This window comes from Solanum pennellii, chromosome 1 (genome assembly GCF_001406875.1).
Source record: "Solanum pennellii chromosome 1, SPENNV200".
Classification (NCBI taxonomy): domain Eukaryota; kingdom Viridiplantae; phylum Streptophyta; class Magnoliopsida; order Solanales; family Solanaceae; genus Solanum; species Solanum pennellii.
In genome coordinates, this window is record NC_028637.1 from 5,404,583 (window position 1) to 5,470,751 (window position 66,169).

The following is a 66,169-nucleotide window of genomic DNA, read 5'->3' on the forward strand; positions in this document are numbered from 1 at the left end:
AGCTTTTTTGATATTTTGAATTGTTAACTAGTATAATTTATAACATTTTTTGATGTTTCTAACAAAAACAAAAACATATATTTGAATTTACACTGAAAATTAGTTAATTTGATCTTGATAAGTTTTTTTTATTAATTTGTTATATATAATATATGGTGAAATGATTGTCTAACATGAATATTATTTTTGATTAATATAGGTTAATTTAGCGTTGGAGGAGTGAAGCAAAATTTGGAATTTATGGAATGATTCTACTTGTATTGGAAGAAAATTAATATTTATGGTTGACTTTAATTTGGAGACCTTTTTAATTATATATCATGGATGATTAGTCTCTAATGTTTGCTATTTTCAACTTTTGTACTGAAAAATTTATCCCTATAATATATTTGGTTTCTAGTTTTTATTTTATTCTGCTCATTTTGATTAATCATTTTACTTTCTTTAATCTAATATTTTCATTTTCTCCTTTTAGTTATGCAAGACCTCTCAAAAAATTTGAAAACAAATTTATGTTTATTTAGCTTTATTAGGATAATATGATAGAAGTCCAACACAAATTTCTACATTGATCCCTTTTTATTTAAGAAATAATTGTTCGAATAATTTCTTCTAAAGACTCATTCAATAAATAGAGGAACAAAATTTCAGTAATGTTCATATGAACCGTCCTTAATTTATCTTAATACTTTCATTTACTTTAACAACTAATTAAATTAAACCAAATAATCAAAGAAAAAGAAAAGAATAGATTGAAGAAAAAAAAAACCTTGATGCACTCAACATGGAATAGAGGGATAGGGGAAGATTATTCACATTAACACTATTTTGTTTTTATTTGAATTAAACTGAGTGATCAAAATTATAGGAAAAATCTTTTTGATCAGAATAGCATTTTACCTATATTATTTTATTTTTTTGAATATTTTTATCATATCTGCTTTAATATCTTTTAATTAAAAATGAAAAAAAGATTAATTTATTTTAAAATTAAAAAAAATATTCTAATTTTTTAAATTTTATAGTCAGGTCAAATTTTCTGAAAATTTAGCATTACCCAAAATAATAAAGCTAAGATAAATGATATTTAAAGTGATAATTAATCTAATCGATCAATCAAGATCAAAATCATGATTAGCCTTTAATTGAGATTGAAATAAGCACATGATCAAACACATACTCCCTCCGTCCAGAAATAATTGTCAGATTTAGATGATACACATCCCTCAAGAAAAATTTAATATAATATGTAATTTGACTAATATAATCCTAGAAATAATTGTCAGATTTATAACAATAACTCTAATGACTCTTACATTTAAAGGCAAATGAAGTTTATACAGAAAATGGATACAGAGAATGGACTTTTGGTATACGAAGAATGGATATTTACGTGCTTCTACTCTAATAACTTTTAAAACTGTACTTCGAATGGTTGATATTTTATTGAAAACTGCAAAAGCAATCTTTTATAAATTAAAGTCTTCTTGTAACTTTAAATCAATAATTATTAAAATGAATAATTATTAAGGATAGAATTGGAAAAAATGAGCTAATTAATTGTTGGTTGTTTAAATTGACAATTAATCTTGAACATTTATTTTTAGTATACCTGATAATTATTTCTGAACGGAGAGTACATTTTTAAACCAAACTAGAAACACCATTAAAAGCCCTTGGAACAGAAAAATATGAAGTATTTAAGGTCAAGAAAAATATAAGAATAACATGAACTCTTGATATACCTTCGATAGGTAGTGAAATAATGCTACACAATGCATATTCTTAGATTAGATGAGAATCATTTGTGTGTTTTTTATTAGTAATTCATGAATTTTCAATTGGTTGAGATAATAGGAAGATTGTTAGTTCTTAGAGAAGTTCATGAAGTGGCTATAGTAATAGGTTTGAATATGGTGTTGATATACATGTTGATGACTTAATTAGAACTTTGAGATAGTTAAGTTAATATCCAAACCATTCTTCGCATATAGGGTTGTAGCGGGTGATTCATAATTGTGCATAGGTGTTAAGGTTTAATCTTTAGTCTGGAAAGAGGGTTGGAGATGAATTAAGGTCATAAGAATTCTCTAGAACAAAGTTGAGTTGTTTGAATTTTGATATATAAAATTTTACTTGGGTCAACTTCAAAAGATTATATATTTTAAAATAGGGCAACTTTCACATATAACAAACAAAAAATTCATATTTGTATGCTACAGCAAAGTTTGCATAATTGCGCTCCATAGCAAACATAAAACTGTATAATTCGCTATACATATACAATTGTATAATTCGCTGGCCTAAATTGTATAATTCGCTGGCCTATTTCGCTGTAATTGTATAATTCACTATCCTATTTCACTGCAATTGTATAATGCACAATTGTATAATTCGCTGCCTATTTCGCTGCAATATTTTTATAAAATTTGCTTTGCATATAATTGAATCGAATTAAAATGTATGTATATTGCATAACTATAAGTATATAGCAAGAAGATATATGTTTTTCTCTCGCTTTATACAAAAACAGAAACACAATATATACACTTCTGTTGTATAAAGCTAGAGAAAATTGTATTTCACTGCAATTGTATAAAATTCGCAATTGTATAATTCGTTGGCCTTTTTCTCAGCAATATTTGTATAAAATTTGCATTTGTCTACAACTGAATTGAAGTAAAATGTTTGTAAATTGTATAATTAAGTGTATAACACGAAGATATATGTTTTTGCATGTGTATATACAATTTTCTCTCGCTTTATACAAAACAGAAACAGAATTTATACACTTCTGTGTATAAAGCGAGAGAGTCGAGCAGAGGGAGAGTGGCGAGCGAGAATGGGGGAGTGGCAAGCGAGATTTTTGGGAGAGAGACGCCTAGCAAACTTTGGCTAACGTTTGCTATGGAGCACAATTAAATCAAACCCTAGCTACTCCATTTATTTTAGATTATTAGTTTGCTATTATATACAATTTTCCTTTTTAAAATATTAATGATTAGGTGCTTCATAACTTATCGAATTAAGGACCTATGAGTCTTCTTTTCCAATATCACCAAATTTACGTCATTTGGAGTAAAAAGTTGTGATTACTGAGAAAGTGATTTAATTTTTCTTTCATATTGATTAAATGTTTGAGATAGATAGTGTGCTATAATTTTGATTCATTGTGATGTCCCTGATATTAGCTATATTTTTTATTTAAAAATTTGATAAAATTGGGAGCGGTCAACGTTATTGCTGAGTACACTTTTTTTTAAAATTTGATATCGATTATTTAATGTCATTTACTGTTTACGTGTAGGAAAATTGTATGAAATAACAAATCATTAATTCAAACTAAATGTTATAGTCATAGTTTCTTCTATTTGTAATTCGTAGGAAACATTTCATATTTTTTGTCATCCCATTTGTATACCGAAATATACAAATGTAGGACCCATTTGTATACCAAAATATACAATTAGACCGAAATATACAAATGCAGGACCCGTTTATATACTGAAATATATAAATGCAGGATCCATTGTATACCGAATAAAAATGCAAGCCCCATTTGTATATCGAAATAATGTTGAACCTACCTGTATACCGAAATATACAAATAGACTCAAATACATATTTTCATGTATATGCATACCGAAATATACAAATAGACTCACATACATATTTTTATGTATATGCATACCGAAATATACAGATTAATAGTCATAGCAAACATAAAATTTGTTATGAAGCGCAATTATACAAACTAATGTTTACTAAACCTAAAAATTTTCAGTTGAGTCATCATAGTACCTTAAAACTACCCAACCTTGCATAGTCTTAAACCGCCCCACAACCTTTCTAAGTATCACATTTTGCTAGGACTCTTCAAAATGCTGAATGAAACCATTTGAATTCTCCAAAAATAGTACATTTTGAAAGGATTCGATAATAGTGTGACAAATTTTTTTAAAAGTCCGAACAACATAGGTCATGGTAAGGATCTATTATTGATGTCCCCTTGCATAAAAATAGGGAATATACTTGATCCATCACAAAAGGTCAATAACCACACTAAATTAAGAAAAGATGGAACTATAAAATCCTGACAAAAGATTAGAATGTACTAAGTTCCACATGCTTTGTGCCCCATATTGTTGTACATTTTGTTGACAAGAGGGGAACTTGTTGTAACCCTTAGGCCCTACTCTGAAAATTTTGTGCAATCTAGTTTTGAGGCAGCTGCTTTATCCAGATACCATACTAATTTCCCTTTATTTGGCTGGACCATCTTTGCAGGCGATGACGGAACGTCAGGTCCGACATCATCAATTGCCAAATGTGCAGCCTCTGCTTTGCTGCTTCCAGTTACAACCACAGCCACATTAGAAGCAGAGTTAATGACAGGCAAAGTAAAAGTAATCCTCTCCGGAGGAGGCTTAGGTGAGTCGGTAACAAAAGTTACCCACTCGTCTTTCTCATCGAGTATGGAGTGATCAGGGAATAGAGATGCAATGTGACCGTCAGGTCCCATCCCGAGTAAGATGAGGTCAAACTTGGGGCAGTCACTAACGTCTGAAACGCTGATTACACGAGTCCTTACTAGCTGTCTAATTACAAACTCATAGTCTTCAGCAGCCTTCTCAGCTGTCACTGTGTCGTTAATCGAATGTACATGGCTTGGAACTATAGGGACCTGAAAAATGAAAACACAAGTGAGTATTGGCTTCAATGTACTATCATACAACCACGATTTCACCTCCTTAGTCTCTCTTTTTTTGTTCGTTTACTTTTGAGTCCAACTCGGGTTACAAGTAATTAGAGTATTGTGGATAAGAAAAGGGAAACTTTACTAAAAGTCTATCCTTTTTTTCAATTCCTTCACCACTCGTCTCTATACCATTAAAACAGATCGATGAGACTCGTATAACAATAGTTAACACCAGAAAAAGTATAATGGCCCTACAGAATATCTAAACCTGGCCATCAAACTTCATAATTGTATATACAATTGCGAGTCTTTTCACATTAAGTTGATTGTTGCACTCGAGCATCTTTTTCGTGATTACAACAAAGGATTCAAAGTCCGAGATGTGTGGTAAATTAACTAGACAATCATATTCCTTGTAATTGAGATATGGGTAAGGTGGATACAATATCGGAACAAGAATGATGGATTTATCCTACCACAATCAATGATAAAAAAAAAACCTTCTATGGTTATACGTGATAACTATACTTCCAGGACAGAAGATAGAAATACGATGTCAAAATATGCAAACCAGGTAAAAAAGAGTGAGGAGATAAGTGAACAGAGAACAGTATAGTTTCGTGTTTAATGCTTTTCCACAACTAGCAGATAACATCAAAGTTCTAGAAAATGTTACACACGACCAGCACGAGAAGTCTACATGATATTCGTAAATGACAAAAGAGATGGACAGGACTAAAAGGATAACAAGAACACAAAGGCTCGAAAGTTTCCCTGCATTTTCAAGCCGCATCATATGTGGACAATTTTAACATAACTAATTCTTCCACAAGGATGTTGTGATCTACCGTACTCTTAGAGTGAAATATCGAGATCTGGCTATAGTAAACTCAATATCTACTTTAAAGATCTCATGACAAAGAACACGTCTATAATGAATCACAACCCGTAAAAGGAAAGCCATTGCTTTGACAAAGAAACAGAATAGTCAATGTTAACTACTACTGAGGCTCACAACAACAAATAGTGTGCAGAATAAAGCTGAAGTCGAGACGTTTACCTTAGACAAAAAAACATCTTTGGCGAGCTTGTAATTACTATCAACATGATTCTTCGCCACAACACGTTCGTCCACCCAAAATATATACCATTTGGACCAATCAACAGTCTTGCTGTAAGGGACTTCACATAGTTTTCTGCTTCCTCCAAGTTTTCAAACATATTTACACAATCTTATAGTAAAGGCAACAGAACAAATATGAACAGATAGTGAGTGTGCTTACGTACGTAATTAAGCTAATGAGTGATCCACCAGATAACGCGATGGCAAATACTCCCCTCTCTTTCACAGAAGCTTCGGAGAGTTCTGAAATATAGTCTGCTAGATCAGTGCTTAGTTCATCCAAATACTCGTAAATCTTCACCTCTCTTCCATCTTCTTTAGATCCCGAAAAAGCCATCGTTCACTACACAAATCACAACATACAAGAAGTCAACTACAATTGGGACCTAACTAACTCATGAAGGTAGAATTTGTCCAAGTCCATGTAAGCATACCACCAGTCCATTTTCCCAACTAACGTGAAACTCTAACCCACTCTAGCACCCCCGTTCACGCCCCAGGCCTCAATCCAAGCAAGTCGGGGCAGAATTTTTCCAGTACATTTCTACTAGCATCCTATAAAGATGTGATACTCAGGTCTAACTCAACCCCAAAAACTACCTCACTCTAGAATTGTTCAAGTTAATATAAGCAGACAAGTACTCCATTTCCCAACTAACATGAGACTCTAACCCACTCTAGCACCCCGTTCACACCTAGGCCTCAATCCCAAGCAAGTCGGGGTAGAAATTTTCCCGTACATTTCTACTAGCATCCTGTAAAGATGTGACACTCAGTTCTAACTCAACCCTAAAAACTATCTCATGCTAGAATTGTTCAAGTTCATATAAGCAGACCACAAGTCCATTTTTCCCAACTAATTACATGAGACTATAATCTACTCTAACACCCCATTTACGCCAAGGCACAACTAGAGTGTGGAGCGAAAAAGCCCAAACAAAAATGAACATGACACTGATACCATGATACCATGTAGAAGTATGACAACTATTGTCAAGTGCGTATGAACGAATCACCCTTCCATTCCCCAACCAACGTGGGATTTAACCCACTATAACACCTCTTTCACACTCAAACAACTGGAGCGTGGATCGAGAGCCCAAATTTGACGAATACATGCAGAGCAATTAGTCAAAGTACAAATTTCAAGAAAAGTCTTAAGCAAAATTACAGCTTCTTTTTCTGAAAAATTTCATTGTTCTTCTTGAAGTAAGTCACTAAGAAAGAGTTCAACAGTCAACCAAACATGACAATTTAGTAAACCACATAATTAATAAAATATACAAAATCAAACAAGCAGTGCATGCATAATTTAAAACAAACAAAAGGAAATCAAGCAAGTAAATTAAAAGCGTAAAAGATAAAAAGGGAACCAAAGATAAAATTAAAAAAAAAATCTTGGAAATCATATATACATTTAAAAAAAAAAAAAAAACTGAAACCAAGACAGAGAGAGAGACAGAGTGTCTTACAGAGGAGAAGGAAATTAAAGAGAAAAAGGGAAAAAATGGGTCTCAGCAATTTCTGAATCTATATGTATAGATAGACTTATACATCAACACCATATGGCATAAGCTAATTTACTACTCTTCATAATGTGGACCATCAATTTATATCTAAAAGCTAACCAAAATTATCACAAATACTACTCTCTCCGTTTTATATTAGTCATTCGTAATTATAAATAATATAAATAGAAAATAAGTAAAAATATCCTTAAATTATCTGAAATAATTCAAATATATCCTTTCTGTCAAACTATAGGATCAAAAATACCTTTCTTATTAACAGAATCAGTTAACTTATTTAGACTTTCAAAAATATTAATTATGGAGGAAAAATAATTTTTTTATTTATATTTCTATTTTTTATTTAATAAATGAATAAGTAATTTAAAACGAAAGAGACATGTGATAATTTGATCTTACCTAGTAAAACAAGAAAAACATGAATCTATGTTCAATACGGAATCAAAGAATCTCCCTGCTTTATATTAGTTATTCACATTTATAAATAATATGAATGATTTTACTAATATGTCTTCATATTCATTTTTTTAGAAAAAGAATTTTTTAAAAGTTCATAAACTTATTTAGACTTTCATAAAATATTAATTATAGAGGTAAAATGAATTATTATTTATTTATCTATTATAAATGAACAAGTAATTTAAAATGAAAGGGACATGTGACAATTTGATCTTAGCTAGTAAAACAAGAAAAACATGAATACGCAATTAACGGACCCCCCACCCACCCATTCATTTGTGGCACTCCTTTCTCATGGAGTGAAAGTTTCAAATCATAGTTGAAGCGAGTTAAATTAAAATTGTGAGCACTTTTACACTATACGTCTTATACATTCGAGGCGACTTGTTTGATAACTATTTATAATAAGATGGACACTTAATATTAAACGGAAAAAAATGATGAGCACATAAGTTTTTAGGTTAAGGGGAAAAGGGTCTGATATATTCCTCAACTTTATCATTTGGAGCTGATATACCCCTCGTTATAAAAGTGGCTCATATATACTCTTACTGTTATACAAACGGCTCACATATACCCTTGCCGTTACAAAATGGGTCACATATACCCTTCATTTAACGGAAGTTAAAAAATTAGTTTTAAATTTATATTTATTACTTCTAATTTTTTTTAAAAAATTATTTAGGGGTATATATGATTCTTCTATCAAAGTTCAAGGTATATTTTAATTTTTTTCATACATAAATTATTTTTTGACTTCTTTTATTATAATTATTTGAGTTTCTTATTCTTATTTTATTTTTTTCTTTCAGTCCTTAGTTCAAAGAAAAAAAATTAAACTATGTTTTGTGTGTGTATTGTAATTTAATTTCGTATTCGAAGAAAAAATTTGGTCATCTACAATAAGTTTTACAAGATTATTAGTGAAACATAAATAAATTTGATTATTAAAATAATAATTATAAATTAGTCTTGAAACAAAAAAAAGTCAAAAAAAATATGTTTGACGAGGATTAAATTTACTTATATGGGATTATATTTTTTAGAAAAAAATTATAAAAATGTAGATTAAAATTATTATTTTTTTCATTTCCGTTAGGGAAAAAGGTATATGTGAGCCATTTGTTTACAAGTAGGGGTATATATGAGCCACTTTCATAACAAGGGGTATATCATCCCTAAATGACAAAGTTGAGGGGTACATCAGACCCTTTTCCCTAGGTTAAGATATTAAAAATGATGAATGTAAAGTAGTGATATTAAAAAGTATCGATATTAAACTTATGACTCGCTAAATATAGCGAATTATAAATTTATTTTTTTTCTTTAATGTTAAATTCATATATATTATCTGTTTAACAACAAATGATATATATAAATTTACTTAATTTAAAAAAAACTAATATGAAAAAATTTTAAATGTTTTTTTGAAGAAATTAAAATTAAATTTATAAAATTTAAATTCTCGATCCACCTATAAATCTGACACATTTCACCTGAATGTGAAATGACTTTGGGATGACATGCAAGAGAATTTACTTTGTGGGGTTCCTCGTGCGTGCGTACAGAGATCACGACAAAATAACGCACAGAAGACTCTCTCAAGTAAATGGATGATCTATGTCGCGAAGTTGAAATTAAACATTTGTTAAAATTAATAAAATTGATATAAATAAATATCTTGTTTATGCACATTTAATTTTAGGTATGTATAAGTACTAAATAATTAAATTTATATATAATTAAATAAATAGATACAACATGTCTTACTTGACATCTTATTATCTTACGTGTATTATTATCATGTAAGACATATATGTATACATGTTTAATTTTATAAAATCTTAAGTATTTATATTTACACTCCAATTAACAAAAATAAATGTCAGTTGAACCAAAGTTAATTTTTTACTTTTACACGCGTAAAAGAGCTTATATTATTATACTTTTTGTAAAGCCAGCGTTCAGATGGCAAAGTCTAGCACATTACAATTTCAGACAGATATTGGGACGATCAATAATAATTGAAATATATATTACTCCCTATGTCTCTATGTAACGTTTTTTTATTACAAAATTTAAATACATTTTTTTTAATCGTAAATTTTTTATATATCTTTTAATTATTTTGAATTCATAATTATTGTGACTTATAATATTTTTTATGAAGTTTACAAATATATAAATTTCATTTTTAAAAAATTGAAGATTTCACGAGCAAACTGTGATCAAACTTAAACAGTTTGGCTCTCAAAAAACAAAAAATATCACATAAATTAAAACATAAAGAATAAATAAAAAGCGTCATGTTCAAATATTAGGAGATATTATGCCTAAAATCGCGGAGGAAATGAAACACATGTTTTTAATTTGTACTACAATGACAAGTGAGTTGGACCATTTTTGTTTGAATATTTTAATATATGCAATGTGGTGATTATCTTGAGATATATTAGTACTAATGTATCATTTGTTATAATATTTTTAGTACTAAAATGTCTCACTTGTTATATAATTATTACTAAAGAGATGAGCTAATTCATTTGCTATGTTGAGTCAAGCAAATCATTTACCTTTTATGGATATATATTGATGAACGTTTTGTTTAATGGGTTCATGTGAACCTATTGCTACTTGGGGTCAATTAACAATTTACCTTTGTTAGCTAATACAAGTTCTATGAGAGAATAGGCATGGACTTGTCTTGTTGTTTTCTATTGTATGGTTGCTTTAAATGCATTGTTGTCGTCTTTTTGTGTTTTCTTTAAATGCATCACCCTTATAATGTAATGAATTATTGTCATTTCAATACATTATGATAGTTTTCTGATATTTATATTGGAGTTTTACTGATTAAAATTTGTGTGAGTAAGATCGTTAAATAAGAAGTGTTTTCTATCAGAATATTTCAATACTGATAGTTCGAACTCAAAATCTGAAATTATGGTTGGATGTGTTCCATTATTTAAAGTGGTTTGTATCCTTACTTTAATTATCTACTTGACGAAATAGAATGAACAACTTTTTATTCTCGAATTTTATGGATTTGATTCAGTCAGCCTCATGACATAATCGAGACTTTTGATTATTGACAAATGCTTCACCAAAAAGACCTAGAGTTTTTCAGTTGTTACCTAGATTGAATAAATTAGCATATCATCGCGCTACTAAACGAAGAAGTCACTATATGACTAAGACCTCAACCTTTTGATGTCATCATGAGTGTTTCTACTTTCACAAGAACCAAACTTATGTCATCTTTCATTGTGTTTATAGACAAATATCATAGCAACCATCATTTTCTTTAGTTCATCACCACACACACCATCAATGGAAATAAAAGAACAAACTAAAAACAAAACAAAAAAGTAGAGGAGGAAGAAACGATGAACACATCAAAGGTAATTTTGGAATCTGATCCATCATTTTCAAAAAAAAAATTAATGGCACAATAGAGAGAACAGAAAAATAAAATATATTATGTATCTTCATTTGTAATATCATTATAGAGAATACTATAAACTCTACGATGATCATAGAATACCTAGTTTCGCTAGCTTTTTTTTTCATGCTTGCTAAGTGATGGAGTTTTATCATTGCAATAGGATTAATAAGGTAAGGTCTAACACCCTTGCTTGTACTCTTCTTTGAAGGTTCTTTTATTTGTTAATGTACTCTTCTTTGAAGGTTCTTTTATTTGTTAATGAAAATTTCTTAGTTAATATATATATATATATATATATGTATATATATATATATATATATATATATATATATAATTCCCAACAAATTAAAAACCCACAACATTACATATCAAGACTACAAGAATCTAACAAATTATATCAAGTCCTTCCATCTATTTTTATTTTTGTCTATTTTATGATGGAGACTTTGTAACGTCTACTTCATTTTGGAAAGAGAAAATGTGAGCTATGAATAATATCTTTTGGCTTGTGATATTTTTACCCATTTGTTCAAACCCCTTTTGCATAAACAAGTTTCGCTTTAGATTCTATTGGTCTTGCACTTAAATGGAAAAAGAGTTGTTCTTTTCTTTAACCATTGTCTATTATTTAACTGTCCATTTTAAAGTTTTCTATATCATTGTTGTCACGGAAAGACATAATTTTAGAAATAAAGAACACCAAATTTAATGTGGAAAAACCCTTCAACTCACTTCCAATAATATATAACTACTCACGCTCAAGTATTTAAAAATAACTCTCACTCAATTTAGGATAATTACTCAAAAGATTCTCTTAAAAGAGGTAACACTCAAAAATCCTCATAAACTCATGTAGAGATCATTTTTTCTCTCATTTTAAATGTAAAAGTATTACACTTGGGAATAATTAGTTCCCTTATACTCATTTTGAAACATGAAAGACAACTCTCGTCATTCTCATACTCATTTAATTTACTCAAGTCTTAATTCAAGTTATAGATAATTAGAAAAGACTTCTCAAAATGACTCAAACGGGACTCTTAAACTTTCCTCTTAACTTTACTTGAATTTGAAATGTCAATCAAGACATGTGATTAGGATATGTAAGATCTCTCAAGGATTAATGAAGGCTTAGACAAGGAATATCATGAAGAAATCATAAGTAGGATTTGAGGGAACACACACGGAAAAGCAAGTAACCTGGCGACCCTGACACGGGGCGCCAACTCCAAAACTACTAGGCAGTAGTTGGGGCGCAATCCTGGCTCGGCGAGCCAGGCTCCAAACTACTTTAGTTTGGGCGCGATGGTGGCGCGATGCCTCACCTCTCTACTCAGATTTTGACGATTTTTCTTGCTAATCTTAAGGCCTAACTAATCTAGAATCGAATGATTTCCTTCCAAATCTTTTTGATTCATAAACCCAACACAATTTTAGTGATATCCCGCCAAATTCCATCAAGAACAACACTTGTTTGCAAGACCCTCACTTCAATAACTCAATACGTCCATTGTTAAGGAATGTGGGTTAAAACTCAAGAAACTCAACCAATCAACTTCAAGAACGAATTCATTGATGAAATTTCACGTAGGGTGTGAGTAAGAATAAGTAAAATCACTATGAGAAGCTTACATACCTCGAAGAACACTTGTTCTTGGCGAAAACCCCAACCCTTGAATGAATGCTTGAAACCCCTTCAATTTTCTCCTCTTGAACTTGCTCTCAAATCCCTAAACACTTTTGGAATGTCTTTATTAACTTAGCATATGATTAGACCATTGACTTGGGAGGGTAAAACATGGGTAGGACTTTAGAGGTAAGTAAAAGACCAAAATACTCTTTTCTTAAATGGATGGATAGCCTTAACTAGAGAGGCTCCCCTCAAATGGGCATAACTTTTTACTCCTAGCTCAGAATTTAGCAAACTCGGCTGCGTTGAAAAGAAGACTCAAAGTTCTTTGATTTGATACCTCGTGGGACATCTAAATTTTTATGTGCTAAAATTTATGGTCACTTGAAATTGAACCAAAACTAAAAACTAAAGTTTAACTTGTACGAATCTCTAGTTGGATTTTCGAAGTATGATATGTTACAAAAACATAAAGGTAGGTATTATAAAATCGTGGTTGTTGACACCCAATTTTGACCCTCGACGGCATGAATTAATAGCGAGTTTCTTAATTCTAAACGATTTCGAAATAATTAGTTTTTATAGGGGTTAAGATGTTTTCTAAATTATTTTTACATTAATCTTATCACTTTTTATAATTCTTAGGTAATATATATGATATACATAATTGCGTAATTAGTATTTTTATGTCCGCTCGAAAATCGTCTCAAAGGATTTTATCTTACTTAAATATTTTACTAATTAGTTTTGTTTGGATTCGTTAATTTTTATAATTAAAATGATTATTTTACTCCGTTAGAATTGAAAAGCTTGTTAATTAACTTATATTACTTCTTATTTATCCATTTTATCGGAATTCGCCAAGTGACTTAATTCAACTAAATCCGTCAATTATGAAACCAAGCTTTGGGCCTTTTATCATATTCTCTCATCCCAGCCCACTTTTCAATCAATTGCAATATCCAACCCACACCTTTACCTGTTTTTGACACGGCCCGATTCAAGTTTATAGCAGTCCAATTCCCTTTTAACCCAATTTCCAGCCTACAACTTTTACTCTTGAACCGACCCAAATCCTTTTCCATGTTGGTAAGAAAATAAACCCAATGTTCTAGACACGTGAAGGAGCAATTTCATCTTCTTCACGGCATAGTAGCGGCGTCGACGCGCGAATTTTTACGGGAATGACGCGCCAACGTTCACGAAGAAACCAAACGGAGCCAACACGCAGCGGTGTTCACGGAAAAACGATAACTTTATTCGCGTCTCCCTCTGTTCCCCACAGGTTTCGTACGTTTCCTTTTGGCCATGGCAGTCTGAGGATGCGTCCTTGCTTTTGCGTGGATGGGCGACACGTTAAGAGTCAAGAACGAAGGATCGATCGGAGCCACTCGCGTCTCTTTCACCTTTTGGGATTTTGGCCAAATTTTGTGACAATATGGTACAACCCAGCTGTTTTTTTTCGGGGGAGGATTTTTAGAATTTTGAATTTCAAATTTTCAGGGCCCTTACCCGTCTTTTTCCATTTTTCCGCCATTCTTATTCAACCCTAATACCCTTCTATATAGTGGCTGGCTATCTGCTGCGAGAGAGGGAATTTTTTTTTTTGGCGGAACAATTTTTGTTAGAGAGGTTTTGTGGGAGAAAGAAGAAACAACAGGGGATTTTTTTTTTGTAAAGGTGAGAGTTTTAAGTTAAACTTCTTTGGGTTGGATACTTCCTAGCAAAAACTATTATAGAAAGTAGGGGAAAGTTGGAGAAAACAGAGGAAAAAGAGTTCGAGAAATGGAGTGAATACTCAAAAATTAAAGACAATACCACAGAGAAATTACAAAGGTTTTGGAGGCTAAAATAGACCCAAAATCGACAAGTGAGATAGAAGGCACTCGAGTTTTGATTTCGTTTTGAATTCCACGTTCTTGATATTTTCTCATAGTCTCATTTTGGTGGTGGGGTCGGCCTCGTAACTAGCTCGTTTGGTCTCAAAACCTTCCCAAAGAAAGGTAATGTCTCTATCTTATAGCTCTTTTTCTCTCTTTGAATGATATGAGTTTGTTCTATTTTTCACTCGACTTGTTTGAATAGTTCTCGTTGTTGAATATTCATGTGTTCAAATACAGTGGTGAATATAAGCTGATGTTAGTAAGGTTCTCTTAATGCTATTGAGTTCTTTCTTTAACTGTTGTTAGTTATTCTCTTAGTTGGTACGGTTGGTTGTCTTCTTGGATGAAGCTAATATCGTATCGTGTTCTTTTCATTAATTTTTCATCTTACTCAAAAGTTATTTGAATACCCTTTGTGTATCTATTTTTTGCATCAAAAGATTTGCCAAATCATAGGGTTTACGGTTGCCTATTATTGATAGTTAAACTACTATGAAGTGAAGAGCTCATTTGTCTTTCAGGTTTGCAGTCTACTTCAATTTCTTGCTTCTCTTTTTCTACTTCGTCTGCTAAATGTTTGTATGCATGATCGTCAATGAGTTTGCTATTTTGTCTCCGTGTTGATGTGGATTGCTGTTCTAGGATTCTAATGTAGTTAAATGTTTAGTTCTTTTCGGATTTCATTCTCCCCTGTATAAGCAAGGTTATCAACATGTCTCTATCGTTGTTCTTCTCCATTTGTACTTGTATAACAGAATTTGTTCGTCTATAATTGTTTCATCATGTTGAAAATTTGAGGCCATGTCGTCTTAAGAAAGTGGTGAATGACTGTCTCTAATGTGTTCCCTCATTTAAATTAAGTTTATCTATTTTAGGTAAAGGTAGTGCTTGTTGATATAAATATTTAACACAGGTTCCAACTTGCATCTTACGTCTAAAATCAATAATTATTTTCGTCTTAGAGGTATATCCCTTGGCTGATTTATGTATTCCCCAAAGTGTGTTAAGTAATAAATTGTTTCAGTCTCAAAGGTATAATATTGTTGTGGCAGTTGTAAAATTTGGTTTTACCGATTTTGTGTTGTCCTATTTCCTTTGGTCTATAACTTAGAGTTTAATTATTGTTCTATGTCTCCACAACTTGTTTACTCCTATTATTGGTCAAATTTGCTAAGAAATGGAAGTTAGTTGGAGACAATATTATAAGTTTATTTGTATTTTGTTAAGCAGCACTGTTACTGCTAGTTGTTTGCAATATGGACAAGCCTTGTTCTTTTGATGCATTTATCATTAAATGATCGATTCAGAGATGTTATTATTGGTTACTAATTATTTTGTTCTCGCTTCGTTTTGCATATAAAATCGGTCTGAGTTTGCCAAGAACTCATATTTCCCTCGCATATAGTGAGAGTCATAAAGACTCGTATTCCTTCCCTTCGAGTTAGTCAGCCGAAAATTGATGAGTAGATCCTGCAGTGAAAGAATTCAAAGTCGAAGAAGTTGAACTAAAGGGCCCATTTTTATTTTATGCATATTTGTATTTTGTTATGTTTTAGGCCTAAGCCCTCGTCGCTTTTATTTTCTATATTTATTATTTATTATTGTATGATTAGTTTAGGACAGGTACAAAGAAAAATGGGTCAAAAGCTCAAAACAAATGAGTCCAAATACCGGTCCAGGCGGACAAAAACAGGATTCGGACCCGACTCTCTCTCTCTCTCTCTCTCTCTCTCTTTTTACTTCCCCGTATATTTATTTGTTGTTGATTGCCGCTAGTTTTAGGGTTAGAAATTACAAACCCCAGCAAAGTGCCACTATGTTCTAACGGTTTAAATTAATCGATCGACTAAAAGGACTTATAAAATGACTTGAATAATTTCGCGAATTAAAATAATCCACTTAGATAATAGGTTAGTATCTTTACATTTCTAAACAAATTTTCAAATAAAATTAAAGGTAGACAATTTTTAGCCAAGTAAGTTAGTTATTGGACAATTGCAAGTTAGCAAATATTTTAGGTGCGTTAACGGTCTCAATTTGACTGATTTATAATAGTTAGAATTATGTATCAAGTACAATTTTACATTTTTATGTGTCATATTAAAGCTTATTATTTATATTGAGTATCAACATCATTTTTTTCAATTGCATAATATCCGATACTTTATAATTAGTAGACACAAAATTTAGAAAAAAGATATTATGTATATGATATATCGTTGCTTCAAATGATACCTTTTTAGTTGTCGTGTCTTTTAACTTGACACATGTCACAACTATTGATACTATTATTCTATCCAATGCAAAATGTACAAACAATTAAGTATCCACACAACAATGTATACCAAACTAACTTTATAAAAGATTAAAAATAAAAAAATGTAACCAGAATTAAAAACATAATATTTTTCATTTATCGCATCATAAATAGTAACCTAAAAGTACTTAATAAAGTATCTGATGTATCACTGCATAGTGAATACATACCGAATCCTATACCTCATGTCTCATCATTCCTATGTACAATTCACCCCATATCATTCCGAATACACAATGGAGACAAATTACCTTCAACAATGTATCTGATCTCGATGTTTTTTTTTCGATTCATCAATACTCAATTCAGCTGCAATTGTTGAAATAAGATTTACGAATGAACTATTTTCTCCAACCACTATCACATCACTTCTATATCTCTCGTATCTAACATCACTTTTCCATGATCCAAAATGCCTTAACAAGATCAAAATATTCATTTTGAATCTTCACAAAATTGCGTTCCAAAATTGTTTGAATCAAACTTTTAATGTTTTTTCGAAGAATAGGAAGAAGATTTCACAATTTGAAATTTTAAAATTATAATTCAGTTAGAGGTTTATGACTGATTGGTTGAAGGAAGAAACGTACACGTGATTTGTGGGAATCAATTAATTTCTATTTTTAATTCCTTATTTAACGCTTAAACTGATAACAACAACTTAATAATTTAAGTATCAACCGTTATTAATTAAAATATCTGTCTACAATATTATGTATCCGAAAAACACTAAAAAGGGAATTTTAATTAATAAAAGAGTAGGGATAGGAAGTGATTTCTTTCTTATACTATGTGATTTGCTTAATTTTTACTCTTTTTTTATCTCCATAACTTGTATTTAACATATCGATAAATATTAAATTTTTTCAACTAGTTTCATTTAGATATTCGAACAACGATTTGTTTCAAGTAAATATTTGAAGTTCATATTATACATTATAGATTCAAGTTTTGAAATTTTTTTGTGTTTGTTCTAAAGTGTTTATTATTTAAATAAGTTAACCACATAAAATTTGTCATCTCTTTTAATTATGCATATCATTGTCAATGCGGAACAAATTTACATGAGATTTTAATACTTATTTATGCTAATTAAATAATTAAAAAAGATGACATATTTTAAATAGTTAACTTATCTATGTAATTAGCATTTGAAAACGTTCACATTTTTTCTCAGAAAATTTAAACCGAAAGTGTTTAATCAACAATTATGAAGGACTGCACGTTTTGTTCTAATTAAAATGAAGAATCGGGGGTTTAAGGGGAAATGGGTAATGTTCAATATATGAATGAATTTTAATTAAAAATGTAACAAATCATATTATCATAATAGGTCACATACTATTTTAAAGAGCAAAATTTGAATTCAGTTGTTTGAGGGGTATTCTTTAATCAAAAAATTAAAGGTTGAAATGTTGTTTGATCTAAAAGTTGAAGGACCTTATTTATGAATCATTTTTCATACATTGGGGATACTATTGAGTATTGACTCTTTTTTGTCGTATAAATTAATTTAAGATCGTTATATGAATTTTATAAACTTAGTGGGATTCTCCGAGTAATTGTTGTTGTTGTTATTATTATTATATAAATCTTATAAATCCCAAATTCTAAATCGTTTTATACGTATGATTACATCATAATATACTTTCTGATACAAATATGACTCAAAGTGGAGACTAGTAAGGCTTTCGTTTTAAGCCCCCAATAAATTTTGAGGCCTAAAAGTTTTATGTAGGGAAAATTACGCGGTTAAACAAATTTATATAATTTAATTACTCATCACAGCTATAATTTGTTGTATTACCACTCACGACTAATATTATACATTAATTATGTGAGCTGACGACATACATATACAATTCAACTCTCTCCAACTCCCCGCCCTCTCTCGCTCACCTCTCTCCTCCCTCTCCCAATCTTGCTCGCCTCTCTCCTCCCTCTCCCAATCTTGCTCGCCTCTCTCCTCCCTCTCCCAATCTCGCTTGCCATGTATACAAATCCATATGTATCATATACAATTACCTAACCGATATACATATACAATTCGCATCTCTCCCATTCTCTGACCTCTCTCCCCCCTCTACCAATCTCACTCGCCTCTCCCAATATCGGACATCTCTCTATCCCTCTTCCATTTTCTCTTGCCATATATACAAATACATATGTATAATATACAACTATCTAACTGATATACATATGCAATTCATCTTTGTCCCACTCTTTTCCCTCTCTCTCGCCTCTCTTCTCTCCCACCTAGTCTCGCTCATCTCTCTCTTCCGTATAACATGTAGCTACGAACTGTTATTATGAAACTATACTTATGTATGTAATTAACCTATTTTCACGTGGTTATATGTGAAAGTTCCTCTTTATAGTATTGATTAATCAGTTTATTTTTACTTCAAAAAATATGAAATTTTGCAAGGGAAAAAAGATTGGAAAATATTTATTAAAAAGAAGAAGAAGAAGAAAGATTGTTTCTAATAGTAAAAATATTTTAAATCTTGAATTAAATTACTCTAACTTCTCATATTATTTGATGAAGTTACTTATGGAACAAAATCTAAGGTAGTGTATTATATGCACATGGCTAACTTATTAACTTGAAATAATCTTAATAATATTATTACTATCAGATTATTTTTGTTTTGTAACCTAAAGATAGTTTACAATATCAAAATATTAGGTAAAACATTGTAAGTACAGATAAAAAAATTGAGGTCTCACTAGTTTTAGACTAGTATTTTATTTTGAATAAATATGTGAGATATTAAATTCATTGTTAAAAAAATAAAATAACATAAATTATATTAATAGAAAATCACAAAAAGCAAAAGCTTACTAAAAAACTCCACTATATGTTTGAATTTAATTTCAGAGAAAAAGAAACTAATGAATCCCCTTTAATTGCCATGTATACAAATCCATATGTATCATATACAATTGCCTAACCGATATACATATACAATTCACATCTCTCCCACTCTCTGGCCTCTCTCGCTCGCCTCGCTCCCCCCTCTACCAATCTCACTCGCCTCTCCCAATATCGGGTGTCTCTCTCCTCCCTCTTCCATTCTCTTTTGCCATATATACAAATACATATGTATAATATACAACTATATGACTGATATACATATGCAAGTCATCTTTGTCCCACTTTTTCCCTCTCTCGCCTCTCTTCTCTCCTACCCAGTCTCGCTCATCTCTCTCTTCCGTATAACATGTAGCTACAAAGTGTTATTATGAAACTATAGTTATGAAGATTAATTAGCCTATTTTCGCGTGTTTATATGTGAAAGTTCCTCTTTATAGTATTGATTAATCAGTTTATTTTTACTTCAAAATATATCTGCAAATCCAGGGGAAAAAAGAGTGGAAAATATTTATTAAAAAGAAGAAGAAGAAAGATTGTTTCTTTTTTAATAGTAAAAATATTTTAAACCGTGAATTAAATTACTCAACTTCTCATATTATTTGATGAAGTTCCTTATGGAACAAAATCTAAGGTAATGTGTAATCTAAGGTAATGTATTATATACACATGGCTAACTTATTCACTTGAAATAATCTTAATAATATTATTACTATCAGATTATTTTTGTTTTGTAACCTAAAAATAGTTTACATTATCAAAATATTAGGCAAAACATTGTAAGTATAGATAAAAAAATTCTCACTAGTTTTAGACTAGTATTTTATTTTGAATAAATACGTGAGATATTAAAATCATTGTTAAAAAAATAAAATAACATAAAATATATTAATAGAAAATCACAAAAAGTAAAAGTTTACTCAAAAACTCCATTACATGTTTGAATTTAATTTCAGAGAAAAAGAAACTAATGAAAAAGTTAAAAAAAAATAAAAAATGTGATTTATTAGGATGGGATATATTTCAATAACTTAAAATATTTAAAGGGTGAAAAATATTGATTTTAGGTAAAAAAATAAATATAATTTTGCTTAAAGTAATTGAACACTTGATGGATATTTTCAAAATAAAAGACATATTATCTATTATTGTCTATTTATCTTTCGATAACTATCAGAAATTTTGAATGATCAAATATAGAAAAATAATTAGTTAGATCACTCATATTTTATCTACAAATATTAATATTTTTATCAGTTGAAACTTAAATATTACATATCTAATAAATTATTCTTTCAATCCACTTAAATATGGACAAATTTGACTAGTTAATAAAAATGACCTCATTTTTCTAATGTTAATTCCAATTGATATCATATGAAAATAAAATATTTCTACATCTTTTGTATTCGATAAAAAACAAATTGCCTATTTGATTGCCGTTTGATCGGATAATAAACTACTTTTTTTTTAAAAAAATAATTCTTATAATATTATTCGGCAATCATTAATTTTGTCCTAATTCACAGGACATGGTCTAGCTTAGCCAATGTAATGTGACAATATTACGATAATAAAAATAATTTTTATCAGTAATAAACATATATATTAATAAAAATGTTAAAGCCTCTAATTGACGATATTAGTTAATCATCATGAAATTCAATCTTGTTTATAGGCTTTAAAAACATTTTTAAAAAATGTTAAATTATCGCTAAAAATATATATTCAGCCAAAATTAAATTATTATCGTTAATTAATTATCGCTAAAGATCATTTGTGATTATGTAGCGTGTCGTTATACAGAGTCCTCATTAATACATTTTAGCTTTGTTTAATGTTTTTTAAAAAATGTATCATGCCGGCCTTGATGTCTATTTTTATTTTTATAATCTTAATCTATGTATATTCTAGTTGACCGTTTCAAAAAAAATCATACAATATAGTTCTCCATTGTATAAATAGGTGCACACCTAAACACAAATATTGCTCAAGTCTTACTATATAACTTTAACAACCAAAAAAAACTCTGCGTCGAATATGGTGGATATTCAAGGCTACTTGATATTATTCCTTATTTGGCTATTTTCTACCTTATTTCTTAAATATGTTGTGTTTCGTCAACGGAACACATGTCACCTTCCACCAAGCCCATTTGGTTTACCGATCATCGGTCACTTACACCTCCTATCTCCTATTCCTCACCAAGCACTTCATAAGCTCTCAACTCGTTATGGGCCTTTAATTCATATAAATCTTGGATCCGTCCCTTGTCTAGTAGTTTCATCACCTGAAATGGCTAGACAAGTACTCAAGACACATGAAACTTCCTTTCTAAATCGACCACAAACATCAGTGGTTGATTACTTAACTTATGGTTCACAAGACTTCTCATTTGCACCTTACGGTGTTTACTGGAAGTTCATGAAGAAAATATGCATGTCCGAGCTCCTTGGAGCTCGGACATTAGACATGCTTTTACCAGTAAGACGCGATGAAATAAAACGTTTCATTGAATTACTCTTACATAAAGCGGAGTCTAGTGAAGAGGTAGATGTTGAAGCTGAGCTTCTAAGGGTTTCAAATAATGTCATTTCAAGAATGTTGATGAAAGAAAGATGCTCGGAGGACAAAGATGAAGCCGGGAGTGTTAGGATATTGGTTCAAGATATCGCGGAACTTACTGGGAAATTTTATCTTTCGGATTATATTTGGTTTTGTAAGAACTTGGATTTGCAAGGGTTTGGAAAAAGAACTAAAGATGTACGTAAAAGGTTCGATGAAATGATGGAGAGGATTATCAATGAACATGAAGAAGCAAGAAGTAGGAGAAATGGTGAAAGTATAGTGATCAAAGATTTGCTTGATATTTTACTTGATATATCTGAGGATGAATGCGCGGAGATGAGATTGACAAGAGAGAACATCAAAGCATTTATTCTGGTAAGTGAAAAATCTTATGAGAAAACGTTATAGTTAAAAGGGTTAATGCCCATGTACCCTTCAACCTATGTCCGAAATTCCAGAGACACACTTATATTATACTAAGGTCCTATTACCCCTGAACTTATTTTATTAATAATTTTCTATCCCTTTTTGGCCTATGTGGCACTATCTTGTGGGCCCAATGCTGGTTAATTTTTTTTTCAAGCTAGTGCCATGTAGGCCGAAAATGGATAGAAAATTATTTATAAAATAAGTTCAGGGGGTTATAGGACCTTAGTATATTATAAATGTGTCTCTGGGATTTCAGGCATAGGTTGAGGGGGTACTTGTGTATAATTCCTTATTAAAAACTAAAGATTTTTGCGATATTTAAAAGTAGAGACAAAATTCTATATTATACAGGACATATTTGCTGCTGGGACGGATACTGCAGCTATCACAGTAGAGTGGGCACTAGCAGAACTCATAAACCATCCAAACATTATGCAGAAAGCAGTTCAAGAAATCGATGGTGTAATAGGTAAAAATCGAATTGTGGAAGAATCTGATATCGTGAATCTCCCTTACCTTCAAGCTATCGTTAAAGAAACTCTCAGACTACACCCAACGGGGCCTATGATCCTCAGAGAATCAACAGAAGATTGTTGCGTTGGAGGTTATCACATACCGAAGAACACTAGGTTGATAGTCAATACATGGGCGATTAACAGAGATCCTGAGTATTGGGAAAATCCACTTGAATTTATACCTGAGAGATTTTTGACTGAAGAGGAGGAGGGGAACACGAAATCCCAATTGGATGTGAGGGGACAACACTATCATTTTTTGCCATTTGGTACGGGGAGAAGAGGTTGTCCTGGAACGTCGTTAGCATTACAGGTAGTTCAAATAAGCCTTGCTTCGATGATACAATGCTTCGAATGGAAGGTTAGTGGTGGAGAGGTAAGTAAAGTCGATATGGAAGAGGCACCTGGCATTACCCTTCCTAGAGCTAATCCTTTGGTTTGTGTTCCAGTGACTAGGTTTAATCCATTCACATCAACATCAACATCTGCTTAGATCTATTATTAACGATGTATCGTTGCTTATAAACATTTTAACATCTTGTTTTTCTTATGTACCCAAAAAGCAAGACCCTATTGTTTTCGGAAATACATTAGTATGATGAAAAATATATCTTAAAATGTTCGATCAAGACTCTCAAAAAGCAAAATGTGACAAGTAAAAGGAAACAGAAGTGAATTTAGTTCTAGTCAATTTCCCTCGAACAATGATATAATTAAAGAGTACGATATCTAGGAAACAACATGCCGTTGGACCAATAATCGATTAACAAAAGCTATGTATATAGCAACAAAGAGCGTAAACTTTAGAATATAATGGCTGTCAACTGCGAATATATGAACAGAAGTTTGTGCAATTGAAGTATACCACAAATACTTAGGCTTAAAAAAAAACTCCCTCACCCACCAGCACAAGGTAACAAACATAGAACAACACAACGTTCTTTCGCGATACACACAATTACATTGACATGATAGTTGATAAACAAGGTATAAGAAATAATGAAACGACGATGGGTGATTGGACATTCTTTATCAGCTGCTGCCGCCCCCAAAGAGATAACCTAGAGAAGATCCACCACCAGGGGCTGCATGTACTTTGGTAGATGGCCGGTCCTATAGCAAGCCAATAACCCTAGTTAAAACCACATAACTTTTCCATAACAAGGTCTATCTTATCAAAGATTTACTTCATTGTAATTCAATGATGAGAGTTGAGAAAGCAATTAGTTTTTCTAACACAAGAAGTTGTATCCTCAAGGATTCCTTAAGAAATCGGTCGCAAGGATTAATCACTAAAATCCCAATCCAACAAAACGTAAATATACGACACTTGAGTCTAACTCAACCCAAAAGCTAGCTCATGAGATGAGGATTGCTCAAGTCCAAACAGAACCTTGGTTTTGTTATTACATCAATAGAGTGTGGTTGCAGCTTATCAATGAGTCATAAGCCGAACACATAGCAAATAGCAATGACACAAGATCCACACCTACCTCTATCTATAGATAATTAATCATTTGGTCGAAATTGGTTCAACAAACTCATAACACAAAAGATGGTATATGTTGATTATCTTGTCCTCATTTCATCGTTGGAATCAACAAGTGGCAAGATGTATATCCAATTATCCATCCACTGTAACTTTGACGGATCAGATTGTCAACCAGATTCATATGTTTAGATGGTTTGTGTTATGGCCCATTCATATGTTAAACCCAAACAGACTCCTCCATATATTGGGTCCGAAATGGGTCAAAGTAGTGTAACCTGCTCGGTGAAAATGCAACACGTACCAGCAGGTTACCCTTTCTGAAACTACACTAGAGAATTGGCTGGTCCACGAAAGGAAATTTAAAATGGGCTTATGGGCACAAACAGATCATAGGAATAGGACAAACAAACAAAGCCGTATTCAATAGTTCCACAAGAAAACAAACAGCATGAATCATACAATCTGTGCCCTCAATTTCATGCCTTCAAATGCAACACACAATACATTTAAGTTAATTATTAACTTAAAATAAATACGTTAAATAACAAAATTTAAGTTCATAAATGAATAATATTAGAACGCAACATCATATGAGGTTGTACACATTCCTTGCAAGACAAAAGAAAACAACAGCGATGGACATCAATGAATCGGTTCTGCACTCCACAACGATACTAATAATATCCACAAAAATATAGTAGCTAAAATAGAGCGTGTTCTGGCATTGTTAACAAATCCTCTACCACCTTTGAAGTTTTGGTTAAACGCCTCAACTATGTGATATATGCACTTTCTTTAAGCAGGTCTAGTTTCCCAAAAAATTGACCGAACAAGCTATTAATTACTAGAAAGTGAGGACTTGTGGAAATGTCTTAATTTCACCTTAGCTTAGCAACGAAAACCTCTCCAGCAAAGCATAGCAATGAATATTTCAAGCATTTCAGAGGACATTATAATAATTTTGCACAAGTACATACCGTGATAAAGTTTCCCGTGTTTTGACCATCTGCCCTGATACTTTGAATACCTGCTGGAATCTGCTTAGTAGCATCAGCAGGAGGAGAAGGAGCAGCAACAGGCTCTTTATTTATCGGCTGAGCTTCACTTTGAACAGCCTGGGGGTTTGTTTTAGTTGACGTTGGAGCCTCACCATCCCCAAACAAGTATCCTAATGAACTCTGTCCTCCTCCACTACTAACTCCACGACCCATATCGTTACTTCTTTCCCGTTAGATCCACAAATACCCTGAGTCAATCCAGATGATTAAAACGAAACATAAATATCAAGGATTACGTTGTGATTCTCAAAGAAGCACAACACAAGGAGAACTAGTACAAGCAAAGATCAATAAATATGTCAACGTCGTATACATAGAACTGATCAATATATCACAAAGAAAAACCATAAGAGAAATTACAAAATGTAACTGCAACCATATAAAACTCAAACCGCCACGGTAATTACTGGCTTCGGAAGTTCATGTGCATCTAAACATCATCTAGTTCGAATCAACTATAAAGAATCATTTGTATTTGTTCCTCTATTGTACAGGAAACCACCAAACTCCATCAGACCCCTTGAAAACTACTCTACAACCATTCCCAAGTTACATTTTGAAGCAATACTCTTTAGCCGTGAATCGGGTGCACGGGTGTGGCCTAGTGGTCAATCGAATTTCAGTATAGACAAAAAACACTAGGTGATTTCTTCTCATCTGTCGTAGCCTTACTGAACAAAATTACTTGGTATATGTTTGTATCTTATGCAATTAGTCGAGGTGCGCCCAAAACTAAGTTCATAAGAAATAAAAAAATTGACACTAGTTTTACTGTTATCATCAAATCAAGCTTTTAGGATTCAAATAAGCTAGAACTAATACCTTCACACAATCTGATACAAAAGCTTCTTTAACTGTTCATTGAAGAGAATCAAAACTACTATACACAACATTTTTTATCACAAAAAAATTAAAAATAATTCAAAGTCTTACAAGCAAACAGAAGAAAAAAACACCATAAAATCCCCAAAAAAAAATCAGAAAACGATAGCTTAGCTAAGTGATTTTCCCCAAAAACACACAGGAATTTCAATATGTATAAATGAAAATAGAGAATTAGGGTTTAAATATTTGGGAATTACCTTTCCTTTTTCGTATTTGATTTATGATGAATGATGTGTTGAATGTGGACAGGGGAAGTAAATGAATGAAGAAAGTGTGTAATAAAATATAGTCACGCATTTTATAAGTGCTCTTGCACCGACAATAAATTGGGGAGTAATAATGTCACATATGCAACTTGTTAACAAATGACCAATCGGGATTACTATCGGTGGTGAAACTGTTTCACTCTTAATTAGATATTTTTTAAGTTTGAGCTTTGAATATAAAAAAGTTTATTGAAAGAGCACCTAAAATGGAGTCTGTAGCGCGCGATCTAAATTTAATTGAAATTTGAATGTGAATTTCGTACATCGAATGAGAAACAATAAAAAATATAAAAAAAATTTGATAAGTATTTATTTAATTATATTAATTAAAGAATTTGAGTTTGAATTTTGAGTATGAAATTATCTCTATTATATTTTTCGTTTTATATTATTTGGTCCCTTTTAATTTAGCACTTTGTTTGATAATTAAATTAAAGGTATATTTCATTATACTAATATTATTATTTCTCCCTCTCCATATTAACTTAATTTTTGAACTATTTTACACTTTTTTTTAAAAATAAATTAAGATATAAATTGAATCTAGTTTGTCATTTTTAATCTTATTAATTATTATAAAATTTATGATTAAAATAACTAAATATTAATTCATTATTAAATTCAATACTAACTAATGAAGGATAAATTTAAAAGAATACTTTAAAAGTAATCGTGAAAACTGAACAATTAATTTAATTTGGAAAATGAAAATGCATCAAAAATTAAATTAATTTAGAATGAAGTGAGTGATGTTATGAAATGTCAAATTTAATTACTATTACTTTAAAGAGTCAAAAGCAATATCAAAATTTAAAGTTTATAAGTTTGAAATTCTAAAGTCTGATAAGTTACACAGTTTTTAGTTAAAATAAATAGTAAAAGTACATCATCTCAATTTTTAAATAGATTTAACATTATAATCAAAGTTAAAGAGTTGCAGTCACGTAAGTTAGTGGGAAAGCATCACTTAATTTTTATAATATATATTAAAAGAAATAAAAAATATTTTAATTATATGGAAAAGGGTTTAACATATTCATAAATTATGTTTAATCGAACAAAAATATTATTTATAAATAATTTAGAATATTACTTAATTATGTTGAAAATATCTTTTTTCTAAACATATTATTTTTATGGAATCCTATTCTTATTTCTTTGTCTTTAGTATCGCTTTAACTAATACCAAAGTTGGAAGTAATCTTTTTTTTTTTTTAATATCATTTTATCAATTAAAATTGAACTCATATAATTTCTAATCGATAATATAGGTCATACTATACGAGATCAGAGTACTTCATATTATTTTCATTTTACATATCAATAAAATTCTTTTTTTTTTAACAAAATATATTTTTATTTTTAAATTTTTTAATTCGAAATGATGATAAATATTTGTTAATTGCAATCCTTGGTCTAAAAGTTAAGACCCAACAATCATAATAATATAAAATACAGAATTTATTGCATTGCTTCACATTACAATTCTTTAAAGGCATAATACATATATTGGACCCTAAACTTGGTTTCAAATTTTAACTTTGACCTCCAACTTTCATAATGCACAAATAAGCACTTTAACTATCCTACCTTTTAATAAATAAACACGCGAGTCCAACCTGGCAAAAATCGTGAAATGCACGTATTAAACGCGCGTGAGGAGTAATTTTCATGGCCCACAACGAAAAAAAAGTGGTGAAATGACTATTCTACTCCCTGAATTCCGGCCAATCTCCGGCAACCCAAAATCCCCATTCATTTTACCCAGCCATTCTCCTTCTTCCTCCACACCGGAGCATAAACCATGAAGCGAACAAGCTTTCAGCTCGCAAAACCCACCAAATACCCGACCCCAAACCCAGCAGATTCGCTGTCTCCGGCGAGAACCATTACGAAATAACACTGCTGCAACCTGTAGCTCACACCGGACATAAAAACAGCAACCAAATGACCCCCCAAACCCTATTAAAACAGACCCAACAACCACAAAAAACCTAAATCAAGATGCCAACCATCAACAAACCTCTAAGCTCCGTCAAACAATGAGCTCCAAGCTCTAAAAACCAGTAGGAGTAATTAGTTTTGATTCTTGTATGTAAATTAAAATTAAAATTAATTTTGATTCTTCAATATAAATTAAATTAATTTTGATTTTTTTTTAGATCTAAAATCGACGTGTAAAGTATTTAACTAGTTGGCAATCATTGAGTGGCTCATTTATACACATTGAAGCGATTGTCTTTCACGCTCTTTGAATGTAAAAATCGCGTGTTTATTTATTGAAAGGTAGGATAGTTAAAGTGTCTATTTGTGCACTATGAAAGTTGGAGGTCAAAGTTAAAATTTGAAGCCAAGTTTAGGGTCCAATATATGTATTATGCCTTCTTTAAAATATGTTGATAAAGTTGTTGTTGACCCTTTTCCATTTTAAATGTAAAATCAAGAATTGTATTAGCAAATGTTTATTCTGGTTCAAGTTCTGAAAATATTTTTTTTATATTATTAGATTCTTTTATCATTATTTAAATAAAAATAATGATGGGTTATTGTAATCTTATATGTATGGCTTGTATTATTAGTTTAAAAAGTGCACGATTTATCTATTTTAATTGATAAAATGAAATTTAGAAGAAAGAAAAAAAAGCATCTAACTACTTTATTAGCTAGCTAGATTTAAAATCTTTTAATAAATCTTATTTTTATTAGGAAAAGAAAGTGTATACTAAAAAATGTTCTTTTTTCTTAACCTTATCAATGAAGAATATTTTTATTTAATTTCACGTAATTTAAAGATATTATTAATTCTTTTCCAATTAAAATAAGGAAGATGACACAAATAATTTGTGATAAAGTCATATTCTGACTGTTATTTGCAAGTTTTTTTCCCCACTCGTTGGTCTTGTTCATTCTTTCTAGGATAAATTCACGATGGTTATGTTGAAATGTACGTAGATAGTATAGTGTACATAGTTATTTTTCATCTTATTTATGAGAATTTGATTTCTTATCGCTTTGTTATCTTTCTTCCATTCCGTCAATTTAAAAAAGAAACACTTGGTTACCATTACGATTCTTGATTTATGAAATTATTATAAATTTTATCTGTTCATTTTTATGAGTTACTTATTTCTAAAATAAATTTTTATTTTTAGTTATCACTTTTATCATATCAAGAAAAATAATTTTTTTTTTCATGTTTTATCCTTAACATTAAATATTATTCTTCATATCATTTTTCAAAATTCAATACTAAACATTTACTAATAGGGTGATATGGTGAATACTTATATCAATAATTGTTCTTTTAGTAGATAAGTAAAGTCAAATTGTGATACATAAAAAATGAACGAAACGAATATTTGTCGTGATTCCATGCATTATTAGATGTAACTCTAAAAAATTTCCCTGTCATTGAAACCATACAAATTGAACAATCCAAAAGTCTAGAGAATAGAAATCAGCATCAAATCATATTTTCAAAATTGAAAGCCATATTATAATTGATAATTTAAATAAATAAATAAACCACCTTTGATAGTGTAATCACTCTCTAGTGACCGGTGAATCACCAATAAAAGAGCAGATGTTTGAGAAACAACTTGTTGTCATGAATGTTATTACATAGTAGAATTTTAGTAAAATATATAAATATGTTTTTTAATATGATTTTAGCTAGTATCTATGTCCTTAACTCTATCTATATACAAATAGATACTTAATCTTATACAAAATTAAATAAGTAAACACATTATGTCCTACGCTTTAACGCACCGATAGCCTCCTTGTAATGACTAATGATTGATTATATGTATTATGGGTGTATAAAACCGAACTGAAAATCGAATCAAATCGCAAATTGAGTCAACTCAAAAAAAAACCCGACTAACGGTTTGGTATTGAAAAAAAAAACTGTCTATATTCGGGTTGATTTGATTTTAACTAAAAAAAATCAACCTAGACCAAACCAACCCAACATTATACATGTTATTTTAAAAATTATTTATACATAAAAATATTTACTTTGATATAATTTTAAAATATTTCTTATACTATTTCATAGTTTCATCTTTTAATTAATTATTTCAAGTTTAAAACTTAGAATTCGGAATGGTTCAATAAAGATTATAGTTCATAGATGTTGATAATTATAATAAAACTTAAATCAAAATCAAATTAACACTAATGCAAAAAGAAAATCAATTCAACACTAAGACTGACAATAATATTGAATATTTGTTCTTTAGTTTTACATTGTTTTAGATAATTTAAAATGCATAATCTAATTTTAATTTTCCTTAAATATTTAGTAATGTAACTAATACTTATCAGACTTATTTTAGCATGATTATGATCATTTTCATTATGACTTTACAATATTTATTTTATATGATGATTTTATTATTATCTTTAATTGAATATTTTTGTAACATCAATACTCATCTCATATTTTGTGTTATTTTTTAAAGAAATATCTTATATAATTATATTTTGGTTGGACTAAAGAATATTTGAAGCACAATTTGATTATATGTTTTTATGCAAACTTATATCGAAAAATCCAAAAAACTGAAAAAATTCGAGGTTTGTTATTTGGTTTGATTTTATAAATTTAAAAATTCAACACAATGGTTTGGTTTGGTATTTGAAAAACCTGAACCAACCCGAGGTTGAAAAACCCGAAAAAATCAAAATTTTATTAGTTTAGTTTGGTGTATAAATTTAAATTTTTTATACAAATAGTTTGATTTGATATTTGAAAAATCTAAACCAACCCCATCATCTACACCTAATATGTATATATGAATGAAGGAGACTCTTGAAAAAATGTTATTTGTGTTGGAGATTAATTTTTACTGCATGATTTCTCAGAGTTCATTTTACATGAACTTTTGAAATTTCCAGCAAAATATTTTGTAGTGTTTGAGGTTTCGACAGAAAAAAATGAATGATCAAACCCTTTCATCTGGAAAATTGTTCAGGTTGATTTGAATCTGTCATCGCCTCCTGAAGGGACACTGGAATAGCAAAATCTTCTATGGTTTTTATGTAGAATCTCGGGATCAGGGGCGGAGCTACCTTGTATGAAGGGGTTCATCAGGAAAATTATATTATTTATACATGGTTAAAATAAATTTATATGTATCTATAGTTGATGTCGAATCCTCTTCGGCTATTTATTTCTACAGATTTTAAACCCCTTATTCAAAATTCTGACTTCTCTGCTCGGAATAGAATCATAACTTGTTGCAGATAGGGAAAGTTTATCTGTCAATGGTGCAAAAGGGATTGGCCTTATTAATACTGATGTCAATTCAACGTCCTGAAATGGAAAAAAATGTCAAAAATTGGCTTTCTTTTAGTGCAAGTAAACTATTTGGAACAGAGAACTCTGTTCTACAATACATATACCTTAGCAGTTATTTGATTGAACATGACATCTTTCAACAATGATTTGTCGAAATAAGTGGCAGTTGGAGGATGATTCCTACCATTTGCATAAACAAATCGTAGTTATAGCTCATAAATATGCAAATTATAGTTATAGAGCATAATGAAATTTATGATAGTTGCTATTTGCGAAAGTTCCCCATAGAAAATTAATCTAAGTTTTCTACCATACAATTAGTCCCTCCAACTCTCTCGTTTTCTCTCTAGCATTTTCTTAGCGATTTATAGTATCTTAGATTAATTTGGTAAAGCAAGATCGTGAGCAATTAGTACAAGAACGTGAGCGAACTGTCAACTATCACATGTGTGTTTAGTTTTCTTTTAACTTTTTATTTTTCATGATATCCGATATCCACATTGAAACACAGCATAAACAGAGACATCATCTTAGGAGAAGGGTGGTCTAGTGTACACCATTTACCAAAGAATTATGTGATGTTCAGAAATTGAATGTTAGCTCTTGTAAATATATATCTAATTTAGCACATTCTTAACATAATTTTCATATCTTTCATCAAATTCCTAACTCCACAACTAGGTCTTCGGCTGTGTAAAGGTAACAGCAATAGCCCATGATTATTTGTAACAAAAATAAAATACCTCATAATTATTTGTAACATATAACAATATTCCATAATTTAAGTATGAACTTAACAAAATATAAATAATTTAAAAATATTTTAAGATTTCAAAATCAAAAAGAAAAATTAATAATAAGTTGTTAAAATATCAAATTAATGTAATCAAATTTATATTGAAAAATTAATTAAATTGATTCTCGAAAAAATAATATGACAATTAAAAAACAACGAACATAGTATATAATGATTAAAATTATTCTCCTATAAATAGATGTTGAACTCATTTCTTGATGGGCTTACTCAATATTTTGGATGTTCATAGGTGAAATTTTTTGCTCACCTGCCCAGAGGATGTTCACCCAAAGTACATGTAATTGTAGGGGCTTAAAATTTATTTTCATAATATAAATTCAAATCCTAGATTCGCCTCGATTTCTATTAGAGTTCAAAGAGAAGTTTGTTATTACTTAGGGCATCCCCAACCCTACACTCTATTTTACTCTCCAAATATAGAATTTTCTATTTTTCCAGACAACCAATTTCAACCTGATTCTCTATTTTACTCTCTAAAAAAAGAATTTTTTTCTCTCTTCTTAATATTATATTATTATTTATATTTCCTTTTTGTTTTCTTATTCTATAATATAGATCCTTTTTTTCTTTTATGAATAATCATTCTATATAATTTCATGTCAGTGCAGCTGATGAGGAGTTTATGCAGAAGTTGTCAAGCTAAGTAGCTCGGATTTTTCACTTTAGTTGTCATACCCGTGTTAACTTGTTGAGTTAGAAAAACACGGAGGAGGAATTAGACTGTGATGATGATCTTTTATTGCTTCTATGCTCTTCAACTTTTGGTGTGTTTAAGATTGTATGAAGTTGAACAAGTACACACACTTGTTTTGTGTAGCATAATACACGTAGGACGTGAATTGCCACATAGAATGCCAAGTATGATGTATGTGTTTACGTGTTCAATTCTGTTCAAGTTCAAATACATACATGTGTACACTTGAAGTTAGAGGATAGATATGTCAGATGAGATCAAATTAAAGGACACGGGTATGTATTATGCCTTCTTAGTATGTTGAATGAGAGAGAGTTTTCAACATGAATGGTTTATATATGTTTGAGAAGAGAAACTTATTCAATAATATACAAAATTAGCAAGTGAAGGGATAGAGGGGCGCAAGGAGTTTATCCGAATCATTTATACCACAAACATTACATTGTATATACAGGGTCAAAACTATTTTTTATGTATACATACTCATTTGAATTCCCTTCACTTCTTCGTGTGTCTACCTTTTTATATGTTGAATCCCCTTAGTGAAAATCCTGACTCTGACAGTGCATGAACCAACAAGCATCGCTCGCTTCTATCCATCTCATGATTCTAGGAGATGAATACAGTCAGAATAAGATTTTGAACAACAATAAGTATGTTCTTTCCATTTACATTGACACCAGCAGCAGCCAAATGCTCAGAAACACTGGCACTCTCAGCTTTGCTAAAATGAGGAGCTAGAGCAGCAACTAGGTCAGGTTTGACATGTCTCGCAGCAGCTTCTTGGTGACATTGAACACTTAAAGTGCATTCTGGCCACAGAATGAACCCCTTTGGCCGAAAAATCACAATGTATATACAAGGTCAAAATCTTTTTTATGTATATATAGACGATGAACCCCCTTAACGAAAATTCTGACTCCGTCACTAGGCTAGGTTGGACAATAAAAGTAGTAGCTTGATCATTTACAGCAGCAACCCTGTTTTCCCGACCACTCACGGCAACAACAAGAGCAACTTAACCACTTACAAGAACAACATTTCCAGCTTGGCCACTTACAAGAACAACATTTCCAGCTTGGCCACTTACAAGAACAACACTTCCAGGTTGGCCACTTACAAGAACAACATTTCAAGCTTGGACATTTACAAGAGAAGCAACCTGAGCACTTACAGGAACAGCTTGGACATCCAGAGCAACACGATCCGCAGCTAAAACAGGAAGAGAAGCATGACGACCATCTGGACTTCTTTTTTTTGTAATAAGCAGGATGGCAAAGAGGTTTGGTGGACTTCCTATCTCTGCAATAAACAAAAATATATTCCGTTAACACGAAAATGCATGATTGCAAGCTCCATTCTGTGAAGAAATCATATCACCAATAATCTTTAATGTAAAGCATTTAAGTTGAGGACATGAGACTCAAACACATTTATATGAATGACACGTTAGATGAACTCTAATGCACTTCCGCGTAATTATTAATGAAGCAACATGTTACCAGTGACATGGAAAAGAAAAGAGAAGAACGTGTACATATGCTAAATGCAGATGATATTAGCAAAAAAGATAGGAACTGGTTACTCACGTTGGAAAAGGTAAAGACGTATCATTACCATTGCAATGGTTATAGGAGTCTTTAAACCCTCCGTTCCCTTCGGAATGGCTAATGGCAGATGAATAATCTTTGTTCCCTCTTAACTTTATTTCCTCTTCAAAATGTGATTGTTTCTTAATTGATTTATGTTGATTTCCTGCTTCAATAAGGTTGCTTCGATCAATCACGCCCCTTTCTGTATCAAATACAGAACTCTTTTCCGTACGTTCTCCTCCTTTTACAGGCGATGAGTGTCTACTGATTAGCTTCCCAGACTTACTAATTTCTTCACATGTTTCCAATTCCACACACATGCGTAATTCTGCTGACTTCCTCGAAAGACTGACGTTGATACTAAATAAAGACTCTTCAGAGACAGCACTCCATTCGTTAGGTGTTGAGGATTTACTTTCAAAAATGGAAGAGGGAACTCTGTTGGGATCATAACCTCCTTGTCTGTCCATCACTTGGATAAAAGGAGATCTTGTAATTGACACGGTTGGCAATAACGATTCATCAGTGACGTCTGAAACCTGTGAGGTGGAGCTTGTTGATGTATTCAGTTTCAAATGATTGTAGTCCGCTCGAGATAAAGGTTTGGATGTTACATTTGATGAAATAGAGTTGGATGCTATTTTTGGATTCATTAGTATGAAATCATCAGAGGAATAACCGGACGAGGATGAAAACGTGGAATAGGAAAGTTCTGAACTTTTACTTGACCCTGAAACACTATCATTTAAGATAGAATCCGAACTTTTTCTACTTTTACTCTCCTGGTTAGAATCCCGGAGAGAGACTACTGGTGACTTGGACTCAGTTTCACTTTTGGTTACCACTGCATCTGTTAGAGAATGATTACGGTTTCCACTTCCATATTTAGGGCTCATGACTGGATTAAAGCTAAAAATCACCTGTAGAAACCATCAACTTGTTGAGATGCACAAACAATGTCCAGTTAATGTTAATATAAGAAAAATATTAGAGATGAGATCGTTAAGGGTGTCATAGATTTAATATAAAAAAAAAATTGGCCTATATACTTCATGAAATTTTCTATACAGTATAATTTTTCGACGAGAGTGTTTGACTGGCCACCCTTCACTACATGTGGCTACACCACTGGATGAGATTAAGTTATTGTTTGAGGAAGCAATGCAACACTCACAAGTCAGAACGAGCAACATATCCTGCAAAGAAGTACCTCCTGACTCTCGATGGTTGCCTTCTCCTACGTCAGTTGAAAGTAGAATGCACATGGAAACAGAGGCGGATCTAGGATTCAAACTCAACAAATTTAACCTCCAAGGCTTGTAGACTTATTGTACATTATCTACTTATTCAATCAAGTTTTTAATTTTACTACAAAAAGTCTAACGAACAGAAGTCATTTACGAAATGGATATCATCTCCATACAACAATCTATAAAATAGAATCATTACCTAATGCTAATACCAGTTAAATGTCATTATTTCCTACAAATGAGCAAGAAGAATCATGAATGTGAATTTACCCGAAGATCTAAGATTTAGGCCAAATGTTGATGGCCATAAAACAATAAAAACGAAAATTTTGATCCAGGACTTTTCAATCAAACATAACAGATGCACTTGAAAGTGAACTTTGTTAAGAAAGACCCATGGGATAAAGTGTAGACGTTTATTCGGCCTCTTAGACTGGATTGCTGTCTAACAAAAAAACAGGTTAGACATGTTAATGTGTTACGAAGGGGAGCAATGGAGCAACACTAAAGTTGTCTCTGTATGACCTATATATAGATTACAGGTTTGAACCGTGGAATCAATCACTAATGCTTCGGGCAGAGTAGGTTTCCTACATTGCATAAACCTCTGAGTGCGGCCCTTCCCTGGACCTTGTATGAACGAGAGATGCTTCATGCCCCGGAGCTGTTTTTTTTTCCACTATATATTACTAATATGTTATCGTTTTCTATTACTTATATCCGAAACTTTTATGTATGTTTTGATGCTATTGAACTAGAGGTTAACCAAATCCTACACTTACATAAAAGTCTTTAATCAAACAAACAAAACTGGACTAAATGTAAGTGAAACAACAACAATTAGCACTCAATCCAACTAATTAATGTCTCCTAGATGGAACTTTTGCTTCCATCGTGTCCTAATCTTAGATAAGTCCATATTAATTACACCATGTATCATATTTTCTTATGTCTTACTGCAATGTTATCAAATGTCTAACAAAAAAGAAGTTATTTAAGAAATGAAATTTATTAGTAATACAGAGTCATTAACAACAGCAAAGGTCCAAGGAGGGTAAGATCGATGTATGTTAAGACCTAGACCTTACCCTTACCTTTGTGGGGGTAAAGAGGTTGTTTTCCATAGACCCTCGACTCAAAGGAGTTCAACCAAAACAGGAACAAAAGATAATAATAACAACAGTAAATAGCAACATGAACAAAGCAAACAAGCAATATGCAATCGTAAAAATTGAAGAATAAGATAATACGCGAATCCAGTAATACAGAGTCATTACCTAATACTAGCAAGAGTTTGTTGTTAATACCCTCCTTATATATTGCCGGGGCGGTCTCGACTATTCCTTCCAACCATTTCCCCCAAGCTGAATCTATAAACCTCCCAACAAAAAGCTTCTCTAAAATGGGGAAAAACTAAGTAAATTAGAAATCACATGTTATCAACAAGATTAATGTAAACTAAATTAAGTTCAAAAATCAAAGATTTAGGTAAACACTACTGACCAACAAAAAAAAACAAAACATATCCCGTGAAATCCAGAAATGAGCTCTGGGATATAGAATGTACCCAGAGCTTATCCTTTATCCTTTTATGGCGTTAGAAAGGTTATTTCTGATAGACCATCATCTCAAAAGCAGATACTAATTATCAATTAAAAAAATACATGTTGATCTTGATATTTATCTTAAATTAAAATATCTTACCTAATAAGTGAAACTATTCAAGATTAAACCAAGAAAAATGGAACCCTAATGATATAAAAAAAAAACAAGAAAATGAAAATTTTTGGTGGGATTTATCTAAATTAAAACATTTAACCTAATTAGTGAATCAAGAATCTAATATTAACCCCCAAACAAAAAAAAAATTTACCAATAAGTAAGAAACTGAGTATTTTTATCTGAATTAAAACATTTTACCTAGTAATTAGTGAAATCTTGGATTCTATTGTTCTTTCTTGATCCTTCTTCAACTTCTAAATTTCTTTTTTAGGGTTCATAAATTTTATCATTTATGGAAGAATCGAAAAGAAAAAGAAGAATTAGTTTTTTTTTTTTTTGGAGGAAATGATAAGAAAAAGTTGGGAGGGCAAAGAGTGGGCTTTGGTGTCATCACACTAATTATTCTTGAATAACCAACTTAACTAACATCGTACTCACGTGATTACACGTGCTTTAAGACATTGATATTCAATTGATTTTATAAATATCCTTTTTTTCGAGTTCTATGTACTATTTGAACTATTAAATTTTGAATTTGACGAGTGTGGGTGTACCAGTATTATTTTAATGACGTTTAATGAATAATATTGTATTTGATTTGTAATTAATGACTTGAACAATACTGAAGATATTAAATATAAATATGAGCTCTAAGCTAATATCTAAATTTTACTTTGTTATAATATGAGCTTAGCTTTCTTAAGTCATTTCACAATTGAATTTTGCATTCGGATAGGGGCGAAAGACTCTAGAGTTATAGACCCTGGAGAGGTTTGTAGAAAACTCTAAAAGCCCTTAGATATTTCAAGAATACTCTAGAATTTTGTAGGTCTTTCCTTGGAAGGCCATAAAATAACTTAGAAAATATCTTAGAAAGCTTTGGAATATCATATAACATGTAGAAAGTTTTAGAGAGGAACCAAAGTGTAATTATCAAGAGGACTTATAAAGTAATATAATTTACACTTTAGATTTTAAATTGTAGTATAAATAGATGGACACTCATTTGTAAATCATTCAAGCTTGAAACAAGCAATCCAACAAAGAGCAAATCTTCCAAGCTTAATACAAAAACTTTCTTCAAAGTTCTCATGTTCTTTCTAAGTCTTTCTTTCATTCTCTTAACCAGGTAGATTTGTTATATGGAATAGTCATGAGTTCTTTAAATCTCCTATCTTACAATTTCGATCTAATAAGCTCTTTGAATCCAAAAATTATAATAAAAACAGTGAAATGGGGTGTATTGGCTTAAAACAATCCGTCGAAGGTGCATGTAATTTAGATCTTTACACTATGAGATTTAAGATTTATTTAAGTTATACAAAAGAAAAATAAATTTTTACTTAGTCCTGATGTAAGTTTGAAAAAATTGTTGTTTTTTTTCAATTGGGACGGATTAAGTTGAGTAAAAATGAATGAGGTAATATTTTTAAGTTGTGTGATATTTTGGAATTTAAAAATTAGCTAGTTTTACAAAAAAAAATTAATTTAATCTATTAACGGAAAAAAAATTTATACTATTTGTTAAACGACGAGAATATATATGCACAATCTTTTAGACGGCAAGAATATATGTACGACCTTTTTAATAAGGATATATCAATTTTAAATCTTAATAAGGATATATCAATTCTAAATCATAAAACTGAGGTATATATTTACCTCTTTTCCAATCTAGCTATATATAAAAGGAGAAGAAAATTCCTATGTGTCAACACCAAAAAAAATTAAAAATTATTAAACTAATTCAAAATCTAAAAATAAAAAATTAAAATTACAAACGCTATCAGCTTTTTTTAAAAAATTCAAAAATTTAAACTTTCCTTTAACTTTTTACTGTTTTTTGAAATATTTTCTATTCTTCTGATTTTGAATTAAAAAATAAGAGATATAAAATAATATTATAATAATTAGTATCATCTTTGAGAGAGATCGAGAGATTTGACAAATTAAAACATCTCACAACTAGAACTGTCAATATGGGCTAGCCCACCCATCCGGCCTAACTCATACAGGCTTTGACATATTATGGGTCAGGCCGGGCTAGCCCATTTTGGTGTGGACCTGAAAATGGTCGACATAACCCACAAGTACGTGGACTACAAGCTTGACGGGTCAACCCACTTTTTTTAAAAAATTATATATTTTTATAATTATTAAATTAGATTTTAAATTATAATTTAAAATATTATCATAAATATCAACAAAACAATATTACATGATGTTAATGTTAGTACTTGTTAATCAAATCAAAATAAAATTATTTTTATAATATTTATTAGGGATAATTTCAGAGACCTCCATGTTTCGCTCTATAACACTTACCTCCCCTTTGGTTTACGATATTACGTCTACCTCCCTTATTTTCATTTACTTGTAACCATTCTGTAAACCTATTTAAAATAAATATAAATTAATATAGATTTGACAATTTTACTCTTTTTTTATAAATTCTTCTTATTAATAAATATTATATAAAAATAAATCGTTTAATAAATATTTTAAAAATAAATTAACACAAAGACTTATTTTTTTAATCCAACAAAGATCAAAGTCTTCAACTAAGTTGACCCACATTTTCACCACATATTAACTCTTCATCTCTATTTCACCTTTATCGATTCACGTAAATTTTTTCCCCACAATAACCCATCATTTTCCGGCAACAACTTCTTCAAATAGAAGACAAAATTGAACTTCCCAAGAAAGAAATTCAATAAGAACGATAAGATTTTGTTCTAGTTAAACATTTACACAAGCGATGAAGAAACATGATCCAACGAATAAAGATAAATCATTGAAAATTAGATCTAAACATTCATATATAAGGGTACATTTGTCAAATCTAAATTAATTTATATTTATTTAAATAGGTTTAAAGAATGGTTACAAGAAAATGAAAAATAAGGGAGGTAGACGTAATATCGTAAACCACAGGTAAGGTGAGAGAGGTCTCTGAAATTATCTCTATTTATTAAGTTTTTTTTTCCAAGTAAAAGTATAAATATATAAATAAAATATTAACCTAATTATTTTGAATTTGGACTCTCTTTAATTTTAAATTTTAATATTATATTATATTTTTTTAATTAATTATTATTGGCCCACGGGCCGGCCCTATCTATATTTCTCAAGCCCATCAAATCAACAGGCTTATTCAGGCCGGGCTAAAAAGTTCTTTTCTTAAATGGGCTCCAAAAATCTTAGCCCAAGCCTATTAAATCTCGAGTTAGGCCAGGCCGGCCCGACGGGCTTAGCCCATATTGACGGCTCTACTCACTATCTTTCATTTCTATGCAAATTATTAATGGACAATTAATAATTTTATAAGAAATAAAATTTTAAATTTTAAATTTAGGATATTATATTTAGGAAACATTAAATTTTATCCTGAGCAATATCATAATTATAAATTATTTATCAAATTTAAGGCTATTCATAACATTAATTTAAGTTGAAAATTGCAATATTTAAATTTGTAAGAATATTTAAAGTATTTGATGTTTGATGAAGGTAAAATAATCAAAAAATTAATACTATCCTTGCAAAAATTTCAACATAGTATATCAAAAATTAAAAGTATAGCTAATATAGGTATAAAATAATACTTACATATTAAATATTTTTACAACACCATTCCGATAAAAGTAGTTTGCCTATTTTCTCAGCACTTATAACCCTCCAACTTCTCTCTCCTTCATGTGAGGTAGGAGATTTGAAGAACTCATAAACTTATCAATTAATTTATAGAATTTTAAAATCTTTTATATTTAATTAATAGAAATATTAATTTTAATACTATTCCTTTTTACGGATAAGCTAATTTGCAACCATCCTATTAGTTTTCATTATACTATGGAAGAAATTAAAATAATGTTTGGTGTCTTTAAAGAGAGTAAGGTTTAGATAAAGTTTTATTAGCATCAACTACTTACGCAAAACTTAAATTGTTATATATGATTACACTACAATTTTAATACTTAATAATAATTTATATTAGTTATTTTTTAACTAAAAATTATTTATTTTAAAATATCAATGCACGCACTGATACATATACTAATATTATTTTAATTACTAAACAATTGATTAGAAAATAAATACTACCTGTGTCCCTATTTAGTTGTCTACTTTAGAAATGACACACATATTAAGATAGCAATAATTAGCATAGTAAAGATATAATTTTACCCTTGTTAATTATGGTTTAAAAAATGATGAATTAAAACTTGAAAATTTTCAAGAAGTTTAAATGAGGGTATAATAGGAAAAAAAAAATTGTCCTATCTTGATTTGTCAAAATGGACAATTAAATAGGAACAACTAAAAAAGGAAATATGAACAACTAAATAGGGACAGAAAGAGTAGATTTTTAGGCAAGTGACTAGTTTTTATTATAAAGGTACCTCCATTAATGAAATATTTATTTGTAATAAATTTAGTAAATTACTTTTATAATATAATAATTAATTTAAATAAGAAAAAAATGGTCCAAAAATTCAGCGAAAAAATAAGTATAAATAGAGGTCATAGAGAGGCGTCAGATCAACTTGTTTATGTTTCTCTGATTTCAGCTTTGGTTCTTGCGTAATTAGATTGAGCATAATTATCCTTCAATTTAATATAAATATGCAATTTAATCCTTCAATTAAAAATTTAATGAAATCATTAAAATTTCACTTGAACTGCAGAAAAATTCAAGAATTGCATAAATATAAATAAAATACAAGGAAGTTGAAAGATGTGATTCATTATCCATACAAAAAGTCTCTAAATGCTTACAATGGTTGCTATATACAGTGAGAATTCTCCAGCAGAATTTTTAATTAAATTGTGTTCCTATTCAACAAGAAACAGCAATGTATCATATACAATAGTACCATTTTTCTAATTTTCACAATATATACAAATAACATTATAATTTATGGAGTTCTAACTGTCTCCAAAACACTATTTTCGATGCCCTGATGATGCCATAAGTATTCCAACAGCTGCAACAAACATGAACAGCATGCCAACTAGTAGCGTATATGTTTTTCTAGACGATCTTCGATACTCTCCAAACAAAATTACCCCCCAAAATGTGCTCACCAGAGGCAGCGCCTGGAATTGCAGTACACATTTCAAACATCTCGTAGACAAGAGTAGCATGTTCGAGGTGTATAGTTTATGTCTGATTTTCATTTTCAATTTTATCGCGGAATAGATACAGAGGATTCATTATATCTGACCCCAACTATGTTGAGGCGTGATTGATTAATATGATAATATAAATGACTAACCTGAACAGCATCTGCAGCTGCGTATCCAGCTGCTTGACCTCCCATGAATTGTAGACCGTTTCCAAAACCACACAAAAGTCCTGCCAAAAGTGCCCAACCTCTACCGTTCCAGTCGTTAATATAAGCCTTTAGGGATGACTTGGGCGCATTTAAAACAGGACGGTATAAGAATATGAGGTTAAGAATCAAGGCAACGACAAAGCAAGAAACTGAGAAGTAGAAGAATGCTGTGTAGACGCTCAAGTGTGGGACTCCATCTTTTAGCGTATGCCACTGATCATTTGTGGCAAGGTTGAAAGCGGGAGAGAAGAGAGAAAAACAAACTCCAGCAAAGAATGTTAAAGCCAAACCAATGATAGCGCTCTTGCCAAATATCTGCAACCAAACACATGATTATGAACAAACAAGGAAAGCGCTTTTCCCTTGAACATTTTCCACTATACTGGATTGACAAAATTTGAGTTGCAAGTGTCTACGTCTAACGGGATACTTTATCATGTGTTCAGGTACTCAATCGGAACATGTAGTTCTAGTGTCTATATGAAGTATTCTGCGTAGATCTAATATGTAGTCCATGATAACTTTTCACGCCAGAAGTTAACATTGAACCGATAATAATATTTAATAAGATTAGTAATTTAAGAACAGACCTTGATAGCTCTTCTCTTCTCGAGATCAATAAGGAAAAGAGCAGTCCCAAATTTTGCCTTCTCTGTGGAAGCAGCTCCCTTCTCCGCATCATTTACGTCAACTGTGGATGTTTAGGAAAAAGTACAAAGGCTATGCATCTTATAAAAACGGTAAAGATATGAAACTTCATATTTTCAGATTCAAGCTTGTAATACCTGTCTTTGTATATGCTTGTTTAGAGTCAGTAATACTATTAGCCCTGCAAATGTTTCAATTAGAATCAACATAAACTTCCCGAGATTAATGGGGGAAAATTTCTACTCTTCCTCTAGCCATATATACAACATCAACGCTATCATGAAATCATGACATGAAACTCAAAAGAAAAAATAACGTCTTACGTATACTGTTTTTATTATTTAAACGAAAAGAATCAAACCAAAAATGTCATTCCCCATTTTGCAAAGATGTGAAAATCATTTCCTTAGTATATACACGTATCGGTGCATACCTAGTGCCATCTTTAGACTCATTTGAATAACTATCAAGCTTTGCTTTGTTATCCGCTGCGTTGGACGCATGAACAGCAGAGCCTAAGCAAACAGCAATCAAGAAACATGCAACCCCCGGAAAAAGAATCTCCGCTTTGTTAATTTTGTCATCAAGGTAGTAATTCAAGGTTGTTCCTGTCATAACCGAAGCAATAATCCAAAATTTAAACAAATTATGATACTACAGAAAGGGACATTAGTCACTAGGTCATTTCGGAAAAGTTAAAATCATACCTATAACAACAGTAATGCTTGAGGAGACGACCTCAGTAACTGATAAACCAACAAATGCCCAAGCATATTGCGTTGTAAGGTTCCCAATGCTGAGGACCACCCCTCCAGCCATTGCAAACAAGACACTGGGCCAATTATCCTGCACCATTGGTCCACGACTGTGATTCTAAAATCCCGAAAAAATCCGAATTGAATAATATTGTGCAATTTCAACAATTAACAACAATACATGCGATCAATCTGGTGGAATTGTTGGAAAGTTTCTACTTACCATAGACAATTTGAACAAGAGAATATACTGCCTATAAGTGATCTTGATAGAAGTATGCATTAAAACCGTAAAAGGTTGCTAGTAATGATGACTGCTAAAGTCTTGACAGTAGCACGGATCTCTTGGCAGTGACAAAGTTAAACCAGAAGAAACTAAAACAGATGCTAATCAAAGTTCCAGATAAGATCACAGGACAAACCAATGACGACTGCTAAAGTCTTGACAGTAGCACGGATCTCTTGGCAGTGACAAAGTTGAACCAGAAGAAACTAAAACAGATGCTAATCAAAGTTCCAGATAAGATCACCGGACAAACCAATGACGAAATTAATAAAAAAGACTCCACCTTAAGCTGGTAACAATAATTCATCTCAATGAAACATCATATGAATAACATGAGGCGATGAATTCTAGTCTTTAGATCCACCTATCAAGTAGCTTATAGGTGGCAATATCATCTTTCTCTTGGTCATCATTTTAAACCGCTAAAAATGCTGGTGAAATGAAGACTGAACATAATGTGACTGGTGAACGGAAGGACAGTCATGTAGGCTTCTTTTATTCGTTATCATGTTCCGGATTTGCTACTTGCAACATATATATTGTACATAATTGAATGGAAGTTATGCAACATATAAACGGTCTCAATCCATATAAGTTGCCAATGCAAAAATTAGAGAATGTTAATTTCATAATCCAAGATTTGCAGCAGAAGTGTCACATATAAAATCATGTTCAGTCAAATAGACTACGTATTACTCAGAGTATTACACGCAACGCAAAAACAAACGAAACAAGAACTAAGAACTAAAAACTAGTGCAACAAACTCTTTCGACCTTAATGGTACAATACTAACCAATCCCCCTCCTCCTCTACTCCTCTCGTTCTGTAACTAACCTATTCATACTTTTTTAAATAACCGTGGTGTGCTGGTCAGCTTGCACGCACTCCGACTAATTTTACAAGATACCTATTATCTCGAAGAACTCACCTATTTATAATTTATCATTAACAGTACTAAATTCCAATGTGTTTACATCTATCTATACAAGTATCATACACTAGCATCCTGCATCTATGCTTCACACTCGAACCCATCAATCGAATCATATAGAGTTATTAGGTGTAAACTCGGCACCAACCTGAGCGAGTTGAGAAAGGAAATTCGGTTTTTCCAATGAGCTTGTCCCAATTTCACCAAAAGTAAAAGCAATTATAACAGCAGCCAAAAGATTAGTTAAAGTATAATCAAGATAAGTGTGTTGAGGAAATCTTCCTCTTCTTTCAAGTAAAGTTAGTAAGGCTGGCCATGTCCCTAAAAAGAACAAAGACAACAACATGCAAACTATAGCCCCTCCTTTGCTCTCAACCAAATACATCTTCAAACCACTCGATAAAACCTTTTCGATTTCAGGTGAAATTGTAATCAAATTAAGAATGCTCCAAAAATCCTACACAAATTTTAAAAAAGACAATATTAAAGATTCAATCTAACCATAGTCCATACTCAATTCATTATTCTAAATCCAACCAGCTAATAATGCAAGAAACTCAAAGAATTTAACATAAATAGCCGTCCTTTAACCGCTTAAACTAAAAATAGTATGTGTATAACAATATATAATCTATATATACTAGCTAAGAAAAGTAAACAGTAAATCGGACAATATGTGTATAATCCCTTTTTTTCTTCAAAGAAAGTCAACAATCTCAGAGAATGATCCCAAACCACTTAAACCAATATAACTGTCTACTTTTTTAGGGTTTGTCCCAAAAATAGAATCTTTTTCTGTATTTAGTAAGTTTTTTGATTCCAACATTCCACGTGACAAGTTTATGATCACAAGATTTAAAAGACTATACGAATGGAGAAAGTATAATTTATGTATACTACACAATCTGACAGTAATTGTGTAAAGATCCCTTTTTTTCCCTTTCAGAATAACAAACACAACTAATAAATACAGAAAAAAAGATAAAGATTTGATTTTTTTGACCAACCATTTCTTTAGTTCTCAAACATGAACAGTACTCACCATGTCAAAAGACAACAGGGTATCAAAAAATCAGTAGAAATGAAAGAACAAATAGATAAGAATTTGTTGATTTCTTCCAAAAATTAGGGAAAAATAACCAAAAAAAAGTACCTTTTTTTTGAGACCCCACAAAAAAGGCAATGAAGCAGAGAGCCACCACTTTGAAAGGGATATCTGATGATGAAATGGAAGAATAAAATATGCAACAGAGAGTGGGATTTATGATTCATAAGCCTCTGAATAGACTTCGAATCTCATAGTCACGTAGTTCCTCTGTTTAAAAAAAATCCCATTTTCTTTTATATCTGTTTTTAAATAGATTATTTTTTTTAATAATATTTTAATTTCAACTTTTTAGGTGATATGTTAAGTTTGCAAGTTCAAAAAATAATACATTATTTTAATTTAAGATCATAAAATTCAAAAAAAAATATTTTTTTAAACACAGTATCAAATTAAATTAGGTCATTTTTTTAATGGAGCGAACAGTACTTTTTAAAAAACTTCAAATATCAGTTTTTATTTGGATGGTTGTTTACCTAGTGTTTTATTGTTAATATATGTCATCTCACTTGTACTATCGGGTAATTCTGTTTGTCAAATTTAAAACATTTTTTTGTTTAAAAATATTTATTTATTTTATAATTTATTTATTAATTTTATAAATTTGACAAATATTATTAAGCATCTTAAAATTCTGTATAGTGAATAATTATTGTTTGACAGAAGAAGAATAAGAAGAATTGCCTAATATGAAATAAAAATTTTATAATATTTTATTAATATAATAATCAATTATATTTTCACCATTCAGATATTAAAACAAATAATATAATTATTTAGTGTTCACATTTAAAGACAATATCTTAAATTCATATAATTATTCAAATTCAAACTCTTAATGTTATCGGAAACAAATGAGTTCCTTTTTAAGCATAATATCAATCAAACAATGCCAAAATTATATTATTTTTACAAATTATTACTAAAATTATTTGTAATTTTACCTACCCACTCTCCTAAAATATGCGTCATACTTTTTTTAAGTTTATTTTTAAAAATTTTGACATACTTTAATTTAAAGTTTTTTATTATTAGAAAACTTTTTTTTCAATAATAAAGTTTATAGTTATGTAAAATATGTTAAAATCAGAATAATTGCTCAATCTAAAACTCCATTGATGAGCACCTTGAGAAGAAGAGGAAGAAGAAGAATCTTTATTTCAATACAATGAGAAAAATGCTTGCTAACAGAATACAATGGAACAGTGATATATATACACTGTTTATCTCTAACCAACTTAACAACTTTGCCTAAATTCCTTAACTACCCTTAACTAACTTTACATTATCAAGTAATCCCTATTTCATTACTCCCCCTCAAGCTGGTGGGTGTAAATACATTCAGCACACCAAGCTTGCTTACTAAACATTCATGTTGTAATCTAGGCAGCCCCTTAGTTAGAATATCTGCAAGTTGTTCCTTAGAACCCACATGTTCTGNAAATATACATTCCACATTATGAGTATAATTTTTTAAATCATATAAATTGAGACAAAAATAATATCATATCATCCAACGTGCTTGTTACTTGTAACATGTATAAGTTACAAGCTGTAATGAGTCATTAGTAGGAATTATTAGATATTATAATGTATTTACTAGTTTTAATACTATTTGACTCCTTACGTGAGAAGTTGTATATTCAATTTATATATTACTATCATATGTATTATCTATATATATTAAATCATGACATTACAAATATAAATACTGTTTTTATTATAAGTATCTACCCCAATATTATTAATATATTTTATTGACTGTTTATAAGTGATTTGTGTACATAAATAATAGGGAAAATATATAAATTGCCTCCACCCAAAAGTTATTTACATACTTTTATTATTGGGGCGATTTATTACACACCTTAAGTACACAAAAGTGTATTTTATTTACCCCTTTCGTCGCCCAACTCAAGACATTATGCATAGAGTGAGAGTCACTCGCTTTTACTTAATAAATTCATTTGATCCAAACCCGTTTATTTTTACCTAAATTCATTTTTTTCAACTTAAATTTAATTATTTTACCCTATTCCATTTATTTCACGCACCCATTTCATTTCTCTAAGAACACTCTGGAGGGAGAGAGAATATTGATGAGGCGTTCATATGTGTGTAACATAATAGCACTTATAAAATCACTGAATTGCAATCCATGGGCTTCCAAGCAATTTCGTGATGGCTGATTTTCTTAGCATGTTGATGCACTCATTTATGTGGAGAGAAAAGCGTCTTGAATCGAGTGACAAAAGGGATAAATAAGTACATATTTATGTACTTAAGATGTGTAATAGATTACTCCATTAGCTAAAGTGTATAAGTGATTTTTAAGTACAAATTTAAAGGGTAATTTATGCTTTTTTCCTAAATAATATTTCCTTTTGTACGAAATTTCATGATTCATCAATAATATCAATAAAAGGAAAAAAAACATCTTTAGTGTGGTCCACCGATGACATTAATAAAAGAAAAAAAAAGTACTATTTGCATGGAGACAAAATCCATGTAACTTTCCACCCAAATTTATTATATTATATACTCTCTTATTACAAACAACAATAAATAAAAGTAACCTTTTCATATAAAAACAAAACTATTGACAATTTTTTTAAAAATATCTCTTTAATGGCAATCTGTATAATAAAAGCATGGTATATTTAACCACAAGTTTCTAATTAGTAGGTTAGTGAATGTTGTACATAAAAGCTTACGTGTTAAACGTTCAGTAATTCAAATTGTTATATAAAATGGAAAAAAACTTTGAATATGTTATTGAATTTGAGAAGAACGATTTATTTATATTATTAAAAGTATGGTGTATTTGTATCATTTTTTCTTTGAAAAAGCATTCATCTATATGACCATATCATCATTTGGGATAACGATCCAGTCAAGTATAATTAGATCAAGTAATTTTCAATAGCCTTATAAATTCATGTTATGTGTACTATATAATGATTTATGCTTGAGATTCATTTAAATTAATTATTCATCTTAATAATAAATTTAAAGTATATACTCATCTTAATAATACAAACAACAAAGTTGTCAATTATTTTCTTTTTAAAAAATACTATCAAATAAAATAATTAAGTATACCCTAGCTAATATTTTCAAGAAAAAAAAATTAAAATTAGCGGGTATGCGGATCGAGAGTTGACAATAAGACTCAATTGATAATGCAAATACTTTCAAACAGTTATATTAAAAAAAAAAATTTCAATCTTAATTTATTTTTTTGAAAATATTAGCTTGGATATACACTTAATAGCTTTATTCAATAGTTTTAAAAAATAAACATAGTTGAAACTTTGTTGTTTTTATTATTAAGATGAATATATAATTTAAATGAATCTCAACCATAAATAATCATATAATACACATGGTATGAATCTATAAGATCATTGAACATTACTTGACCTAATTATAATTGACCGGATCTTTGTCCCATTATTTTTTGATAGAGAATGGTTCTCATTTTGCCAAAAATAATTTTTTTTCACGTGGTCAATTATGATTTATCCACATCATTAATTATTTTTGAAAGGGAAAAATGTCGGGGTGATAATTCAAAATTGAAGTAGAATTTCTAAATTGTTTAGAATTTGATAGTTTTTATATTTATTTAATTATATCTAATTTAGATTTTCAAACTCTAGTTTAATTTAATTTTTTACTTTTTATAAGTAGAGATGTTACTTATTATTTTCAATATACAACAATATATAATATAAATATAACTAGAATTGAAGTAAAATTTAAGAATCTTTGAATTTAAAAATAAAATAATTTTCTTGAAATTGATAAGAATCTTCAACGTGGCCCCACCATGATATTAGAATCTTGGAAGTTAGTCGACGATATTATTATGGTGTTTTGTGTATTTTAAAATGAGACAAATGTAGTCTATGACACCTAACATAAGTTGACAATTATATTATTATGATAATATGTAACTTTTTTCTAGGAAAAAAAAATAAAAAGGAAAAGGGTTGTAGAATTTTTTTTCATCAACTTGTTTGTAATTTCTTATTTTTCTCTACCGAATCATTAAAGTAGTGGCCTCTATTAGACATTGATTGATGGGTGCATATGATGGTGTTAAAGTCAAAGAAATCAATGAAAGAAATATTATAAAGTTATTTTGATGATTATGTTTGTTAAGATTGAAATTAGGAAGACATACTTTACCATGAATTATGATATATATTTAATTTATTTTTATTTTAAAAATTATACATAATATTATTTTTAAATTATATTATATATTTTAAAGGCAAGGGATAAAAATCACATACTTTTAAAATAAAATTACCATTTATCCCTTGTAAATTTATAATTACAGAAATTCCTCAAACTGTTACAACAATATAATCATCGATACATTAATCTGATGCACGGAATATATTAATCGTTAAGTAAGATACATTATATTTTATACATGATACACTGATATGATGTATATTTTATACATGATACACTAATGTAATGCACGAGATACATTAATTTGATGCGTGAAAATAAGGGATTTTGGAGATTTGTAAAACTAATATGAAATAATGATAATAAGAGAATATAAATATGGAATTTTTATCATTTATGATAAATTAACAATTTAAATTATTTTATCTCACTTACGTCTTTCCCTCCCCCAATCCGACTATATCATAATTTTACCTTCTTCCTTAATCCTCTCAATACATATTTGATTTAAAACTAAATCTTGTGATCGGAAGTGTACAAAGAGGGGGAAAAAATATTATTATTATAATGTATCTTGTATTCATGTATCTGAGATAGAGTTCGTATTGATCAAAGTTTTGATTTTATTAAGTTTTATAAATTAGTATTTCAATTATACACATGTATCTGAGTACATCTTCATCACTATTTTTGACAATTTTTGAATCTTTATCACTGTTTTAGAGTAAATCTTCATGTATTTGTCAATTATACACATGTATTTAGGGGTAAAATTTATTTGCACAGGACCAATTCAATATATGTATGTCATGTGTTTAAATTTATTATTCAATTTACTTAACTTTAATTAATTAACATGTGTTTTACTTCATTGAATCACATAGTAATGAAAATTGTATTAATTTAATGCAAACACTCGATGCGAATAATTTTTTTTAATATATGAGTGTAAGATTTTATGAATAGGCTCTGATGGAGTATCTGAGTTTCCCACGAGTTTTGAGGTATCTGAATATTTTATGTATCTTCTTAATGTAAATGATATTGGCCATTATATTGCTGGAAAAACAAACTCGAAGTTTTTAAAAAAGAATTAAAAAGAAGAAAGTAAGTAAAGCTGGGTGAATTTCTAAAAAAAAATGGAAGGATTTTAATTTTTTTTGAATTTTCTTACAAGTTTTGATCCATCAAAATATTGTTAAGTTATAACAAGCATGATTTTCTCCTTAATTTATGGCTTTCAGTTACATTTCTTAATCACTTAGACTTAATGAATTTGTATCTAATTATTATATTTCTAGAAATATATGTATCTAGAAGCAACATATACATGTATCGGAGGTAGAAAATATGGTATGAAATGTAAATACACAAATTAGAGGGAAAGGGATAATTAGATACTAAACTAGTGAGATTTGTATTGTTTGAAATAATTAGGTGTTAATTTAAGAAGATTGAGAGACGATAAATCAAATAACAAAAGACAAATATATCAAAAGAGACATTAGAAAAATTAAAATAGTATAAAATATTGAGATCATTTAGCCAAAAAAAAAAAGAAAAAAAAAGAAGAGATTCATACCACTGATAGGTACCAGCTTATATCTCACAAAAACAAAAAAATTAGTTATATATATATATATTTTCTTTAACTTCACTTAATTGAGATTTAAAAAGAAAAACTTTCACATATAATCGTTTAAAAATAATTAATTACTCTCAATAGCTATAGTTTGATAATTACCATTTGTAACTATATGTTATATGGAGGAGAGAGGCGAGTGAGACCGGGAGGAGAGGAGAGAGGAGAGAGGCGCGAGAGAGAGAGGGGTGGGGGTGGGGAAGAGTGGGAGAAAGGTGAATTGTATATGTATCTTGGTTAGATAATTGTATATTATACATATGTATTTGTATATATGGCAAGAGAGATTGGAGAGGGAGGAGAGAGGCGAGCAAGAGAGGACAGAGAGTGAAAGAGAGGCAAATTGTATATGTATATAATCATATACATATGCATTTGTATATATGACAAGCGAGATTGGGAGAGGGAGGAGAGAGACAAGCGAGATTGAGAGAGGGAGGAGAGAGGCAAGCAAGAGAGGGAAGAGAGTGGGAGAGAGGTGAATTGTATATATATATAGGTTAAATAATTATATGTTATACATATAAATTTTATATCTTAGCGAATTATACATATACAAACGTGACTAATTATACAAACTCGAAGTCAACCCACGTAATTAATGTATAATGTTAGTCGCAAGTGGTAATTATAGCAAACTATAGCTATGATGAGTAATTAAATAGTATAATTTGCTTAGCTGCGTAATTTTCCCATTTAATTACTCATCATAGTTATAGTTTGCTATAATTATCACTCACGACTAACATTATACATTAATTACGTGGCTGACTTCGAATTTGTATAATTAGTCATGTTTGTATATGTATAATTCGCCAGAATATATAAATACATATGTATAATATACAATTATTTAAGTTATATACATATACAATTCACCTCTCTCCCACTCTCTGCCCTCTCTCACTTGCCTCTCTCCTCCCTCTATCAATCTCGCTTGCGCTATATACAAATGTAAATGTATAATATACAATTATATACATATACAATTCACCTCTCTCCCACTCTCTGCCCTCTCTCGCTCGCCTCTCTCCTCCCTCTCTTGATCTCGCTCGCCTCTCTCCTCCCTCTCTCAATCTCTCTTGCCATATATACAAATACATATGTATAATATACAATTATTAACCAATATACTACATAGTTCACCTTTCTCCCACCCTTTTCCCCTCTCTCTCACCTCTCTCCTCTCTCTCCCAGTCTCGCTCGTCTCTCAACTCTATATAACATGTAGCTACAAATTGTAATTATCAAACTATAGCTATAGAGGGTAATTAATTATTTTTAAGTGGCTATATATGAAAGCTTCTCTAATTAAATAATATAAATTTGCTTCGTTACGTAATTTTCCCATATATATAACGTGGGTCCGTCTCTCCATTGACGTATATATTTCACCATATTATTTTAGATAATATCACATGGAACAATGACATTGATTAAGTCTGTCAATTATTTATACTCTTTGTAACGTATCATTTTAATTCTTATTTTACAACTTGCTAGATACAGAGGGAGTTTTTTTTTTCCCAAAACAATTACTCCCTTCATTTCATAATACATGGTATTTTTTTTTTTCAAAATAAGCGGTATTTCATGAAATAAAATAAAACATTGATTTATTTTTTACCATTTTATTCTTATTTAAATAAATATAGTATTACATAATTAACAAACTATTTAACAGCTACTTCCTTCATTTGAAAATAAATGAACTTTGCCTTTTTTTTTTATTATTATTGGAATGAATTTTTTAAGATTAAAAATTATCAATTTTTTTTTTTGGGTCAGTCTCTCTCTCTCTTCTTCTTTTTGGGTAACTAAGAGATTTTATTAATCACCCCGTAGAAGCTTTACAAATCCACAGCAATGCAGCAGCTGAGCGTGCTATCTCAAAAAACTATTTCTAATTTTTAGAATAATTAGGAAAGAAGTAAAAAGGGGAAGTTATATAAATTTCAGTAATTTATGAGTTAATTACTTATATATATTTTAGTTTGTAATAGGTGTCACACTCCTTTTTCGAGGTGAAATTTTTTCAATTTAAGTAACGTTATTGATTTAGGAATTATTTTTAGTCACCACTTCGAATTGAATTGTGGTGTTCCAAGTCACATTTTTTAAAATCCCTAATCAAAAGGGAATTCTGTTGACCGAGGGGAAGATGTTAGGCGTTCCTCGAGTCCCATGTTCTAGCATAATCGCTTTTATTGACTTATACTTCTTTTAACTATTTTTTGGATATATTTTATATGCTACAGTTTTGCTCATATTTTTATTGTTGAATTTTTATTAGTCGTAAACCAGATGCATAACTACATTCTCGATCTTGACGTTGTCTTCTTCGAATTTCACCTAATAATTGTCTATAAGTCTTATGTTAAGTTGCAGGAAAATCAATATTTTATGGACAAGGTGTATCACCGCATCTTTGAATTATTCTTTTTAATGTATCAAGAAAGATGTGTAACCACATTCTTATGAAACCAATATTTTTTTAACATGCGTAAAACACATCTAATGTTATAAGACAAATAACAAATCATATTTTTATTTTTTTTATCTTAAAATTAATGGCAAAATTAGACATACGCATGTTGTAATTTCTTATTAATCTAACAAAATAATGATGTTTTTAATATTAGATAAAGTTGACTAAATAAACTATTAGAATAATTTTGTTAGACATTTAGTTGATTTTGATTGGACATGAGAGGTACTTAATTGATAAAAACATATGGTACAAAGATGAAAAATAAATGTATATAGAATTATAAATAGAAAATATCGCAATATTATTGTATTAGAATCAAATACACATAAAATTTGAGCAAACTTCATAACATTGAAAGAAAGTATTAGATAATCTATACAGAAAGTTAAATTGTACCTCTTGCGAAATCAATTCACGAAAAGAAAGCAATTCTCATAAAGAACCTCGAAATTACGAAAATAAAACTCGATCTCAACCTCGACCTCAACCTTAACCTCAACCTCAATCTTTGTTTGTGAATGAATAAAAAATAAAAATAAAATAATACGAGAGTGAGTAAGGATATTATTGTACGTGTGAATAAGTATGGTGTTGACTAATGTGGGTTGTGATATTTTTGATCTTCCTCTTTTTCTTTTGGTGTTGTGTGTCGTGTATGTTTTTGTATTAGTACGTGTGTGGGTGTTGTTTAGGAAAAATGGAGATGTGGGGAGTATGCAGGTGGGTAGTGGGTAGGAAATGGAGTAGTGGGTAGGTTACACATAAATAAAAAAATATAATAATTAAAAATTAGCTAATTAATATAAATAAATAAATAAGGTTAAATAGCTAATTAAAAAAATAATAATTAAAAAGTATTAATTTATTAAATCTAAATTAACAATATATATACATTTTATAATTTTTTATTTCTTTTTTAAATAATAAAACAAATAAAACTTACCTTAAAAAGTAATTATATTTTTGTTGTTTTTCAATCGTATAAAATAAACTTAAAAATAAGATAAAAGTAAATATATTTTATTTAGATTTATAAAAATATATAAGCTTTGAAAAATAGAGAAAAATTTAAGTTCGGTAAAAATTACGTGTCTACAATAGGGATAATTATACAGAATGACAAACTAATAATGTAAAATAAATGCAGTAGCCACCGTTTGAATTATTTGTGCTCAATAGCAAATTGTTTGTCAGTCCCTCTCTCCCTCATATTCTCGCTCGCCACTCTCCCTCTCGCTCGCTTTTCTCGCTTTATACAATAGAATTGTATAAATTGTGTTTCTGTTTGTATAAAGCGAGAGAAAATTGTATGTATACATGCAAATACATATATCTCTATCCTATACACTTATAATTATACGATACAAATATTTCCCTGCCCTAGTCTCTTTTGTCTTTCTCTCTTTCTCGTTTTATACAAATTCAAATTGTATATAATTTCTCTCTTTTCTCGTTTAATACAATGCGATTCAATTGTATATTTCATGCCCAAGTCTCTTTTGCCTTCTCTTTCTCGTTTTATACAAATTCAAATTGTATATAATTTCTCTCTTTTCTCATTTAATACAATGCGATTCAATTGTATATTTCCTGCCCAAGTCTCTTTTGCCTTCTCTTTCTCGTTTTATACAAATTCAAATTGTATATAATTTATCTCTTTTTTGTTTTATACAATTTGATTCAATTGTATATTTCTTGCCCATGTCTCTTTTGTCTTTCTCTCTTTCTCATTTTATACAAATTCAAATTTTATATAATTTCTCTCTTTCTCGTTTTATACAAATTCAAATTGTATATAATTTCTCTTTTTCTCGTTTTATACATTTCGATTCAATGGTATATGAATTCAAATTTTATACAGATATACAAACACATACAATTGAATTGAGAGACTAACAACCATTTACACAATGAGAGGCTAACAACGATTTATACAAATGGCCTGCCAGCGAAATTATACAAGTTTGAAGAGGAACCAACGAATTGTACAATTGCTTCTTTGTATATATGTATAACGAAATAGGCATAACTTTCAGTTGTATATGTATAGCGAATTATACATATATATGTTTACTATGGAGTGCAATTATGAAAAATTTGCTATAACATACAAATTTGAATTTTGTGTTTGCTATATGTGAAAGTTGCCCTTGTAATATTATGCATGATATTGGTGCATCTAGATACGTCCAGATATATGTATCTCGGATATATGAGATCAAATTTAGATGTAGATTGTTAGAGATACATTATTAACAAGTAAATTCGCATGTATCTGGAATACGTAGCTATTCTCGCTGCCCTCTCTCCCATCTCGCTCGCCACTCTCCCATTTCGCTCGCCACTCTCTCATGTATATATATGATATCTTAGATACATTTGAATCACTCTAGATACATATAAATACATATATCTAAAGTGTATCAATCCAAATACATATAAATACATGTATCTAGTGTGTATTCAGTGTGATTTGCATGTATCTGGAATAAATATGAATTTTGCTTGCCCCCCTTCCCAATCTTGCTGGTCTCTCTTCCTGTTTTTTTCGTATCTAACAACAAAATTACATGTATCTAAATATAAGATACATAAAAGAACTCTTAAATAATGATAAAATAAACAAAACATTTTTAATATTCTTTAATTAGTGTGATTAGCTATAAATTTCGTAAGGAGTGTCGCATTCTAAAAATTATTTATTTTAAAATGCAAAGAGTATTTCTTGTTTAAGGCATTGATTAGTATATCAGTCAAAATATTTTTTTAATGTTTAAGGAAGGAATAATTCTTTTAAAAGGTATGTTCAAATTAAAAATATCACTTATTAAGAACGGAAAGGAGCAGTTTTAGTACTAGTACTCAAGTCTCCAAAGTGGTTGGTTATCATTTGTTTTCATTAAGACTAAGACATATGGATTCGAAGGCTTAATATCATAATATATTGTCTCGACATCTAAATGCTAAATAACTAAAACTAATTATTTTTCAATATATAAATGTGCATACATTTATTTTAAATATAACATATATACATTCAAATGAATTAATTACCTACTAAAAGATATAAATTTATTAAAATAAATTAATTATTGAGAATCTTTATGTTCGAATGGTAATGTGGAAATGATTTGTAATGAAGGTAATGATTAGTGTTGATAGCTAGTAACAATAGTGGTGATACTTGTAATTAGTGGCATACACAGAATTTTTCGTAAAAAATATCACTTATCAAAAATGATAAACACTAAAACATCACATACATATATAGTTATAAAGAAAATATTATATTTTTTTTCTAAATAAACATCACATACTTATAAAAGTTATAAAGAAGATATTCTAACTTTTTTTAAATAAAAAATAATAATTTGTAGCTAACAATTATTAGTGCTAATTTCTTCTTTTTAATAATATTGATAGTGCTAAATATATTTTTATATAGAGAACCCAAAGAAGAGAAATTAAATAGGAAAAAGAAGCAAAGAAAGAAAAAAATATCGAAACAATAAAATCTAGTGAAATTGTATTAATAGTAAGGTTGTTGAGATTCAAACCCACAAACTCACACGGAAAATTTAAGCACTCAACCAATTGTGTCGTGCTACATTAGTGTCGAAGTTTGGCACACTGTTCTATATATATAATTATTTGACGAAGTCGTGTTACGTGACAGCCTTTGACAACTATTAGATCCGCCATTGGCTGTGGCAGTAGAGTTGGTTATTCTTGTAGTTACTATCATGATAGAGACAATTGATAATAGTGGTGGTGAATATGATGTTGAAGTTGAATGATGTTAGTTATTGGCGGTGTTGATTGTAATGGTTGACGTTGATTCTCGTAGCGTCGATGCTAATTTTAATGGTGAGTTGGTTGATAATATGGATTGATCATGGTGATAATGGATGATCCTGGTGGTCGTGGCCGCAATGAAAGTGATAGTGACGACTGAATAATATGTGGCAATTGACCATGTGTTGGTGATAATTGGCGACAGTACAAGTTGTGATGATAGAGTTGGTTGGGATTAGTTGAACAAGTGATAATGGTTAATAGTGGTGGTAGAGGCGACATTTATGGTGACAATGTATATAATTATAATGATGAAAGTGATAGGTGCAACAGTGACCGACAATAATAGTTGATAAAGATGGTAGTCACCAATGATAGAAGAGGTGGTTGATGACGATAATGATAGTTGACAATAATGGTGATTATTATGATGACAAAGATGGTCAGTGACGGCAACTTGTGATTGTGGCAAGAGAGGAAGCAAACATTAATCGCACAAGAATACAACTTGTTTGGTTCAAGTCTTATATTACTTTTTTACTTGAATAAAAGATTATCGATTTTCAGAATTTAGAACTAAATCAAACTAACATAATGTTATTTTTATTTTTATGTGAATTTAGATCGGGCAATTTTATCATTTCTCGTGAACACTCTTAGAAGTGGCTTAAAATCTAACACGAACTGACTATTTTATAGCTATACTATTTAAAAGAGAACTTTTACATTGTAAATTCTTTGGAAATAAGTTTTTTTTTATTTCTTTAAATCAATAGTAAATCGGCTGCTTAATAGAGTTTTCACACAATATTATAGTTTAATTACTTAGAAGAGTGATATAATTACTAATGCATACAAATATATTTCATAGTTGACATCACATTCTTTATTGAAGAAGAATTTATTTTATTAAAATATAAGAGAGAATATAAAATATACCATAAGATCTTATACTATGTAGTATAAGATCGCGGAGGACTATAGACGCAATGGTAAATGATTAAGCAAATAAAAATCAAAGGACAACAACGACCCAAATAAAGATCCAGATACTGAAATAAACTGAATTCACTAAAGATAAAACTAAATAAAAGAATTGCTTATTATGTACTTTTCTTTGAGATTTACAATCTTTAAAGTACATTTTGACTCTAATTTTGCAGTACATAAGTTATATTTTTTTCCTTTCAAGAGTTTCAAGAGATTTACAATCCTTAAAACAAATTTTGATTCTTGTTTTGACTAAGTTAATTTTTTTCCATTCAAGTATTTGCAATCCTTAAAGTATATTTTGATGGAACATCGGTTATATTTTTTCCATTCAAGTGTTTCAAGAGATTTACAATCCTTAAGATACATTTTGACTCCACTTTTATAGGTACACAAGTTGCATTTTTTCCATTAAAGTATTTTAAGAGATTTACAATCCTTAAAATACATTGACTCTAATTTTGACGATACATGAGTTACATTATTTCCATTCAAGTGTTTCAAGATATTAAAAATCCTTAAAATACATTTTGACTCCACTTTTGTTGGTACACGAATTGCATTTTTTCCATTAAAGTGTTTTAAGAGATTTACAATCCTTAAAAAACATTTTGACTTCATATTTATTGTATATGAGTTATATTTTTTCCATTCAAGTGTTTCAACAAAATTACATTCCTTAAAATACATTTTGACTCAGATTTTAAAGGTACATAAATTGCATTTTTTTTATTAAAATGTTATAAGAGATTTGCAATCGTTAATATAAATTTGATTCTAATTTTGAAGGTTACAAATTTTCCATTCAAGTGACATCTTCTAATTTTTCCGAAGTTACTCCAGTTTAAAAATTGACTATTTTTAGTTAATTTTTAAAAACTTTTTTGGATTTATAAAATAAGTAATTCAATTTTTTTTGCATTATTTATACTAGCTTAATTAATTTATTTTTTCAAAATTTTATGTGTCCTCTATGTCAATATGCAATAATGTGTGTTAACGATTAAATAACTCTATGCATATACTTGTCAGATTTCTCTTTATTACTAGATGGTTATTGTCCGTGCTAAGCGTGGGTTCAAAAATTTAAACTTTAATATAAAATTAGGTAGCTAGCTATCTAGATTCAGACCATGTTCTCTTTATCGGGCATGGAGAAAGTTCCAAGGATTATTCTAATGTCAGACCACTCTAAGGAATCCCTTTTGACGACTGCCCAGTGTTTGCCAATATCTTTCGTTCTTGTGTCCAAGACTAATTCCGCCTAAAGTCATGATCGAATCATGATGAGTCTTTTATGTGATCTACCTATGAAATATGTCCGAGATTTAATGTAAGTGTAAATACTTTTCGATAACAATAAAATCAAAATCACAACATCCACCATTTAGTAATGAATCTTATTTCTTAGCTTACACAAATAAAAAATCCACATCAAATAAGACACAAGCAAGATGCACTATCATTTTTCTTACAAGTTTCAACAATTAATTTAACAGTAAGTCGGTCATCCTCTCACGCTGCGAGCCTACAACCTGGCGTGACCGACACTCGATAACCATTGCTGACCTTAAGCGAACCATTGGCCTGACTTACTTAACTCAGTGGAAGACAAAACTCAATGTAAAACGAGAAAAATCTCATAAATAACGTTAAGATAACTTTCTTGGCCAAAATAGCACTTAAGTCTCAAAATAAAATATCTGCAAATAAATAAAGACCCAAACTAAACTATCTAACTAACTATCTGTCTATGAAGCCTCTATAATACTAAGATGAATGTTAGGACAAACCCCACAACATTCTATAAGTAAAAACATGATAAAAGAGTCCTCCGGAATGCAAGGAGGATCACCACTGACTCTGAGTGCTCAAAGTGGATCAACGGGGCGCTGGATGTTGATCCTGCATCATGTAACTATGCATGTCAACTGACATCATTTCATTGAATGTACGAGTATGTGAGTTGAAATGCTAAACAACAACTCTAAGCTTGAAAGAAGTAAGAAAGAACTTACCTTGGCTCTGCTGAAATTATGAATTACTGAACTTAATATAAAACAATAAAAACACATGCGATATATATAAAGCTTAGTAAAATAGTAAAATAACTTAGTTCGTTGATGAAAATGCAATAACAAACTCATATTTACTTGTATATGAAAGTAATATAGTTCTGTGGGATATTCTCTAACCGACAACCATCACTATGAGCCTATGCGATGGTACAACGTCATTCCTCACATTGCAAGAAAATCGTCCTATACCTTGCAGTCAGTATAAAACCTAAATTACTAAGTGGATCCACTAGTCTATGCTAAAAAACACTAAGAATTCATCTTAAAAGTATGACTCTTCTTCTGTCCATATTGGCTACATGATTTATGGAGGCTTGAATTAATATGAACTCACGTCCCCATATCGGTGCTCAATAATACTCCCAAAATACTTAGCTCATATGTTTTGAAAACAACTTCTTTTCTGGTTTAAGGTAATTGCTCAAACTTAGCTTTAAAAGCTCTCTTGGAAATCATAGTTTCCTTTTTATTAAAATTAGCCAAAGGCTCTGTTGAAAAAGTATAGCTTTCCTTTTCTTGCTCAAAATGTGAAAACATTTGTAACTCTTAGGGAATACTTAGTTTCCTTATACTTTTGAGAAAGGAACTCAACTCTTTACTTTTTGCTTAACTTGCAACTTTATTCTTAGCGAATGCTTAGTTCCTTTATAACTTCTGATAATTTAACTCAACTCTTTACTCGTTGCTTGGCTTGTAGCTTGAGCCTTAAAACAAAGTTAAAATGTTTGTTAAAGACTCTTGAAAACTTTAAGAACTCACTTTTACTTGCTTCTTAACTTTTAAATTTTGACTCTTAACTTCTTTGACTTTGATCTTAACTTTTCTTGAATTGGATTATGGATTCAAGATTCATGATCTCATGTTTATAGGCGATTTCATGATGTTTAGATGTACCTTAGAGTGTTAGAATCATCTAAGAAACATGGGTACATCACTTAGGAATTAGTACGAAAAGATGGGGGATGAATAGGGTCTCTAGGCGTCCTTGGCGCTTTGAGAGGCATGGGGTGCCCGACCCCAAACTTTGGAGGACAAGTTGGGGTGCTCTGGCTGGCGCGACTCCCCAAGGCCCTACAGACAGAGAATGCCCTATGTTCTATGGGAGGCGCGGTGCCCCAGGGCCTTACGGATAAACATTTCGACTTTTCTTCTTCGTTTTTCATCTCTAAACCCTTTAAACTTCCATGGTTCTTTCCCAAAAACTTTTGGATCATTAATAACCTTAATACCCAATAGATTCGACTCTAAAAACAACCCGAAAACACGAATCAAATCAACTTTAGGCATGCTACAACTCAACCAACAAAAATTTAACAATGTTCTTCAAGAACATCATTTTTCATCATTCAATCTACTCAAAATTCGCTGAATTAAACAAGTTGATATGTGGGTGAACTAATCCAACATGAAAAGATCTCACATACCTTGATAGGGATCACCCCCGATGAATTCCACTCGCAAAACCTTAGCGTTCTTGACGAATTCTTGATGTTTCTCCCTTTTTCCTTCTTCTCTTCTCTTTTCTCCAAGCCCTAAGCGTAAAATAACTTTTCTAATCTGAACTAAACTTATTTTTATCCCAAATAAACCCTTAAAAAGAATTAAGAAATAGATGGGTGAAAAGACTAATTTACCCTTACTTAAATCCAGATTGGACTTTCTATACTTCGACAGCCCAACTTTCGGAAGGCGTATCTCTTTCATACAATATCGAAATCGTGCAAACTCGATGCCGTTGGAAGGGCTTTCCAACCATACCAAGAACTGACTCTACCTCCTCCTGAGCTAGAAGTTATGGCCATTTGAAAATAACCAAAAACTCACTTTCTTAACTCTAGGAAATTTTCTAGATTTTCCCCTTTCTTTTCAAAAGTGAGAAATTTTAGTTTCTTAACCTATTCATTGCTATTACGAGTTACGAGATGTTACACATTCATTCACAATCTAATATCCACATTCAAAGCTTATTAAACATATTATATGAAGAGGCAATCAAATATTATTGCATAGATATAAAGAGCACATAACAGAAAATCTACTTGTAAAGCACACTCGATCGTTGTTCTTTACGTACACAAACAAGAATCAATACATCGTCAAGTAACTAAAACTACTTCAAGAAAGTTTAGTAACACCACTTTAAACGCGAGTTTAAATACCATCTCAATAAAAATGCAAAAAATGTTAGAACAAACAGTGAAGAGTTATACACCACAAGACATGTAATTAACTTTTGGAAAAGTAAATCTCTTCAAGAAATATTGGAGCAAATAGTGAAAATGATGTGAACAACCACTTCTATCTTCCCTCTATTCAAGCTTATCATAGAAGACCTTATCTTCTTCTTTGCTCAAAATCAAAGTAAATGCTATTAAATATTAATATGAGATTAACAAACTTGACGAAATCAATTCCAATGAAAATACAAATAAGTCCTAGCTTCAACTTTACATTTTTCACATAATAGAAGTGAAGTGTTGGACGTTTCTAGACCAAAGCTTAGGAAGGAACATATGAGGAATTAACTTAAAATCACATCAAAATTATTATTTCAACCAAAATTTAGAACCTAAAAGCCATAATTGAAAAATTGAAAGAGATGTGGAAGAAATCTGCACAAAAATTGAAGGAAAAAGAATACCTAATTTATATGTGACAATCAGCTGACATGACAAAAAGAATTGAAATAGTATTCTCTAGAAGAAGATGCAACAACATCCAATACACCTGCCTCGAAATCTAAATACTAAATAATTAAAATTATTTATTTTTAATATATATAAATATGCATAATTTATTTAAATATAACAAATATTCATTCAAATAAAATAATTACATATTTAAAAAAATATAAATTTATTAAAATTAATTCGAGAATTTTTATATTTGCTAGTGATGATGAAAATAATTTACAGTGATTGTAATGATTGGTGTTGATAGCTAGTAATAATATTATAACTTTTTCTAAATAAACATCACAGAATTATACAAATTATAAAGAAAATATTGTACCTTTTTTTCTTAAAAAAAAAATTGTAACTAACGATTATTAGTGCTAACTTTTTTTAATAATGTTAATAGTGCTACATATATTTTATGTAGAGAACCCAAAGAAGAGAAATTAAAAAGGCAAAAGAAGAAAAGAAAGAAAAGAAATTAACGAAATAATAAATTCTAGTAAAATTGTATTAAAAATGAGATTGTGAGGATTCGATCCAACAAACTCACACGGAAGATTTGCGCACTCAACCAACTGTGTCGTGTCACATTAGTGTCAAAATTTGACACACTGTTCTATATATATACAATTTATTCTGCTGTTTATGAATTTAATATATATAGCAAT

At 30.2% G+C, this 66,169-nt stretch overlaps 6 protein-coding genes across 12 annotated transcripts in view; 2 read left to right on the forward strand and 4 right to left on the reverse strand.

Moving 5' to 3' along the window:
• The window catches only part of LOC107031181 (protein CRABS CLAW-like), a 2,844-nt gene extending 2,433 nt beyond the window's left edge, over positions 1-411 (forward strand). Inside the window, exon 7 of the mRNA XM_015232461.2 lies at positions 200-411. The gene's annotated coding sequence lies outside the window, so the exon portion shown is untranslated. The remainder of the gene's footprint in view (positions 1-199) is intronic.
• A 3,492-nt stretch (positions 412-3,903) lies between these two features.
• Positions 3,904-13,064, reverse strand: LOC107013128 (probable 6-phosphogluconolactonase 2). Of its 2 annotated transcripts, none has more exons than XM_015213125.2 (4): positions 12,892-13,064; positions 5,987-6,165; positions 5,760-5,895; positions 3,904-4,684 (listed from the first exon to the last, which is right to left on the reverse strand). In XM_015213125.2, exons 2-4 carry the CDS (start codon positions 6,157-6,159, stop codon positions 4,193-4,195), a joined length of 801 nt encoding a protein of 266 aa, XP_015068611.1. In that variant the 5' UTR covers positions 6,160-6,165; positions 12,892-13,064; the 3' UTR covers positions 3,904-4,192. The 2 variants fall into 2 exon arrangements, with proteins under 2 accessions (XP_015068611.1, XP_015068605.1); XM_015213119.2 differs by lacking the exon at positions 12,892-13,064 and adding an exon at positions 7,295-7,439.
• Positions 13,065-21,901: 8,837 nt separating this feature from the next.
• LOC107016731 (cytochrome P450 93A2-like) lies at positions 21,902-24,021 on the forward strand. The gene is made up of 2 exons (XM_015217118.2): positions 21,902-22,903; positions 23,309-24,021. Exons 1-2 carry the CDS (start codon positions 22,001-22,003, stop codon positions 23,963-23,965), a joined length of 1,560 nt encoding a protein of 519 aa, XP_015072604.1. The 5' UTR covers positions 21,902-22,000; the 3' UTR covers positions 23,966-24,021.
• Positions 24,022-24,231: 210 nt separating this feature from the next.
• Positions 24,232-27,219, reverse strand: LOC107008611 (protein SPIRAL1-like 1). Its single transcript, XM_015207719.2, has 3 exons — positions 27,105-27,219; positions 25,942-26,210; positions 24,232-24,585 (listed from the first exon to the last, which is right to left on the reverse strand). The coding sequence occupies exons 2-3, from the start codon at positions 26,173-26,175 to the stop codon at positions 24,505-24,507; spliced, it is 315 nt and encodes a 104-aa protein (XP_015063205.1). The 5' UTR covers positions 26,176-26,210; positions 27,105-27,219; the 3' UTR covers positions 24,232-24,504.
• A 7,085-nt stretch (positions 27,220-34,304) lies between these two features.
• On the reverse strand, positions 34,305-38,920 carry LOC107029422. Of its 3 annotated transcripts, none has more exons than XM_015230835.2 (4): positions 38,752-38,919; positions 38,109-38,228; positions 35,579-36,501; positions 34,305-35,291 (listed from the first exon to the last, which is right to left on the reverse strand). In XM_015230835.2, the coding sequence occupies exons 3-4, from the start codon at positions 36,475-36,477 to the stop codon at positions 34,952-34,954; spliced, it is 1,239 nt and encodes a 412-aa protein (XP_015086321.1). In that variant the 5' UTR covers positions 36,478-36,501; positions 38,109-38,228; positions 38,752-38,919; the 3' UTR covers positions 34,305-34,951. The 3 variants fall into 3 exon arrangements, with proteins under 3 accessions (XP_015086321.1, XP_015086327.1, XP_015086334.1); XM_015230848.2 differs by having other exon boundaries at positions 34,962-35,291; positions 35,607-36,501; positions 38,752-38,920; XM_015230841.2 differs by lacking the exon at positions 38,109-38,228 and having other exon boundaries at positions 38,752-38,920.
• A 4,364-nt stretch (positions 38,921-43,284) lies between these two features.
• On the reverse strand, positions 43,285-47,662 carry LOC107020056 (ureide permease 1-like). Of its 4 annotated transcripts, none has more exons than XM_015220416.2 (8): positions 47,559-47,662; positions 46,665-46,973; positions 45,251-45,389; positions 44,977-45,151; positions 44,681-44,724; positions 44,486-44,586; positions 43,836-44,210; positions 43,285-43,656 (listed from the first exon to the last, which is right to left on the reverse strand). In XM_015220416.2, exons 1-8 carry the CDS (start codon positions 47,559-47,561, stop codon positions 43,504-43,506), a joined length of 1,299 nt encoding a protein of 432 aa, XP_015075902.1. In that variant the 5' UTR covers positions 47,562-47,662; the 3' UTR covers positions 43,285-43,503. The 4 variants fall into 4 exon arrangements, with proteins under 4 accessions (XP_015075902.1, XP_027769806.1, XP_027769807.1 ...); XM_027914005.1 differs by having other exon boundaries at positions 47,524-47,593; XM_027914006.1 differs by lacking the exon at positions 46,665-46,973 and having other exon boundaries at positions 47,559-47,631.
• Positions 47,663-66,169: the final 18,507 nt, after the last annotated feature.

What these genes read in the sequence shown, in the direction of transcription:
- LOC107013128 (XM_015213125.2), bottom strand. Translation starts at nt 6,159, where the DNA reads ATGGCTTTTTCGGGATCTAAAGAAGATGGAAGAGAGGTGAAGATTTAC. An exon ending in TCACTCATTAGCTTAATTAC is followed by an intron (nt 5,896 to 5,986) that starts GTACGTAAGCAC and finishes TGGAGGAAGCAG; the next exon opens with AAAACTATGTGAAGTCCCTT. An exon ending in AAGATGTTTTTTTGTCTAAG is followed by an intron (nt 4,685 to 5,759) that starts GTAAACGTCTCG and finishes TTCATTTTTCAG; the next exon opens with GTCCCTATAGTTCCAAGCCA.
- LOC107016731 (XM_015217118.2), top strand. Translation starts at nt 22,001, where the DNA reads ATGGTGGATATTCAAGGCTACTTGATATTATTCCTTATTTGGCTATTT. An exon ending in ACATCAAAGCATTTATTCTG is followed by an intron (nt 22,904 to 23,308) that starts GTAAGTGAAAAA and finishes TATATTATACAG; the next exon opens with GACATATTTGCTGCTGGGAC.
- LOC107008611 (XM_015207719.2), bottom strand. Translation starts at nt 26,175, where the DNA reads ATGGGTCGTGGAGTTAGTAGTGGAGGAGGACAGAGTTCATTAGGATAC. An exon ending in ACACGGGAAACTTTATCACG is followed by an intron (nt 24,586 to 25,941) that starts GTATGTACTTGT and finishes GGCTTGCTATAG; the next exon opens with GACCGGCCATCTACCAAAGT.
- LOC107029422 (XM_015230841.2), bottom strand. Translation starts at nt 36,477, where the DNA reads ATGAGCCCTAAATATGGAAGTGGAAACCGTAATCATTCTCTAACAGAT. An exon ending in ACGTCTTTACCTTTTCCAAC is followed by an intron (nt 35,292 to 35,578) that starts GTGAGTAACCAG and finishes TGTTTATTGCAG; the next exon opens with AGATAGGAAGTCCACCAAAC.
- LOC107020056 (XM_015220416.2), bottom strand. An exon ending in AGAAGAGAAGAGCTATCAAG is followed by an intron (nt 44,211 to 44,485) that starts GTCTGTTCTTAA and finishes GTTTGGTTGCAG; the next exon opens with ATATTTGGCAAGAGCGCTAT. An exon ending in CAGCTGCAGATGCTGTTCAG is followed by an intron (nt 43,657 to 43,835) that starts GTTAGTCATTTA and finishes CTGCAATTCCAG; the next exon opens with GCGCTGCCTCTGGTGAGCAC.